This window comes from Sus scrofa, chromosome 2 (assembly GCF_054392235.1).
Source record: "Sus scrofa isolate SSC_HxYL_T2T_F1_AM1 chromosome 2, Sscrofa_HxYL_maternal_Yorkshire_Landrace_v2.0, whole genome shotgun sequence".
NCBI classification, from domain to species: Eukaryota; Metazoa; Chordata; class Mammalia; order Artiodactyla; family Suidae; genus Sus; species Sus scrofa.
This window is the reverse complement of record NC_139384.1, coordinates 11,399,594-11,471,377: the sequence shown is the minus strand read 5'-3', so window position 1 is coordinate 11,471,377 and position 71,784 is coordinate 11,399,594. Positions and strand designations below refer to the sequence as shown.

Here is a 71,784-nt window from a genome sequence, read left to right as displayed (position 1 = left end):
TAACTGCTATGCTACCAGGGAACTCCTACTTGTCATTTTTTATACAATTTTTTTTTCTTTTTATGGCTGCACCTGCAGCATATGGAAGTTCCTGTGCTAGTGGTAGAATCATATCTGTGGCTGCCTTTGCCATAACCACAGCAACCCTGGATCAAGCCACGCCTGTGATTTATGCTGCAGCTTGTGGCAACACTAGGTACTTAACCCCCCGAGGGAGGCCAGGGATTGAACCTGCATCCTATGAATACTATGTTGGTTTCTTACCCTATAAGCCACAGCAGAAACTCCTAAAGATTACTTCCCATTTACAGTTATGACAAGATATTGGCTAGATTCCTCATGTCACATGATACATCCTTGAGCCTATCTCACACCCAATAACTTGTACCTCTTGTTCCTCCATACTCTTCTGCTCTTCCCCTGGCCCCACTGGTAACCACTCATTTGTTCTTAATATCTGACAGTCTGCTTCTCTTTTGTTGTACTCACTAGTTTGTTGTATTTTTTAGGTAATACATATAAGTGATATCCTACAGTATTTGCCTTTTTCTGTCTGACTTATTTCACTTAGCCTAATGCCCTCCAAGTCCATCCATGTTGCTGCAAATGGCAAAATTTCATTCTTTTTTATGGCTGAGTAGTATTCCATTGTGTGGACACCACACACACCATATTCCACAGAAAAAGTCAACGTAATTTTGGTAGCTTAAAGTGGGCTTGGGTGGAGGCGTTTACAGCACAGAGACTGGCAAAAGCTACAAATCACATTCTGATGCCCAGCCCACCCTTCAATACTGGAATGCCAGTTGTTAAATAATCCAGCACCTGACTGGATAGGTGGACAGGTCAAGTACTTACTTGACATTTAGAAATGTCATTGCACTTGCAACGTAGAGTGTTTTGGAAGGAGTAGGAAAGAGAAGAAGGTTGCTTAGGAGTATGATGCAGTAAACGAAGCAATCAGTGAATGTGTTTAGACTTTGGTAGAAGGAAAGACTTTTATAGTAATAGTTGTATTATCATTTTTCATTATTTAATTCTGTTTCCTATTATTTTATGTTATTTAAAACAATGAAGCTTTCCATAGAAAAGAAAATCATGGACTTGGAGAAAAGACTTGTGATTGCCAAGGGGGTGGGGAGGGAGCGGGATGGTTTGGGAACAATACAGACTATTGCCTTTGGAATGGATTAGCAATGAGATTCTGCTGTGTAGTGCTGGGGACTATGCCTAGCCACTTATGATGGAGCATGATAATGTGAGAAAAAGGAATGTATACAAGTATGCGTAACCGGCTCACTATGCCATACAGTAGAAAATTGACAGAACACTGTAAACCAGCTATAATGATGAAAAATAAAAATCATTATAATAAAAATTTAAAAATTAAAAACAAAAACATATATTTCCACAAATATATCTGCTAACAAATTTTGATCAAAACATGCTGATAGCTGGGGAGTTCCCATCGTGGCTCAGTGGAAACGAATCTGACTAGCATCCATGGGGATGCAGGTTTGATCTCTGGCCTTGCTCAGTGGGTTGAGGATTTGGCATTGCCATTAGCAATGTAGTCGTGTAGGTCGCAGACACGGCTCAGATCTCACGTTGCTGTGGCTGTGGTGTAGGCCAGCAGCTACACAGCTCTGATTCAATCCCTAGCCTGGGAACCTCCATATGCCACAGGTGTGGCCCTAAAAAGACAAAAAATAAAATAAAGTATTGACAGCCTTGGTGAACACTGCGGTTGCCTCTCCAGCATCCATTCTATGGATCCCCAGACTGATGGCAACTTGGGGATTTTGGTGGAGTTAACCTCATCCTGTGCTACAGCGATCCACTGTGATAAATCTAAATCCATTAGATCAATTCCATTCTTAATTGCATTAGCCAATGACCTTCCCCCGGCCCAGGACTTGATTCAGTTGTGGAGCCATCATCATTGTGGGGCTTTCTTTGAAACTTTTTTTAACTTTCTTAACCATTTTTAAAATTGAAGTAGAATTGAGTTACAATATTGTGTTAGTTTCAGGTGTACAGCAAAGTGATTCATTTATATATATATATATATATTTCATATTCTTTCCCATTATAGGTTATTACAAGATATTGAATATACTTCCCTGTGCTATACAGTAAATCATTGTTGCTTATCTATTTTATGTGTAGTCGTTTGTATCTGTTAATCCCATATTCCTAATTTGTCTCTCCCCTTCCCTTTCTCCTTTGGTACATTTGTGAAACATGACCTTCCCTTTCATCATATTTGTGAATTGAGGTAGAACTAGAACTAGAAGTTATCAGTGGCAGTGACAAAAACCAACCTCATTATTAAGCCGAAGGCAACGTAAGAGAATTTTAGAAAAGAGGAATCAAGCTCTAATCTAACCACACTAGACATTTCATGTACCTCTGGAATTGGAAGTCTCACGAACACATACATTATGTTTCTATTATTTAAATAATATACGTTCCAAATGTCTTCTCTCCTTCTGATCGTGTTTTGCTTTATTTGGATGTTTTTAAAATCTTGTTATTTCTCCACCGCATATGGCTGTTGTGGTCATGTTTACTCACTTTTCATCATGCTTTATGCCTTGTGTATTTTGTGCAAGAAAATCTTCCTTGCCTCAAGGCCATGGAGACATTATTATACCTTTTCTTATTAAAGTTTAAAGCTTTTGCATTGTAAGCTTTACTACGTCTGTAATTTACTTTTTCTGTAGAGTGACACTATTGTTTGCACCATTATCATCATCCTCCTTTCAGCAACCCAGAACTTTTCACTGAATGGATCCCACCTTTTGCCATACTCGAGTTTATATTCGCACATGACACTATTTGAGAATTTCTTATTTCAAGGGCTTCTTTGCTATGAAAATACCATATTGTTTTAGGCACATAATATAATTATTTTGATTATCAAATTTCTCTACATGAATATTTTAAAAATCATTTTCTTGCCTACACTTGGATTTTTATATCTCTATATGAATTTTAAAATCACTTGTTAAAACTAACATGTTTTGCAATTTTGACTTAAAATCATAGACTGATTTGGTGGGAAATGAAATATTATTTTTGTAATTTATGATATTAAGCGGTATCATTTATATTTTCTTCTTGCAAGTCATTTTCTTCTTTTTAATTAGATCATTTTTCCTTTCAAAATCTTGCTCAGCTTTTGTTATATTTATATCTACAAATGAAGGCCATTTCCTTTCTTCTTTAAAGATAAATATATACCCTTACATTTTTCTCTCTCATTGAAATGGCATAGATAACCTCTCTAACACTGAAAAGAGGAAGACGTTGTTGTTACATCTCCAGATACGTATTATTGTAGATACATTATTACAATAATGTATTACAGTACCTTATTATTATAGATATTCAATGAAAAACAGTTAAAAGAACATAGGCCAAAGCTGAACATATTTTTAAACTGTGGATTAATTTTAACTATTTACTTTGCAATATTTCTAGGTTGTTGGAAGGGATGTGAAGATAGTACCGCATTCCCATATACTCTTTATCCAGACTTCTCTAATACTAGCATCTTACATAAACATGGTACATTTATCAAAACACTGGGCATGTCATCTATGCAACACTAAACCATAGACTTCATTGAGGCCTCATCAGTTTTTCCAATAATGCCCCCTTCCTGTTCCAAGAGTCAGTCCTGAGTACCACTTTGCAGCTGGTTGTTCTGTTTCCTTAGCCTCTTCTCACCTGTGACTGTTTTTCAGACTACCTTTGTTTTTCATGACCTGGACATTTTTTTAAAGAATTGTGTAGGTGTTTAGTAGAGTGACTCTTCAGTTGGGTCTGTCTGATACTATCCCATGATTTGGCTAGATTTATGTTTTGGGGAGAAGAGGTAAGTGCTCTTCTTATCGAACCTCATCAGGACACTCAAGATACCAGTGTGACGTCACTGGAGAAATTAACCACAATGACTTGATGAAGTGGTGTCTGCCAGGTGTCCTCACTATGAAGTCACTACTATTTCTTTTTCGTCCTTTATTCATTAGAAGTGAGTTCATATGTCCAGTCCACAATGAAGGGGAGAAGAAATGAGCTCTACCTTCTGGAGAGAGAAATATGAAAACAAATGTTGACATCTGCTAAAACCACCACCATGATAAATATTTAAGAGAGGACCTTTTGAGGCTATGCAAATATCATATTTCTTCTCAAAATTTCATCCACTAATTTTACTACCCATATATAGATTTTTGCCTATGGCAATTACAACCGTGATGGTTGAAAGGTGCTTTTTCTACCTCCCTCTTTTCTTCTTCACTTACTTGAAGTTTTCTGTAAAGATTTGTCCCTTCTCAGATTTCCCTGGTGGTGCACTGGGTTAAGGATCTGGCATTGTCCATTCTGTGGCTTGGGTCACAGCTATAGTGAATGTTTGACTCCTGGGTGTGGCCAAAAAAAAAAAAAAAGATGTATCCCTTTTCTCTCATTTATTTATTAAATAATTTATGTCAGTATGGACTCATGGATGTTTATATTACTCTTTGGTTTATGACCAATATTCATTTTGTTGCTCAAATTGTACCAGCTTTGGCCTTTGGGAACTGAGTTGGTTCTGACATGCCCCCTCCCCTTCCTTCCCTTTTTAGCACTTTCCTATTTCCCTGATGTAACAGACCTAGAATTTTCATTTTTACTGGGAACTCTCTGTTCCTTTTTTTTTTTTTTAGAACTATATTTTACCCCAATGTTTATTTATTAACTGTTTCCTAAAGGTAAGAAATCTGGCAGCAATTATCCTAAATTTATTGCCTTGTTTCTTTAACTTTAGTATTTTTCGTTTGTTTGCTTTGCTTTTTAGAACCTCTTGTCTTGTGCTATGTACCATATTGTCTCATTTCTTTCATTTTTATAAGCAAATTTCCCATGGAACAGTGGGAGCTTGGTATTAGTCTCAGCCTCTCTCACTTCTTAATCATACTTATCAAAGCCATACTTGGCTCTGGCTCATATGAGCCATACTTGACTCTGGCTCTTGACTCTGGAACGAGAGTGGGAAGACAGGGAGAGAGACAGATAGACAGACTGGGATTCCTTTGGGAGTATCAGAAAATACCCCAAAGCAATAGCAACTTTCAGTTTGCAACGTGCTAATTCATGCATATGGATTTTAACTGAATTGAACATTGAGTTTGAGAAAACAATTATTCAGATGAGATCTCAAAGTGAATTTCTTTGGAGTTAGGGGAAATAAACCCAGCATCTGAGAGAAAGAACTTTAGTTGTCAAAGAGGAAGCTGGATGATGAGTGGGTGAAAAGCATGGACAGATGTGCTGCCAGAAGGAGGAAATATATGTGGCTGGGTGAGCGATGTTAATGGTATTATCTCTTCCGTTCAGGCAGAGGCGGCGATTAAAACTCATCTTGATAATTTTGCCCCCACCAAAAAAACACAACTTTGTCATATATTTCAAGGTTTACTGTTATGAAAGATGAAAGAGTATGTCCCTCAGGACCCAAGGGGAGGGCACAAAAGATGATAAGCATCTCAGAAACCTGGAGGGGAAGATGCTGATGAAAACTGGAATGTGAAAAAGTTGGAGATCACAAAATATACCTCCGCTAAGGAGTTGCATTTTGCCAGTGTCTGTTGAAAAGTCTCACGAAATAGCATCTTGTCCAAACACCAATGACCATCTTCAATCTATTTCCTGTCTAATTCTAGAGTTTAATTCCTAATTATCCTCTGCAAACACACTAGTTCCAGAAAACACCATAAACGGGCATTTCTTAAAGCCCTTCTTCCAGGGGATGTAGTGTCATTTCACTGAGCCAGAAGCAAGTGAAGAAAAACGTCTGAGGCTGCTGCCATTTGAAGTCGTGGCTCAAATGTGACTTTCTCTGGGAATCTCTTCCTTGAGTTCTCCATACCCTTTAACAAATAGAACTGTTACATCCTCCTGTGTGTCCCAGCAGCCTCTGCCCCATGGGTAATATCACATCATTCACCCTTGTTCGATTCTGTTAGACTGGGAGCTGGACAAGGGTAGGGACCACGATGTTCACATCTGCACACTCAGTGCCTGATGTGGAGCTTTAAGTCCCTTTTGGATGAATGAATAAGTGAATAGAGTTTATGAATTCCAATAACATTCTGGTCAGGTCCGCCAGTTCCTGAAGGCACAGTGGGAAGATGGCACGTGGTTAATACATTTTTGTTACGAAAGCTTTGCCAATGTCTCTTTTGTGCCCCCTGTTTACCCAAACATCTTGAGTTTCTTAGAGAAAGGAATTTTTATCATAAATCAGAGAAAATACAGGTGCAGAGAGGGACAATTTGTAGTATCTTGCAGTTTAATAAGGAGCCATTCAAGGATATATATATATATATATATATATATATATATATATACTGAAATAAAGTAGTCCCAAATCTGTGACTCTCACCTGCATTTCATTTTGCTGTGGTCTCGCTAGTTGTGCTATTCAAATGGACACAGTAGTTTAGCTCTGATCCTAATTTAGGCAAACCACTCAGTGCAACCCTGCTTAGATTTCCTCATAGTATTTGTTCTCAAGTTCATGCTCCTTATTGTTTCCAGAGTTCAATCTCGCCATCACAAAAATCAAGGCAGTAGAGGGTCAACCTAATGTTTTAGTGGACCATGAGTCTTTTTTTTTTTTTTTACCTTTTTATTGGTTTTTGTGTGGTGTATTTTTCCCATGCTTTATTTATTTTTTAAGTTATATTGAAGTATAGCTAATTTGCAAGGTTGTGATCATTTATTCTGTACAGCAAAGTGACCCAGCCATACATATGCACACATCCATTCTCCTAGTTTTTTTCTTTTTTCGCTTTTTAGGGCTGCACCTGCAGCATATGGAAGTTCCCAGGCTAGGGGTCAACTCAGAGCCATGTCTGCGACCTACACCACAGCCCATGGCAACACTGGACCATTAGCCCACTGAGCGAGGCCAGGGATCAAACCCACGTCCTCATAGATAGTAGTCAGGTTCTTAACCTACTGAGCAGCAATGGAACCTCCCAAGAGAGACAATAAATACTGAATTCAGAGACAAATTCAGAGATTCAGAGACAAAGGCACACATATTTTCATACTTGCAAATAGTGCTTCGGCCTTAGAGTACATGTGAAGCCAAGCATGCCTGAGGGACAAGTGAGGAACTTCTGGCATAGAAATGGCTGAACTGGGTCACCAGTAGAGAAAGCTCCAGGAAAGAAGCATCATCTCTTTGAATCCTGCAGTTCTCTCTCATTTTCCCCAGTCTCCACTAGTTTTTAGGTTATGTAAATCTTGCTGGTTTCAAGCAGAATTATCCTCCAGGCATCTCAAATCTCCCCATTTGACACTTGACGCTATTCAGCAGCCCACCCAGCTTTGCTCTTCATTATAACAAGAAAAACCCTGTGGATCTGAATCAGCCAAGAAACTTATCTTTCTGACCAATGTCTTAAGCAGGCAGATAGTCATCAATGTCATGTGCCAACCCATTTTAACTGACCTTCCAGAGACGCTGAGGGAGGAAGCCCACCAAGGCTCACTGTAACACTTTTCTTCACCACTGGATCTCTCGGTTAATGACAAATGGACACAGAAGGTAGGAGCAGAACAGATCTTGCTCTTCCAGAACCACAAAGGCCCTCCAGGTAGGTACAGGCCATTATTTTTTCTATTCCATCGTTTACTGAACCAGAGGCAGTCACAATGCTGGGGAGATGCCAAATGATGAACTTAGGCATGAACCCATCTGTGTTAACTAACATCCTGAGTAAAAAGAAGTTATTTGTTAGACTTTTTCGGTAGTTCCCTCTGGTTGATGGGGAGGGAGATTTTTGTTCAGCTTGTACACGGAGAACAACTGAAGTTTTCTAACTCAAGTGGCTCGTATTCTGGGTACGCAGTAGGGGAATTTGTACCGTCATTACAGGTCTCTTGCCCCCGTGTCTGATGTGTGTTAAAGGACAGAAAATTTCCAAAAGGACCTTGGGCTTCTTTCTGGTTAATTTTTGTGAACCTCAAGCTGTGGGATCCTGCCCCACTGTTTAGAGGGAGAATGTTCCTGGAGTGAAATCTAATGGAGAGGCATAGTTTACTTTTCCTCTGAATACCAAAGATGGAGACAAGGAAATAAAATGGAAAGGAAGCAAGACTTTCCTTTCCAGGGTTGTAGAAGCTGAAAACAGAGCACTGGGAACAATATCAATTGAATGTCATTGCAAAAAGTTAAGTACACTCCAACCCTTTTGAAGAGACAGTATTTCCAGCTAGACTCCTCTGAGGAGGAAAATAAGAATCGAGACCAAGAAACTCTTCAAAGCACAGGAAGTGAAATTCACTGTGATGGTGACAAAATATTTTCAGATACATTTCTGTGTCAAAAGACATAGGTAAACATGTCTGTTTGATAGTTTTTATTTTTATTCATCGGCATAGATTAATAGGAAACAACCTAGTAATAATTCTGGATTAAGAATAAGACGACCTGGCACGGTTTGGGTTCCATTTTCTTCTGCTATTCTTCCCCTGATGTGACAGTGACCTTGGCCACTAACTTGAACCCTCTGAGCCTCAGAGTTTCTTATCCATTACAATAAAGATGTTAATTGCCGAATCGTTCCGAAAAAATAAATAAGCACAATTCCACTTTCCTTCCGTTGAAAGCGTTGCACAGGGAGCTAGAATTTTCTCACGATGGCATTTCTGTTTCAACTTTGCAGTGCATCTGAAATTGAACTATCAGAAGTACCTCTCCATGAGAACGTCTTACAGGAGGAGGATACCCCACCCCCACCACGCCGTACATGGCTGACTTTTTTGAAGAAGGAGCTGGAATTCCTGGGGGTGAGTGAGCCTGCTCCAACCTCAGCTAGAATAAAGACTGGCTTTAAGAAAGGGTATTTGGTGGCATCAGTGTTACTGCCCCACTCAGACTCATGAGGAGTGAAAAATCTGGTAGATGAAGAGTTGACACTCACTGGGCCCTGTTGGGTAGAAAGAAGCATTTCCTCATGAAGAGTAAAATAAGAATAGCAGCTAGGGGAGTTCCTGTCCTGGCTCAGTGGAAACAAATCTGACTAGTATGCATGAGGACTTGGGTTTGATCCCTGGCCTTGCTTAGTGGGTTAAGGAGCCAGCGTTGCCATGAGCTGTGGTGTAGGTCTCAGACACGGCTCAGATCCTGCATTGCTATGGCTGTGGTGCAGGTCAGCAGCTGTAGCTCCAATTCGACCCCTAGCCTGGGAACTTCCATATGCCATGGGTGCTGCCCTAAAAAGCAAAAAATTAAAAAATAAAATAAAATAAAATAAGAAGAAGAATAGCAGATAGGACCTGCCTACTCTGGTCAGTGGCTAATGGGTTACTATGATATTGTGAGGGATTTGTAATCTTTATCCTCACTTAGATGGAAAGAGACATTATTGATGTCCCTATGGATGTAAATAAAGGCACAGGAGAAATGTATTGGCCATCCCTGCATCGGGTCATGCCAGTATAAATTCTTAGAGTGGCTAGGAAAATACTGGAAAATGTCATATTTGGATCCTTTCTCAAGGCGGTCTAAGACACCAAGACAATTGCTTACATTTGAGCTCAACTCTAAGAAAATTGATGTAATCTTAGGGCAAATATCTCCTTATTCAACAAAATATATGCATTTTTCTACAGGTAACACAAATTTTGGTTGGTTTGATATGCCTTTATTTTGGAACGATTGTCTGCTCCATGCTCAATATTTCAGAATTTAAAGAAGACTTTTTTTCATCATTTAAAGCAGGCTACCCATTCTGGGGAGCAGCATTGGTGAGTATATGCCTACAACTGACTCTGAAATAACACTGCACCTGGCTTTTTTTTAGTCCAGATCAGATCTAACCAGTTGCTTATTTGAAAATTTAGATGAAATATATTCTAATATATATATATATATATACACATATATACACACACACATTTTTGCAATTTACAAAGCACTTTGTGTTGAACATGCTAGCACACTTTTTTTTTTTTTAAATCTTTTAAAAAAAAGATGGAATAGTTTGCAACTATTTTGTCTTTTTAGAGCCGTACCCATGGCATATGGAGGTTCCCAGCCTAAGGGTCCAATCAGAGTTGAAGCTGCCAGCCTACGCCACAGCCACAGCAACGCAGGATCCAAGCCACATCTGCAACCTACACCACAGCTCACGGCAACACCAGATCCTTAACCTACTGAGCAAGGCCAAGGATCAAACCTGCATCTTCATGGATACTAGTCAGGTTCCTTCCCACTGAAGCCACAACGGGAACTCCTTGCATTTGTTTTTGTTTGTTTGTTTGTTTGTATCAACACTTCACTCACAAGGACATAGCTTATTTTTATTTATTTATTTATTTATTTATTTATCTTTTTGCCTTTTTTCTAGGGCTGCTTCCACAGCATATGGAGATTCCCAGGCTAGGGGTCCAATCGGAGCCACAGCCACCGGCCTACACCAGAGCCACAGCAACTCGGGATCCGAGCCGCGCCTGCAACCTATACCACAGCTCACGGCAATGCTGGATCGTTAACCCACTGAGCAAGGCCAGGGATCGAACCCACAACCTCATGGTTCCTAATCGGATTTGTTAACCACTGTGCCATGACGGGAACTCCTAGCTTATTTTTTAAAATTTTTTATTAAAGGATAATTGATTTTCAATGTTGCTTCAATTTCTGCTATATAGCAACGTGACCTAGTTATACACACACACACACACACACACACGCACACATACACGTAAATATACATACATTCTTTTTTTTATACTATCTTCCATCATGTTCTAACCCAGGAGATTGGATATAGTTCCCTGTGCTATACAGTAGGACCCCCGTTGCTTATCCATTCTGAATGGAATAGTTTGCAACTACCTACCCCAAACTTCCTGTCCCTCTCACTCCCCTCCCTCCCTCACCCCAGCAGTCACAAGTCTGCTCTCCAGGGCCGTGCATGCATGTATCTTAGCCCTGGAAAAGATCACGTTGGCTTGGTACTCTGCTAACTACTCAGGTCGCAGGGGTCACTTGTTTAGAACTCTTCTTGCATCTTTGCCATGTTTTTTACTTGCAACTTCCTCCGACTGTCTTTTCATTCCAAACACATAGCTTATTAGGTGACTTTCAACTCATCATACAATCTGAATCTTTGAAATTTTGTTTTGACCATGTGCTCTTGGTTTATATTTTCACTAAATGTTTCCCCATGTTATTTTCATTATTACTGTATGTCTCACTGGTATATGTCATACTCTGGAGACAGACACACGTTTCTTGCCCAAAGAAGATGACCCTGTAACACACATACAAGCAAATGATTACAGTACAGTGAGAGTAGTGGCGTAACATTGTCATCCAGATGCTGCCACACTACATCATAAAGTATTTGCTTTTTTTGTTCATTTGTTTGTTTGTTTGCTTTTTAGGGCTGCATCTGTGGCATATGGAAGTTCCCAGGCTAGGGATCGAATCAGAGCTACAGCCACTGGCCTATACCACAGCCACAGCAACACATGATCTGTGCTGACTCTGCAGCCTACACCACAGCTTATGGGAACACTGGATCCTTAATCCACTGAGCAAGGCCAGGATTGAACCTGCATCCTCATGGATCCTACCTGGGTTCCTTAACCACTGGGCCACGAGAGGAACTCCCCATATGCTACTCTTAAAGTGACCCATATACCCTCAGGGTTGCCATCACCTGGGAGGCTGGTGGAAATGCAGAATCTCAGGTCCCACTGAGGGCTGACTGAGTAAGCATTTGCATTTTAATAAGACCCTTACAGAATTTATACGTGCATGGAATTTTGAGAAGCTCTCTCTAGGGAATAAAAATCATAAAATTTTAAAATAAATAAAAATTAAAGGATAGCTTTATAGAATACCCACAACTTTACTTTTTATTTGGAGGTTAGGGATGAAAAGGACGCAGAGAGGCACGGAGACCCACTGTGCTTTTTTTTTTTTTTCCTCCTCCCTTTTGGACAGTTTGGTATTTCTGGATTTTTGTCAGTTATGTCTGAAGAGAAACAGGCAATATATCTGGTGAGTTGCAATCTGTCTTTGTCCATCCTGGAGAAGGTAAGAAAAATTTAATTTTAAGAGCCTTGATGAAGACATGTCATCATCTCTTATGGGTGACTGTAAATATGTGATTCTTTCCCAACCTACTTTGTGTTGGATATAATCATTAAAAATATAATTGTTAAAATATCAATTGTATCACTTAAAAACAATAAAGTGTAATTACCTTGACACTTGTTGGAAAAAAAAAATCCAACTCTCAAGCCAGTTCTGTCCTCATAAGGGTAGTCCTGTGTTCAATAAATTATTTGTATCCAATTAAGGAGTCTATTTGAGGAGAGACCATGCATATCCATGTGGGTGGTCCTGAATGAAGCCCTAGAAGGAAAGTTACAGGTCCTTATTAAATATGTACATTTCCAAGATTTCCCTTTTTAATTTGCATTTGGAATAAATTCAGAGTTTACTGGTTCTATCCAGCCTTGAAATGCAGACAGGTTTGTTGAATACTGCAACAGGTGCAGGACCAAGTCTAAATGTTGGTCCTCGTTATCAGCTACGAGGAATGCTGGGAGCAAACACCATCAGCAGCATAGCTGCAGGAGTAGGAACGGTCATCCTGATCATCAACCTAAAGAAGAGCTCATCTTATGCCTCCAATTGCCGGAACATCTATGAGAATGACTTCTGCTCCACGGCTTCCTTTTCCACCGTATGTATCTCTTATGGGATGGCGAAGATTCTGGGTCCTAACCTAAGTAAGACACCTTCTTTTCCTTTCCATGAACACAATCCTTTCTTGCAACTGCAATATCACACAATGCAAGTGTTCCGTAGGTTCATGCCTGGAGATGTGACTGCTTCCTTCCCCCACCCCTAGCTGAGCTGGGCAAGGGTGGAGGCATCGGCCTTGAATAACCATTTCTAGATTTTCCCATGTGTGTGTCATTTTATAGGAACTGATTGTGTTGGGGGTGGGGTGGTGACAACGGGGCTGCAATAAGGCGGCACCCTTTGGGGGCACCTACCTTGTGACTCCACTTGCCATCTTCTTTTTTTAATTAATTTTATTGGAGTACAGTTGATGTACAAGTTGTGTTCCCTCAAGATGTGCGCAAAGTAAATCAGTTTCAGATACATCTATCCATTCGTTTTCAGATTTTCCCCCCATATAGATCATTACACGGTATTGAGTAGATTTCCCTGTGCTATACAGTTGCTCCTTGTTACCTGAATATTTTATATATAGTAGTTTGCATATATTAATCCCAACCGCTTAATTTGTCCCCCCCGCTCCCCACATTTCCTCTTTGGTAACTGTAAGTTTGGTTTCAAAATCTTTGAGTCTGTTTCTGTTTTGTAAGTTCTTCTGTATCATTTTACATGAAATTCCACATATGAGTGATCTCATATGGCATTTGTCTTTCTCTAACTTACTTCTATTTGTCTTTTTGGTTCTCGGTGGTTATTGCTCAACAGGAAATTGTGGCGATGATCCTCTTTCTCACCATTCTGGGGTTCTGCAGTGCTGTGTTACTGACCATCTATGGGGTCAGAGAAATACTTGAAAGAAATAAGGTAGGCAGATGCCTTAGACTGAATCCTAAATGATCAGCTAAAAAACTTGAGCCTTGTTGCTTAAAAAATATGACCTGGGTTTCCTATGACATTTCTTTCAAGAAAATTTTCTCTAAGTTGCAGTATTTTGGTTTCTAAATCTCATTTTTTAAAATTTATTGAAATATTGTTGATTTGCAGTGTTGTGTTAGTGTCAGGTATACAGCAAAGTTATTCAGATAAACACACACACACACAGGTATATATATTCTTTTTCAGATTCTTCTACCATACAGATAAGCACAGAATATTGGGGAGCGTTCCCTGTGCTATATACTAGATCCCTGTTAGTTATCTGTTTTATACATAGTACTTTGCATATGTTAATCCCCAAATCCTAGCCTATCCCTTCTCCTCATGTTTCCCCTTTTGTAACCATAAGTTTGATTTTGAGATCTGTGAGTGTGTTTCTGTTTTATAAATTAGTTTGTCTGTATTATTTTTAATTAGATTCTAAATCTCATGTTTTGCATCAAGTTTTCCACTCACGAATATCATGATAAATGCTTGTGACTGAAGGTTAGGAAAATAGGATCTCTATCATGTCAGAAAATATAGATGCTTTGATGTATGTTGAGTATGAGAGATGCATATGCAGGTACCGTATGATGGAAACACTCAGATATCTGGGCTTAATTTCTGTCCCAGAATAGACTGCCTTTTCTGATTGCTTTCCTCCAAAGATAAATAAGACAAGTGATCTACCAAATTTCAGACACATAATAGCCTCACCATTGGACCCAATTAGCCAGCCAATCTGGCTTGTTTCGTTGGAGATGGAGGAACTAATTAGAGTGTAATGGGAGATTGTGAGGTTCAGAAGAGCAAAAGGAGATGAAATACACCCCTTAAGCAAGTTTCCTAGTGGCATAAAAAACTTGGTGATGGATACTAATTGTTTTTTTTCCCTCATCAGATTCCAGAAGATCGTCTTTATGAAGAAGTAAACATATATTCGCCAATTTACAGTGAGTTAGAAGAGCGAAAGGAGATAGCTTCTGCCCCTGATTCATAAGAATCATGTGTCCAGAACATTCTAACTCACAACAAAGGATTTAGAAAGCCCTTTGTTTCAGGGCCACTGGCAAAATTTCCATTCTTTCTATATCTGCCAATGTTACATTATGATTTATTCTTCAGATGGCAATATTCTGTTTTTGTTGTTTTCATTCACTTAAATCCCCTGTTCCTTTGTAGATATGATAGGCTCCTATTTTTCTTATTTTCTTTTGCTGTCACATCCATCCTTTCTGGGAATTCAACACATAATTAGGAAGCATTTACTGTGCGCCTAGAACTACGCAAATAGGGAAAACAAAAGGAAAGCTGGTTGAGAGTTGACAGTGTGATAATATTTGGCTATTAGAGTTCACTTGATCTGCAGACCTGTGTGATACAGCCACCCTACAGGACTGTCAGCGCCTTGAGGGCAGAGTCCATCCAGCAAACATACACTGAGAAAAGACTAAGTTTTTCACACTTTTCTCTTTCACACTGAGTAAGAGTAATTGGTCTTCTTGTTAACAAGTTGAATTAAAGGATAAAGAGAAGCAATTGGTTATTTAACACATTACATGTTCAGGTCTGAGATCAAAGAACACCTGGTGATGTTGAAAGAAGTGACAGGAAGAAATATGAATTGATAAGTGGGGAGTACAGGCAGACCTAGATTAAGCTCAGTTTTAGGTTGTCATCTTTAAGAAAGCAAAGCGAAATGCAATTTAAGAGTGCCTGATGGTATCGAATAGTGTTGGTTGAAGATGAAATTTGGTGAGAGAGATTTTTATATCACTATAGGAGAGACTTTGTTTTTTTTTGTCTTTTTGCCTTTTCTAGGGCCACACCCGTGGCATATGGAGGTTCCTGGGCTAGGGGTCTAATTGGAGCTGTAGCAGCCAGCCTACGCCAGAGCCACTGCAACGAGGGATCCGAGCTGCCTCTGCAACCTACACCACAGCTCACAGCAATGCCAGATCCTTAACCCCCTGAGCGAGGCCAGGGATCGAACCTGCAACCCCTTGGTTCCTCATCAGATTCGTTGACCACTGAGCCACAACAGTAACTCCTAGGAGGCATCATTATGAAGTGAGGCAGATTAACACTCTAAGAGAATTATTTAGAAATAAAAGTCAAGCCAGGTTAACTTTTACATGCTTATAATCAGAGCAGAAAAGGAAAGAAAATATCTTGAGTAGAAGATAAGAGAATTAAGCAGAAAAATGCATTGCGAAATGACGTAGAGCAAGTAGCCCAAAGTAGGGAGAGGTCAGAGGAAGAGAGACAAAGTAACCATCAGAGACAGTATCTGCTGGCTTGGGCAAGAGAAAAAAAAAAATCAGTAGTGCTAAATTGACTCCAGATAAGTCACAGAAAAGGGGCAAAGAAAATACTGATAGTGAATGAATGTAAAAGGTGCAGAGACATTCAAAACAGGGTTATAGTGATGAGTAAATGAATAAAGCATTTGCAGAAGTATTTTGAGAGAGAGAATAGGGGTATATACCTGATGTAAGAAAGAGACTGTGAACAGAAGATAGTGAAGAAAAGTTAAGCTCGGCCATATGATTTGGTTGCTGTTGACATTTTTATTTCTAAAAGAAGGAAGAAGAGTTTACACTATTAGCCCAAGTTAAAAAAAAAAAAAAAAAAAAGCAGTCCTGTGGAGGGACTGAAAAAATCAGCTTGAGGTATTCACAAATTCATTAATAAAAGCATTAAGAATATTTATTTATTTGGAATGCTAAGATTAAAAAGTGATAAGTAGGAGTTGCCACGGAGCAGTGGGTTAAGAATCTGACTGCAAGGGCTTTGGTCACTGCAGAGGCGTGGGTTCAATCCCCAGGAGGTGCAGTGGGTTAAAGGATCCAGTGTTACCATAGCTGTGGCTCAGTTTCAATTCCTAGCCTGGAAACATCCATATGCCGCTAGTGAGGCCATCATTATTTTTTTTTTTTAAGTAATAAGTAGATGTTAATTTCTCCAGATTATGAAAGTGATCACATAACGACACAACCAATGATTAAATGAATTGTTATGCTTATCTGACCCCATGACCTAAGGTTTTCAAATTTCGTTTTTCTTAAATAAGATTTTTTTCTCCAAACTTCAGAGTGGCATAAAAATATACCCTTTCACTGCATAGCTTGCAAAGCTGTATCTCCATTCTTGATCATCCATAGGTATAATCATATCACTTGCGTAGCAAATATACTCACATCCAAACTCCTAGATCTGACCCACCAGGACCTCTAGAAGTGGATCCAGCCAGTCTTTACAGAATATTACACCCCTCTCTCTTCCACCTAATTTATGTTTTAACCACACTGTTGACTGTGTATATCCCGTATACTCCGCATGTTTTTTTTTGTTTGTTTTTTGTTTTTTTTGTTTCCAGTTCATTCTGATATTTTTTCTGCCCCTGCCTGCTTTTTATCACATGCTCACATCAAGCATAGACTGAGAACACAACGGGCATGCTTTTCACACATTCACTGCCCCAAATTATCTTTTTTGAAATGTCAACTGCAAGGTTATCTTCTCCATGAAGACTACCTAATGCACACTTATTCATGCAACCATAATTTTTTGCTTCATAACCCCTTTACCCCATGATGCCATGTATTAGCGTGTACTATTAGTGTACTTACAAGATCCTTGATGTATCGTCGATTATGGGTATTTCTTCAATAAATCAGAATCATTTAACTTGATTTCTTGTCTGAGTGTTTATGAGGGTGGAGACTGATCAAGGATAATAGGGAACCGAAGTGTCAGTGATCTTAAAGACCAAGATTCCGGAGTCCTCCTTTTTAGCAATGTCTTATCAACCAGAAAATTTATGAATAACTCTGTGAACAGAACACAGGTGGTAAAAAACAATCATCAGCCATCTCATCAATAAACTGTGGGATAAAGTTGAAAGGAACCTGGGCCGTGCGACACATTTTACAAGTCGGTCCTGACCCTAATGTGTTTGTTAGGCTCTGTGAACATGGTGAGGGCTTTGCCCTTCGAGCACCTCAGTTTTTCCATCTGAAAACAAAAAATCCCAGAGGCCCTTCCTGCCTCCATCTTCAATGCTTTTAGATATTAAGGATTTTTGTTCATCACAACTACTAAGTTTGTGGTTGGAATAGCAACAGCCATTAGAGCTATGTGATGCTCTTTGATGCATGGTCTGTGTGGTCCAGCAAGACATCTGGGGCAATAACACGCATTCTAAACTCTCCTGACAAAAGCTAATCAAAAGTCTTTCTAAAAACAGTCTCAGAAAAGAAAATTCCCCAATAATTCTGAAGGTCATCTTGAAATGGACAACCATGAAGTAGTCTGATCTGCATCATCCTAATTGTTGTAAGTACGGTTAGCCTTATGTTCCAGGGCTGGGTTTTTCCTTTTTTTTTTTTTTTTTTTTTTTTTTTTTTTGATGGCAGTTCTTGGAACTGTGGCGGCTTATGTCATGGCTACAGTCTGGCCATTCTATAGTTAACTTCTTCCATCTGGTAGGGTTTCAGTATATACAAGATAGCTCACAGGATGTAGCTCAGAATATTATCTCTATGGAGTTCCCGTCATTGCGCAGTGGTTAACGAATCCGACTAGGAACCATGAGGTTGCGGGTTCGATTCCTGGCCTTGCTCAGTGGGTCAAGGATCCGGCGTTGCCATGAGCTGTGGTGTAGGTTGCAGACGCGGCTCGGATCCCGTGTTGCTGTGGCTGTGGTGTAGGCCAGTGGCTGCGGCTCCGATTAGACCCCTAGCCTGGGAATCTCCATATGCCGCGGAAGCGGCCCTAGAAAAGACAAAAAGACAAAAAAAAAAAAAAAAAGAATATTATCTCTAGCACTGAAGCACTCAAATTAAAGGTCCTTGACTTTGCTTAATGACCAAATTATTATTATTTGGTCTTGTGTGTTTTCCTTTGCTTCTGTATTCTCTCACTTCTCTGATTAAATTTATTCTTTGACTAAAGTTTTTATTATCTTGTATAGCTAATAACAAATTACTGTAGTTACAGTTACTTATGATGCATTTATTTTTTTTACTTTTGTCCTGGAGTTGAAAGTGATTTATGTATCATCATTATAATACTAGATAATTCTATCTTTACTATATATTTACATTTGCTGGTTAATTAGTGTCCTTTTATTTCAGCTTGAAGAACTTCTTTTTGAATTTCTCGTAAGGCAGGTCTAATGGTGGTGAACTTCCCCAGCCTTTGTTTGAGAGTCTTTATTGCTCCTTCATTTCTGAAATACAGACAGCTTTTCTAGGTATAGCATTCTTTCTCAGCACTTTTTTTTCTTTCAATATTATGAAAGTATTGTCCCATTCTCTCCTGGTCTGCAAAGTTTCTACTGACAAAATTTGCGCATAATCTCTTTTCTGCCCTTCGCCCCTTCTCTGTGGGTGTGTGTGTGTGTATCCTCTATTCTTTTCATGGGGAAGATTAGGGAGAGAAAAGAGGTATATATATATATCTCCTTCTTATCTTTGAAGGAAGTAACAGAGATGGGGATGGAGTGACATGGCCAAACACACTCAGCCAAAGAACTGTCCTCCTTTTCTGGTTCCCCAGAATCATTTCTGGTATGGTTGAGGGTTTAAGGAGAAGAGAGCTAAAGCAAAGATGGGAATATAGACCTACCAGGTATCAGGATTTAGAAGGAAAGTGCTTAATGACTATATAGTTCCCAGTTCCCTTCTAATTGTCAGGCTACAAGAATCTAATGTTCTGAAATTTTCACAGGTGGTGATTTTCGTACCTAATAATGACAGCAGAGCCTCAGTCATCTCTCCTGAACCTGTCTATAATAAGGTCACATTTCACTAGATCCCAGTGGTTTGACGTTTCCAATCAATTTGTCCTATCCTCACTATTGGCTATTTACTATATACATACATCTCTCTGAAGGTCCTTAAGTTTATAAGCTTGGAATCAAAACAAAGTATAATAAAGACTTCTTTTCATTTTATGCTAATGAAGGTTATTCTCTTGATTCCCCACCATCCCATCCCTCAGCTTTTCAAGGAATCAGGAAATAATGCATCCTTTTATAGTCCCTAAAACTGTTTAAATAGAAATAACTCGCTACTTGATTCAGATTATTCTGACTTTAGGCCATGTCACACTGAATCTTTCAAAGGAGAAGAAATCTATGTTGGTTATTTCTCATTCAACAGCTCTATGTTGTTCTATTTTTAAGATTCTGTTTCTCTGAATGAAGGTCCAGGAAATTTCTACTGCCATTGAATACTGATATGAGAATAGTTGCCCTACAAAGATCTCCACATTCTGATTCCCAGAACCTTTGAATGTATGACATGGCAAGTGGAAACCAAAAGTGGCAGAAAGATTTAAAATTGCTGATCTTGGATTGTCTCTTGAGCCTGATATAATCAGATGGGTTTCTTAAAAGTAGAGAAATCTTCCCAGTTGTGGTCATAGAGAGGAATATGTCAATGGAAGGACAGTCAGAGAGATGCCACGTAAGAAGGACCAAACCTGCTGTTGCTGGTTTTGAAGGATCTGGAGCCAAAGAATGTGACTATACACGGTCCAAGAGAAAGTCCAGGATCACCTCTCTATTTAAGTTCAGATATAAACAATAATTTAATAAGCCATCTTCACTCATCCTATGTGAGTATCTCACTGATTTTCTTTCAGGTTAATAGTGATGCCAGAAAGATGTTACCAGAATCTGGGTTCTTGTTCACACAGTCGAAGAATGAACTCTGCTAACACACGGGAAGCAAGCGAGCAAGCAAAGTCTCTATTACAGGAAAGCAAACAGCTCCCAAAGCTGCTGGGAGGGTGGAGAAGAGCCCCCCTTCTCTATTGTCCTATAGGAGTTTTTATCCCTTAAAAATAGGGGGGTACCAACATGAGGTCCAGAAAGATGTGGTTTTCTCCCAGTGGCCTTGCCCAATTACCCATTTCAGTCCTTGTCCAGCAGGGATTTTAGGGGTGGAAATGTCCCATAAGTTTTTTGATTTCTTTGTCCTTCTCTTCCCTTGGACTGAGCCACCCTTCCTCTCATTCCTTTTCTATCAGTTGAGGAGTGGGTTAGAGGTTAAGGTCCATGTGGGGAAAGACACATTTCCTATAGTAAACAAGGCCTGTGGGGAAGGCCCACTTCCTGCAATAAAACAAGGCCTGTGGGGAATTACTCTCTAGAGCCCTTTAACCTCAAATGTTAATCAACAGCCATATCAAAGAATACTTCCAAAGCCATCCTTCTCCACTGACTACCTGAGTTAGTATTCTGCCTCAGGAAGTGATAGACAACCCTCACATGGACTGGGGAGGTTGGGAGAAATGAATTCATTTAAGTAAATGATGCTGGACCCATAATCTTAAGTAACATTAAGGGAGAACAAGGGGTGAAATTAGACTCATAACTCACATCATAAGAAAGGCAATTCCACACAAATGATGGATTGAGTTTGAAAAGAAAACCATTACCAAGTCGATAAGGCCCTATAGAATAATACAGAGAGGCACAGAAAAAATTCTTAAACAAGATGCATAGAATTTGACTGAAAAGTGTGTTTTACAGTCTGCATAAAATTAAATTTTTAATCAAAAAGAAACCTAAGGAGAGTGGGAAGAATAAGAAATAACTCTCTAGAATGTAAATGTAATACACAAAACATCAGCAGGATTAATATGCAGAAACTTCATGGACTGCAACAAATCAAAAATTTTTTAAAGACACACACGAGGGTAAAAGACATCAGTGGGAACCACTTAGAAGAAAACATGTAAATAACAAAGAGACATAAGAAGGATGATCAGCCTTATCAGTATTCAGGGAAATGTAAATTTTCTCAGCTATTGTCTATAAAAAGAGCATATAGAATAAGTAAATATAAATTTTTCTTTAATTTACTTGTAACCCCGTTACGGCAGCTGCCCAGCACAGCATATCAGCTCTGGCGACAGCCTTGTGGCTGTAGCATACCAGCTCCAGCAGCAATGTGGCTGCAGTGGATCAGCTCTTTTACCCAGCGAGAAACAAAGCGAGTGCTCGGAGAGTTGGAGACCTCAGGGTGGGCTCAGAGGAGATCGCTCTCTGGAGTCTGAGCCCCAAAGAAGGGTTTCACAAGGCTTTTATGGGCTACCTCTTCCAGGTCCATGCTTGGCTGGTCGGACTGGAGTGAGGTCAGGCAAGAGGTAGATGCAGAAACAAGTTTACAGAAGCAGATGTGTGGGGGAGGGGTGGTTGGGGCTGTTCTTCGGCTGGACTTCGCTTCGTCATCATGGCCATGGGACTTTTTATCGGGACATTTTCTCCTACAACCCCAATATAGCTTTGATTTCCAAAGTAGTTCAACGGATATACTCACAGCCATTGTAGCCCAGAAGAGGTAGCCAATACAAAAGCAGAATAAAAAATTCCTGAAGTTGGAGGACCAGTGGGAAAAAAAAAAAAATCTCAATTATCCCAAATAAGAAACACTTCAGGACAATCATTATCTGAGCTGCCTGGAGAAAGGAAAATAAAGTACAAGAGTGAATTATAAAATTTCCACATAGGACTTCCTTCCCTCAATCTCAAGTTCACATAGGAGTCACATTTTATGTTTTTCACCTTCTCTGTCTCTTAAAAATTATTCTTTTTTTTGCTTTTTAGGGCCACACCCACGACATATGGAGGTTCCCAGGCTAGGGGTCCAATTTTAGCTAAGGCCGCCGACAATGCAGAGCCATAGCAATGCAGGTCCGAGCTGCATCTTCGCCTACACTACAGCTCATGGCAACACCAGATCCTTAACCCACTGAGTGAGGCCAGGGATCGAACCCACAACCTCATGGTTCCTAGTCAGAGTAGTTTCTGCTGCACCATGATGGGAACTCCCCTTTGCCCACTTTTAAATTTAATCTTATAAACTAGCATAATACAATTCATCTCATCCAAATAAAATCATAGACCATATAGTTTTTCATACTCAACCCCTACATGTCTACAGAATTAAAGATAACTTACACCCAGAGAGTGTAGATAAGGAAAATATGCAGCTTGCTGTGTAGATACTGAGCAAAATCAGATGTGTCTCTTCCACCTAAGTGCTTTGAATCTTGTTTTTTGGAATGCCCTTGGCGCCCCCAAAGTACCAAGGACATTGCTCATGCTGTAAAAGGGCACATTAGTCAAAATTCTTAATTAAGCGCCACTTCCCCCAATGAGCAAAATGCTGTGCGCATTTCTGAGAGGCATTTCACAGAAAGCAACCACTGGGTTTCCTAATACTGAGAGGTTGTTTTTTTGTTTGTTTGTTTGTTTGTTTGTTTTTTCATTAGGGCTGCACCTGCAGCATATACAAGTTCCCAGGTTAGGGGTTGTATTGGAACTACATCTGTCAGCCTACACCACAGCCACAGTGTCTGCAACCTATACTACTGCTCACGACAATGGCAATGCCAGATCCTTAACCCACTAAGGGAGGCCAGGGATCAAACCCAAGTCTTCATGGATGCTAGTTGGTTTTGTCACATTACCGCTGAGCCAGAATGGGAACTCCCCTGAGAGGTCTGCATTTAGGAAGAGAAGGCACTGGCAAAATGCACCACGTGTAAAACTTGTTAACCCAGCCCTCAGCAAATCTACTGCAAGGAGATGATAAGCCGTCCTTACTCAAGGCTGAAAGCACTGGTGCTAAGGTCCTGCAGGATGAAATCTGTAGAATATGGAGCACAGTAGTGGGAAAAGGGACAGTTCAATGGACTGGAGCTTGAACCAGCCTTGTCACTACTTCTGGAAATTAAAGATTCCCACTCTTGAAAAGGGGACACATTGATTTAGTGTGTCACATACCCGAAAAAGGCAATGGATTGAATTGAATGAAAACATACGTCAACATGAAGCAAACCTGAGTGTAAATCTCAATGTGTTTGCCCACTTGTTCCCTGTCTTTGGACAATTCACTTAGATTCTCTGAGTTTCCATTTCTTCAGTGCCGATTAAGGGTTAGCGATGCTTATCTCACCTCATAGGGATTTTCTAGTATGATGCTATGAAGGTAAGCTAATCAAAGTTACTTAATAATCAGTCAGAAACCTGGTATTTCTAATTAAAGTCCTCTCTCCTGAGAACAAGAGTGATTTAAGCTTTCCTATTAGTTTTCCATGGCATTGTCTAAAATTTCAATAGGATCCATTTTTGGAATAGGACAGAGTGGAACTCATTTTACTGCCTCATTTTTTAATTCAGAAAACTGTACTATTTTATATATTTAATCTAATAAATCCAATATAAGGTTAGCAGTTTTGAAAAATAGAGAAGAGTTTGCCTGTATTTGCACTAAGCAAACACAACTAGTAGCATTCGCCTTCTTTCCATTCCAATATTTCTTGACATACATAAATGACTTTTGAGACTTTAATTATGGTTTATATGCAGACTTATATCTAGATTTTTTTTTTATGCTTAGCATTATATATTAAAAATCTATGTCTCTTCTTGATTATCACCTTTATGGCTGCATAGTACTTTTTTAGAAGGATAAAAGCAGTTCCCATTTTGGCATAGTGGGTTAAGAACCTGATATAGTCTCTAGGAGGATGTGGGTTCGATCCCTGGCCTCACTCGATGGATTAAGGATCCGGCATTGTTGTGAGCTGAGGTGCAGGTCACAGATGCAGCTCTGATCCATTGTTGCTGTGGCTGTGGGGTAAGCCAGCAGCTGCAGCTCCAATTTGACCCCTAGTTTGTGAACGTTCATGTGCCACAGGTGCAGCCATTAAAAAAAGAAAGATAAAAGTATAATTTATTAACCATTCTCAAGATGTCAATATATTTAAGTGTCTTTTTTTGCTATTATAAATAAATATCCATTTAGCATTTAACTTATAAATTTCCTTTTGCAAGATTATTGGATCAAAGCATAAAGATATTGTTAGGGAATGTACTATTTATTCCAAATTGCATCCACAAAACCTCTTTTTCTGTTTATGCTCTCACTAGAAATGACTGGATTATCAGGTATGATACCCTCACTGAAAAACTTCTAAAGATTAAATCAGATATTTATAAAATACTTCAAATTAAGTGTAAAAAGTAGTTGTAAATTTTTTTCTTTTTCTGGTTGAGAAATTTTATTTTATTTTATTTATTTATTTTTTTTTATTAAATTTTATTTTCCCACTGTACAGCAAGGGGGTCAGGTTATCCTTACATGTATACATTACAATTACAGTTTTTCCCCCACCATTTCTTCTGTTGCAACATGAGTATCTAGACATAGTTCTTCAATGCTATTCAGCGGGATCTCCTTGTAAATCTATTCTACGTTGTGACTGATAAGCCCAAGCTCCCGATCCCTCCCACTCCCTCCCCCTCCCATCAGGCAACCACAAGTCTCTTCTCCAAGTCCATGATTGATTTTCTTTTCTGAGGAGATGTTCATTTGTGCTGGATATTAGATTCCAGTTATAAGTGATGTCATATGGTATTTGTCTTTGTCTTTCTGGCTCATTTCACTCAGTATGAGATTCTCTAGTTCCATCCATGTTGCTGCAAATGCCATGATGTCATCCTTTTTTATGGCTGAGTAGTATTCCATCGTGTATATATACCACATCTTCCGAATCCAATCCTCTGTCGATGGACATTTGGATTGTTTCCATGTCCTGGCTATTGTGAATAGTGCTGCAATGAACATGCGGGTGCATGTGTCTCTTTTAAGTAGAGCTTTGTCCGGATAGATGCCCAAGAGTGGGATTGCAGGGTCATATGGAAGTTCTATGTATAGATTTCTAAGGTATCTCCAAACTGTTCTCCATAGTGGCTGTACCAGTTTACATTCCCACCAACAGTGCAGGAGGGTTCCCTTTTCTCCACAGCCCCTCCAGCACTTGTTATTTGTGGATTTATTAATGATGGCCATTCTGACTGGTGTGAGGTGGTATCTCATGGTAGTTTTGATTTGCATTTCTCTTATAATCAGCGATGTTGAGCATTTTTTCATGTGTTTGTTGGCCATCTGTATATCTTCCTTGGAGAAATGTCTATTCAGGTCTTTTGCCCATTTTTCCATTGATTGATTGGTTTTTTTGCTGTTGAGTTGTATAAGTTGCTTATATATTCTAGAGATTAAGCCCTTGTCCGTTGCATCATTTGAAACTATTTTCTCCCATTCTGTAAGTTGTCTTTTTGTTTTCTTTTGGGTTTCCTTTGCTGTGCAAAAGCTTTTCAGTTTGATGAGGTCCCATGGGTTTATTTTTGCTCTAGTTTCTATTGCTTTGGGAGACTGACCTGAGAAAATATTCATGATGTTGATGTCAGAGAGTGTTTTGCCTATGTTTTCTTCTAGGAGTTTGATGGTGTCCTGTCGTATATTTAAGTCTTTCAGCCATTTGGAGTTTATTTTTGTGCATGGTGTGAGGGTGTGTTCTAGTTTCATTGCTTTGCATACAGCTGTCCAGGTTTCCCAGCAATGCTTGCTGAATAGACTTTCCTTTTCCCATTTGATGTTCTTGCCTCCCTTGTCAAAGATTAATTGACCATAGGTGTCAGGGTGGTTGAGAAATTTTAGTAACATAAATTTTTTTTTTTTTTTTTTTGTCTTTTGTCTTTTTGTTGTTGTTGTTGTTGCTATTTCTTGGGCCGCTCCTGCGGCATATGGAGGTTCCCAGGCTAGGGGTCCAATCGGAGCTGTAGCCACCGGCCTATGCCAGAGCCACAGCAACGCGGGATCCAAGCCACATCTGCAACCTACACCACAGCTCACGGCAACGCCGGATCGTTAACCCACTGAGCAAGGGCAGGGACCGAACCCGCAACCTCATGGTTCCTAGTCGGATTCGTTAACCACTGCGCCACGACGGGAACTCCAGTAACATAAATTTTCTTGACCTCTGTTTCTTTAGTATCTAGAACATAACAGCATGTAAGGGGAGAACAACCTTTGCTTAGTCAATGAAATAATGTCAAAAAATAAAAGGAAGATTCGAGTCTACTGATGAAATCCTAAAACGATAACATGTAACACTTTTTGTGGATTGATTATGAATTTTGATGCAAAGGACAGACAGAATTAATGGTAACACATGTTGCTGTAGAAATTTCCTGAATTATTATTATTTTTTTTTGTCTTTTTGCCACTTCTTGGGCCGCTCCCACAGCATATGGAGGTTCCCAGGCTGGGGGTCCAATTGGAGCTGTAGCCCCTGGCCTACACCAGAGCCACGGCAATGCAGGATCCGAGCTGTGTCTACGACCTACACCACAGCTCACGGCAACACCGGATCCTTAAACCCACTGAGCAAGCCCAGGGATCGAACCTGCAATTTCATGGTTCCTAGTGGGATTTGTTAACCACTGCACCATGGGAACTCCGAAATTTTTATATAGATGGGAAGGAGGCAAACCAGGCTCAAAAGAATGATCATCTTTGAGTTAAAAAGGAGAAAAATGGGATGGAGGCTTAGGGCTGAGGCTCCAATTCCCTCTATGATTATTTATTTTTATGATGTGACATTGAAACAAATATGGCAAAAGCCTAGGTCTGTTGACTCTGGGCAGTGTGTAAAGTATGTGCAATAGTATTGTCTGTTACCTAACAAATAACCCTAAAGAGAAAATGCTGATGCAGTACAACCACCATGTTGGCAGCGAGAGACGCTTTTATTTCAATCCTAGAACTCACTCCTCCATCTCGGATCCGCTCATAACCCAGGGTTTTCTTATTCTCAATCCAGATCCAAGCATGGATTCACTGTCCAGTTCTGCCAGAACACATAAACCCAGAAATGGCCTGTGCCTACCTTGCTGCCTAACCAAGGCTACTCAGGTTTTAAGTTGCAAGCGATGTGGGTTTTTTACTGTAGGCTTCTTCATTCCCATCTTTAGGTTAACAGAAGAGCAGTAGAGATAAGCTAGCTCTGATATTATCAGAAGATTATCAAGACTACCACGCTCAGAAATAGAGATATTCTAACAGCTTCCTGGACTCCACTGACACTGCATATTCCACAGTATGTCTGTTTTCACTGCATTCTTTTATTTAGATTCAAACTCCTGTTGCCAAAACAAAGCTTCTGTCCACTGGTGCAGAAGAGAAATGTGGAGACAGAGTTTTGGGAGAAGGAGAGAAAAAATAGCTTTACCGCTTTGTCAGGCAAAGGAAGCCAGAGTAGGCCAATGCCCTAGAGACTGGGAGGGATTAGAAAGTGGTTTTACAGTTTGGGAATAGAAAATGGGGCCTCAGATAATGATCAGGGTAGATGTAAGCTTTCAGTCTTCTTCGAAGTTGGTGTTTAGTGGTCCTAGGACTTGTTCTGGTGGTTCTCCTCTCTGGTTTTCATTTGTTGGGAGTTTTATTTCAGCAGAAAGACTCAAAGATATTGCTATGTTTATTCTTCGAAGAGGAACCAGGACCCTGCCCCAAGGCTCCACCATTGTTTCCTGACTATTCCCCCCTTGTCTCCCTTCCTTGATTAGCAACTGCTTGAACCTGCCCTTTGGAACTCAGGGAAAGTCATGGAGGCTGAAGCTTATTCCCTAAAAATAAGAAACGAGGGACACAGAAAGGCTTGTGCCTAGGAGCCCTCCGGAGTCCTACTTGGTTTCACTCCCTTGAATTATAAATATATTAATTAATTTTAGTTATGTTCTTCAGGTGCCCTTGTCAAAACAGACAACTTCATACCCTGGTATCCTCCTTGCTCCTCGCAGAGGGTGCACCTCTGAAAGTTTACAGTAATGTTTCCCTTCCCTTACCTCAAACCAGACATCAGAGAGTGACAGGTACATAGCCAACATTTAACGAACCGGTTCAATGAATGGTGCTCAGCATTTCTTCTTCCAACCCTTCTGATAGGGATGGAGTGGCACAGGTAGTTTTAGAAGTCCCAGTAGAGAATCATAGATAGAGAGGGAAATCCAGGGGACATTGGGAGATTGCCGTAAGTTAATAAATTGCTCAAGAAAGCCTATGCACAAGGCAGGCTTGCTTCATTAGTGGAGCCTTGAGAATTGCCTCGGGTCATTGCGTGGGGGATGGGATGAGGCCTGCATTCATATTCAGACCAAGGGCCAGAGTTTGAGGACCACCCTTCTGCAGATTTGAATACACACCTTACAGGATACTAAGGAGGAGCTGCTACTCCCAGAAAGGAAGAGGTGGGCCTTTCCAACACCCACTCTGCTTAGATGATAAAACTGTAGCCACCAGGTCCTTGGGGCAGAGCTTGCATCTCTCACACCTATCTTAATAAATCTATTTCTTGCCTATCACTTTGTCTTTCACTGAATTCCTTCTGCGTGGAGAAATGAAGAACCTGAACCTCAGTGAGTCCAGACACAGGGTGAGTGATTCTAATTTAAAACCTTGAGTTCAAGTCCCAATCTGTGTTTAGGCTGGGCTCGAGTCCAGGCATGTGGGTTCAAGTCCCAATCTGTGTTCTAGCTAGGTTCAGTCAATTAATACTGTCAGTTTCACTTCCATGACGCAATGATTGACTTGTTATCTGTATTTTAGATTTTTTTGGGGGGGGGAGCTTTTTAGGGCCACACCCATGGCATATGGAGGTTCCCAGGCTAGGGGTCCAATCAGAGCTACGGCCACTGGCCTAAGCCACAGCCATAGCAACAGGGGATCCGAGCTGTGTCTGTTACCTACACCACAGCTCATGGCAATGCCAGATCCTTAACCCACTGAGTAAGCCCAGGGATTGAACTTGCAACCTCATGGTTCCTAGTTGGATTTGTTTCTGCTGTGCCACAATGGGAACTCCTAGAAGTTTTTTTTAAAGTGGAAGTTGAGAAGTGATTCAAGCTCACACAAGCCATGATTAGTCAAATTGAGTCTGTTGAACCACGTAACTTATTAGGGTTAATTGAAGCCTAAAATTGCCAAGAGCTGTTTTGTGGTAGGACCTATAAAGGTATTGACCCTTAGTCAAAACATGAAAGCATCGATTCATAGTGTTGCTTTATAACCATGGGTGTGAAGAATTTCTGGGAGGTTGTACCAACTTAGCAGCATTAATTATTGATAACAGTGTGACTAACGATTTGCTTCACTGTGGCTTCAGTGAGACCACAGAATGATCTGCCATTAGGGTTGGTTTTAGAATAAGAAATATGCCCACATGACTAGCCGAGTATAAGAAGCCCCAACCACGGCTATGATTTGGGGCTCCCTTTTTTCTGAGGTGTTCTGTTGGGGTTCCTTATAAAAAAACAAAACTTGCATCACAGAGAGAAAGGGAGGACAATTAAAACTCAAGCCTGGCATTCTGCTCCTCTAATATTCGTCTAATGTTGTTGCTATATTGTGTCTTATCCCTCCAAAAGACCCAAAGTCATGAGCATTGTTCTGTTGGATCCTGGGAGTCTTCTTTAGAAACTGAATCCTGTCTAATTACCATCATTAGAGCATTTGGCATCAAAAGTGACAATTGCTTTGAAGATTCAGACTCATCCCTAACTATAAAAGTTGCTGAGGATTTAATTTTTTCTTATTATTTTTTAAATTTAATTTTTATTTTGTATTGGAGTATAGCTGATTTACACTGTTGTGTTAGTTTCAGGTGTATAGAAAAGTGATTCATATATATATGAATATGTATATTCATTCTTTTTCAGATTCTTTCCCCATATAGGTTATTATAGTATATTGAGTTGATTTCCCTGTGCTATACAGTAGGTCTTTGTTGATTATCTACTTTCTGTACAGTAGTTTGTATATGTTAATCCCAAACTCCTAATTTATCCCTCCTCCCAAAAATTCCCCTTTGCTAACCGTAAGTCAAAGTCTGTGAGTCTGTTTCTGTTTTGTAAGTTCATATGTATCCTTTTTTTAAGATTCCGCATATAAGTGATGTCATGTAATAGTTGTCTTTCTCTTTCTGACTTACTTTACTTAGTGCAATAATCTCTAGGTCCAGCTATGTTACTGCAAATGGCATTATTTCATTCTATTTATGGCCAAGTAATATTCTATTGTATGTATATGTAGGCACCATATCTTCTTTATTCATTCCTCTGTCAATGGACATTTATGTTGCTTCCAATCCTTGGCTATTGTAAATGGTGCTACAATGCTAAGGATTTACTTATAAATACAAAGGATGGTTCTGCTAAAGGGGATATTGAGATGGTTACTGAGCCATTTTAGTTTGAAATAGCACAGGCTTTGAAATTAGTTACTGAGAATAAAACTTCCCAGTAGAATACTGAAACTTAATCTTAGGATCTGGCAAAATGAATGAGTAAGGAACTGCCAAAGGTAAAAAAAAAAAAAAAAAAAAAAAAAGTGGCAGATCATCCAAAAATCTATTTTCATTGTTCTTGCTGAGCAAAAACAAAAGTGAGCTTTTCCCTTTCTGGCCAGCAAGTGAAGCTCCAACCAAAGGAATTCTAGGCAACTGAAACCAATAAATTGGCTGCACCTGTTAAAACAGCCCCTGCGAATTTAGAATTTACCAGAAGGGATTAAGGGAGGCATGCATCATACAGTCTAAAAAATGGGCAAATGCCTGGGTGCCCGTCCTTTGCCATATGAATGATCAACAGTTATTGGAGGCAGAGAATTACTGCAGGTGCTGGCAGTATGAGAATGGCTATAGGAAGCCTAAAAGAGCCTTCCAGTGGGATGCCCCTCATTTAGGTTATGGTGGATACTCTGATGAAAGAGGCATCAATCGCCCACACCAGTGTCTTATTTGGCTTTGGCCTGGTGACCACAGAAGGATGTAAAATTGTAGTCATGAGGCACTTTTTTTCTGTAGCTTTCTTTTCTAATATCATTGTTTGGCTTTGGTATCAGAGTTATACCAGCCTCTTGGAATAAGCTGCTAGTGTTCCCTCCTTCTTTCCTTTGTGAACAAGTCTATACTGAATTGGGAAAAAAAATGTGCATGAGGCTATAGATAATATTTTGAGCCATATCCTATGAGCTGTCTTCTAGATGCTGAAACCCCTACAAGGTAGAAGAAGTTAACTGCATTATGACCAGATAGTAGCCATGACATAAACTGCCACAGTTCTAAGACCTGGTCTCAAGGAAATGGGAACAAACCAACCCTGGAACTGAAGATGAGCTGTACGTCAAACAATCAAGATGATGCCGGTCAGACTGAAACTAACAACACTTATGACTTGAACCCAGCCAGAATCCAGACTGGGACTTAAATCTACGTTTTTAAAATTAGAATCACTCACCAGGTGTCTGAACTTACTGAGGTTCAGGTTCTTTGTGCCTCAGCACAGAAAGAATCCAGAGAGACAAAGTGATAGGCAAGAAATAGATTTATTAAGAAAGATGTTTATGAGAGATGCAAGCTGGCAAGGAAGGAGGCTCTGCCCTAAGGATTAGGTGGGCCACATTTTATAATCCAAGGAAAATGGGGGTGGGAAAAGAACACCTCCTCCTCTTTCCTGGATTTAGTAGTTCCTCCAAGAGTGTCTGACCCTGAAATGTCAAATTAGGACTGTCATGGTGCTTATTCAACTCAGCAGAAGGGTGGTCCTTAAACTCCTGCCCTTGTTCTAAACCTGCATGCAGTCCTCACCGCTTCTCCTGCCCAATCACCTAAGGCATATCTGGTGCCTACAGCAGTCAAGCAAGCAAGCCTGCCTCCTGATGGCCCTTCCAAGTGATCACCAACCCACAGTCATCTCCCAAAGCTCCCCAGGCGCCCCCTCTCCATCCACGGACCCCACTGGGACCTCCCCCCACAACCACCTGTTCAACTATCCTCCTTCCCCCCATCAAGACCACCGAATGACCAATTTCAAGATGACTGTCAGAGATGACTGTGCTGTTTCTGCATGTCACCCCCTCCCCCAACCCCCTCCCCCAGCTCCTGCCCACTGATTTTCAGCGGTGGGGAATCAGCGTTTGGATGTAAGTCCATGCCCCTACACACGCCATTGCCGACCACTAAAATCAAGCAAAATTTCCTTTCCTTTCCTTTCTTTATTGGCTTTTGCGTGTCAAGCAGCCAGACCCCACCTTCAGTAACAATAGCAGAAAAAAAAATTAACCGATCCTCTCTTAATAGCAGTAAGTATTTCACCTAGCTGTTGTTTGCTTGTTTTGTTGAAATAGTCGGTGAAGGGGGAAGGATGTAAGTTCAACCAGAGGTTTTTATCTATCATTGTTCAGTTACTCTCTGTTTAAAAGAAAAAATTGGATTTCAAAGAAAATAATAGTTTATTTAAACAATAATTGTGGTAAGGTGATTTATAAGAAGAAATATATATTTGGCCTTCCTCACAGTTTCTGGCACAGAAGTCCTAGTAACTCCGGAATTTCTTAAGTGACAGAGCAGTAATGATGTCTTTTGTTATGTTAAAGAGATGAGGGAGAAGCTCTGAGTTGCCCAAGGGTAGGGGCTGGTTGCCCGGGAAACCATCCTTGATTAGAGGTTTGGAACTTTCAGTCCTGCACCTGGACTTCCTGGGACAGGAGAAGGGGCTGGAAATTGAGTTCAGTTGATAGGGATGGAGGGGGCACAGGTAGTTGTAGAAGTCCCAATAAGGGACCATCGATAGAGAGGGAAACCTGGGGGACTTTGGGGGATCACTGTAAGTTAATAACTGCTCAAGAAAGCCATCAGAACAAGGCAGGCTTGCTTGACTAGTAGAGGCACCAGCTATGCCCCAGGTCATTGGGTGGTGGATGGGGTGAGGCCTGCATTCAGGTTCAGACCTAGAGCAGGAGTTTGAGGACCACCCTTCTGCTGATTTGAATACCAGATACCAAGAAGGAGCTGTTACCCCCAGAAAGGAAGAGGTGGTCTTTTCCCACCCCCACTCTCCTTGGATGATAAACATGTAGCACACCTAATCTTGGGGCAGAGCCTCCTTACCTGCAAGCTTGCATCTCTCACAAGCATCCTATCTTAATAGATCTATTTCTTTCCTATCACTTTGTCTCTTCCTGAATTCCTTCTGCACAGATGCACAAGGAACCTGAGGCTCAGTAAGTCCAGACACCCGGTGAATGATTCTAATTTAAAACTGTGGGTTCTAGTTCCAATCTGAGTTCTGGCTAGGTTCAGGCCATTAGTGCTATCAGTTTCATAATCACCAAAGGCCAATGATTTAATTAATCAGACCTATATGATAAAGCCTCCCAAAGGACAGGATTGGAGTGCTTCTTGGTTGGTGAACATGTGAAAATTTAGGAAGAGTGGTGTGGCATATGCACCTTTTCATAGTTTTGCATCTTTTCCATCTGCCTGTTCCTGAGTTATAATAGACATGTAATCCTTTTATAATAGACATGTAATCTAAAAAGTTGTTTTCCTGCATTCTGTGAATTGCTCTAGCAATTAATGGAACCTGAGGAGGGGGTCTTGGGAACCCCTGATCTATGACAAGTAAGGCAACTCCTGCCTGCAATTAAGGGGTATAAGAAAAAGTTGTCTCCTTTACTCAACTACGATTCACTGAATCACCTTTCAGCCTGCTTTTCTGGGAAATGTCTCTTTGGCCAGACTAGTCAATGGTGGTTTACGGTTCTAAGTGCTTTTGCTGAAGCCAATACCAGGATAAATCAAAAGACCCCCAATGAACACATATCTTCATGATGATAAATAAGAAAACATTTTCTTTTTTAATACTCACTACATAAAAGCCTACATTTCAAGCAGCTCAAACTTTGCTTTCTTGGGCTGGGTTTCTTGGTTGGTTTTCATATATCATCATCAAACCAAATTTCTGATGACTATTTCCCTCTAAGAAGCCAATAGTTCTTCATAATCAGGGTCATGAGGCGCCTTTGGAGACATGCTGGATTTATTCTTGTGATTCTGAGGCAGGAAGAGCACACCCTAGAAAGAAAAAAGTATATTAGTCCTTCAGATCTCATTTTATATCTATCTATATCTATATATCTATATAGATATATACATATATCTGTCTATATCCATACATCTATAGATATATGTAGATACATAGAGAATTATTATTTTATTATTTTTAACTTTTAATTTATTTTTAGGGCCACACTCACAGTACATGGAAGTTCCCAGGCTAGGGGTTGAATCAGAGCTGCAGCTGCTGGCCTACACCACAGCCATAGCAACACCAGATCCAAGCTGTGTCTGTGACCTACACTGAAGTTTGTGGCAACACCAGATCCTTAACCCACTGAGCAAGGCCAGGGATTGAACCTGCATCTTTATGGATACTAGCTGGGCTCATTTCCACTGGGCCACAACGGGAACTCCTGAGAATTATAATAAATTATATATATACATTTCCTCCAAACTTAAATACATAAAACTCTTAGATATGCAAGATGAGTATAATATGTCATTATGTGTTTGTTTTAATAATTGCTGTTCATCAGCCTTGTATTCATTCTTCTATCTATAATAAAGTTTTAGATAAATCAAATCTTTTAAACTCAGTTAAATGAAGCCATGTGTTCATGGTGGCAGTAGGGTGGTGTCCCATGAAACTCTATTCAAGACTTTAAAAAGTATCTTTTAAGTAACAAAATAATCTTAAGGTCACAAGAAGGGAAAATCGGAGCATAGGACACTTATTGAATCCAGTCACATTTGTAAATGCCCCTTACCTAGTCAAGACTGTGAAAGAAACTAGTAGCTGCAGCAGAAAGTTAGCCGCCTGGAAAAGAGGCTGACCTGGGCACTAAATCTCATAGCATAACAACTGTGCAAGTCATTTAACCTCCCAGGTTTCTGCCTTTACAACATGGCAAGATTGAACCAATCACTTTCTCCAGTTCCACTATCATCCCATCAGCTGGTCCTCAGCTGGTCAGCTACCCCCTTGCCATGTGCTTCCCTCGTCTCACTGTCTTCCATCACCATGAAACCACCTGCTTTGTGCCTCTCATGACCAACCATTGATTGTCCCTCCTGCCCCTGCCACTCTTGCTGACATAGCTCCATACTGCCCAGAAGTGAAGATATACAAGCAAGACACAGAGACCAGCCATCACACTCACCCCAGGGAAATCAGAGTAAGACTGTTTCCACCAAACCACAGCAGAGAGCACAGCTAGAAAGAACTCCAGCACTGTACAAATCAGTATCATAGACATAGTTCCCTGAAATGCAAAAAATACAAAATGGGTAGTAATTGGTCAATGGAAAGCTTCAGGCCTTGTTGGGAGGTAACTAGCCTCACCTTTGCTGCTTAGTAGTTGTTTGTACCTGAATGACTCTCTACGTCTCTGGCTTCTGTTTCCTCATTTATCAAATGTACATAATGATATGTCCTTCTTGGAGGTTCGTGAGACTCAATGAGGTTTTGACTGTGCAAGCACTTTATAAAATTCAGTATTAACACCCTTCTATATACATGAACTCTTTTGCCTTTCCTGATGGAAGTAAGAGTTAGAACAATCAAGCTGGTAAGTTTCCATAGTTGCTAACAACCCAAACCAACCCCAAAAAGATACCACATCAAGAGCGTAAGTTCTACCATTTCTGTCCACAGAAGAGGCACATGAACAAGTTACTGTCCTCACGCATAACCTCTATTTTTCATGCAAAACTGGCCACTTGGTGGGATAGGAGAGAAAATGTGATTGCACAAAGTTCTAGCTTATTTACAAACAGTTAAAGAGGAAATAAAACATTTAAATTTCTTAGAAATTGCCCCAGCAAGCACACTCAATATAATTCCTTCTATTTACAACATAAAATTCTTACATCATGAATTCGTACTTTATCCATTACACAGATCCCTCCCAAACTTCCCCGCAGACTTTTTCCCTAGGTAGCATTGGCTCTGCTGTATGTTGGTTTATACTAATTACTCCTGATCTCATTTGCATATAATTTGCCTATCTCTTTCCTCATCATAATATCATTGACCTGGAAAGATCACCCGGGGTCAGCTCCAAGTAAGAAATGGTTTGCAAGCCTAAGCTCATTCAGCTCTGCTATTATCTGGCTGAACAGCAACTATGTTCTTAACTCACTTTTATGAGTTGCAAGACACTCAATATTTTGCAGCTTCTTAATTCTTATGTTACTTTTTTCCCCCTCAATACATTGCTGACTATCCACAAGCTCCCTGATGTTCCAGTGTAAGACCATGATTTCTGTTAAGCAAACTTCATTGTTTTCCTTTTTCCAATAATGATAATCATTATCAGTTAATATTCTCCATCTTCCTATGTTACTATTTAATAAACCCCACCTCTGAAGTTATAACAGAAACAACAAGGATGTTGCCTTCTCATCTGATCAATACTACACATCACTGTGGTCACCGGAAGAAGAAACACTGACCTTTAAACCCCATCTTTCCTACTCGTTTTGCAGCGCTGGGCCTGATGCATGATCATACCAAGTATACCCCACCACACATACATGCCTGTCTCCTTCTTGGCATTTCCTGATCACTTGGCCACTATTTTGCCACTATCTTTGCTTTTCTTAATTCACTACTCCATGTACCAAGATGTATGGCTTCTTGGAGTTCCCGCTGTGGCACAGCAGAAACGAATCTTACTAGTAACCATGAGGTTGTGGGTTCGATCTCTGGCCTCACTCAGTCGGTTAAGGATCTGGTGTTGCTTCGAGCTGTGGTGTAGGTCACAGATATGGCTTGGATCCAGCATTGCTGTGGCTGTGGCCAGCAGCTACAGCTCCCATTCGATCACTAGCCTGGGAACCTCCATATGCCACAAGTGCTGCCCTAAAAAGCAAAAAAAAAAATTATGGCTTGAAGAACTCAAATTTTATGCCTTTCACAATAGAATCAGTTGGAGTAATAAGCTCTTAATCCACAATGTTTTAGTTTTTCATTATTAACCTTGTTTGACATTTACTCTTCTATTCCACCCACAGTCTCTTCTCTTTCTCTCAGTCATATAGTTCCCTTTGTTTTCCATAGCCCGAGGCTTCCTTCCCTTAGATGCCCAATTTAAAAAAAAAAAAAAATAAGGAGTTTTCAAAGGGAGCAATAACAAGAAGTCAAGGGTTTCAGAAACCTTACATTGGAACCCCTCCCCATCTAAAAATACTTACAGCCAGAATAGATTTAGCCATGGAGCAGTCTTGTTGAAACGGTTGAAATAAAGAAAAATAAGGATGAGGTGATCTTTCATTTAATTTACACGTCTGAAAGGCAGGACCCAAAGCAGCCAGTCTGACAGAGAGGAAAATGAATCCCGATAGAGCAGATAGAGAACTCAGAACGTTTGCAGCCAGGGTGCTCTGAGCCTGCAAGAGAAATGTGGGGAAAGGATCACTCTTCATGAGCAACAAATCAACACATGTCTTTTAACCTCTTTGCCTGTGCCTTGCAAAGATTTAGTTTGTTTTACCTGTGCCCTTCTGGAGGTCTAAACCTCTATGTCACTCCAGTGCCTAGCAACATCTCTGAACCTAGCTGGTGAATCTTAGCTACGCAAAGGAATAAATGAAATGTTTTGGGCTAGGCAGGACTTCCGCAGGGTAATAGAGAATACCGCTTTCCCAAAGTTTGTCCTTATAGCTGGGCTCCACGGCGCTATGACTGCAAAATCCCCAAGACAGCGTGATCACGGGCAGATGTGGCATCTCACTCCCCCAAATCACTCGGAAACCCCTTGCGGAGGCACTGGCCACACAGAAGAGGCAGATGAACAAGTTACTGTCCTCACGCATAACCTCTGTTAAAATACAGACAGACAGGAATTCCTGGTGTGGCTCAGTGGTAATGAAGCCAACTTGTATCCATGAGGCCATGGGTTAGATCCCTGGCCTTGCTCAGTGGGTTAAAGGATCCAGCTTTGCTGTGAGCTGCAGTGCAGGTTGCAGATGCGGCTTGGATCCCACGTTGCTGTGGCTGTGGTGTAGGCCAGTGGCTACAGCTCTGATTCGACCCCTGGCCTGGGAACTTCCATAGGCCGTGGTGCAGTTCGGCCCTCAAAAGAAAAAATAAAATACAAACAGATAGACAGACACACACACACCCAGGGGTGAGTGTAGGGACAGAGTCGCAGTCTCTGGTGGGTCCTGGGGCCTGGGAAGACTCTGCTTGGTCATGTCCAGGGCCACATATAGACGGCTATGGGCAGAGATCTAGACTCAGCTCAAGGATGGTGTAATACGTGAGTGGCGGGGTGAGGTAGAAGAAGGAGGCTTGGAGGAAACAGATCACAGCAGTAGCTTTGCCTGTGATCCTTTCAATTTTTCTCAAATGCTCAGTTTCTCAGTTTCACCTTCTGGTCTCGGTTTCATGTCCACCTTTGTAAAGTGAGGGATGTGGATAAACTGATCCTAGAAATGTCTGCCCTCTATTCCAACTTGCAGAAGGTGGAAGTGCATTAGCATCATTCTGGAAGGTGTATTTATAGGTAGGTGTGGTCCAGGGCACACCCCAAAGCCATACATTAAAATATTTTTAGATCCCATTTAGGGGGCTCTTCTTTTATGGACTCAGCAGTGGGAGCTTTGGGACACAATAGAAAACAGACAGGGCATTTTTCTCCTCCAGAGCCCAGTTCCTCAAAATAATGACTAAAACACATGCTTCTGGACTCCAGAGAGTCAGCAAAAGTCATGATGCCTGGAGTGGATACTTCTTAGAATAATTTAGATGTGTTTTGAGACAGCATTTGACTTCAGCCTCATGAACTTTCTCCAACCAGCTTTTCACAAATGATTTCTTCCTTGCTTAATTGCTTTTTCTTTTTTTTTTTTTTGCCTTTTTTAAAATTACTCAAATGAATTTATCACATCTGTAGTTGTCTTTTTCTTTTTTTACTTTTTTTTTTTACTTTTTCTTTTACTAATGGTTCCTTTCTAGTTATATTGCACCTTGTGCTTTCTTTTGTAATAGGAACACCCCCTAACACCTCTTCTCTTTGTAAGAAGTCTTCATTCCAGAGAAAAGGTCAAGGAAGGATTACCCCCAGAAGACCACCAGAAACCATCACCGGACCACCTGATGCTGGCCTTGATGACTGTGAAATGATCTATGGAGGGAGAGAAATGTAGACACTAATCAATAACCCCATCTTTCGAGCTAAACCTATAAAACTCCTTGTGATCCCCTTCCAAGGAAGGACACAGTTTGGAGGGTGTTAGCCTGCTGTGGCCCTCTTCCCCTGGCAAAGCAATAAAGCTGTTCTTTCTGCTTCACCCCAAACTCTGTCTCTGAGACTTAATTGGTGCTGCTGGTTTATGGAGGGCCAATTGTTAGCTACATTACCACCAAAAGGGCATTATGAGGAAGCAGACTATCTAAAAAGCAGACTTCTGGGCACTGGTCTAGGGTAGAATATAATACCCTGAATACAGACTGGGACTTAGGGAACAGTGTTTGAAGGGATGTGCACCGGACAGACAGAGAAAGCGTCTGGGCTTCTAACTGCCAAATATCGTCTCTGAAATTTCGTTTCCAGCTCTGCACAGTGGAGAGCTTGACCCTTGATGTGTTCTCCCAAAGCTTCATTTTGATCCATCTAATTGAGGAGTGTGGTTCTCTTACTTACCAACAGCTTAGTTGATTTCTTCTCTGTGATGATTGAGAGTGATCCAGAAAGGATGAACTACTCAGAAAGAAAAGGAAACAGCTAAGTTTCTGTGTATAGATGAATCTACATAGTTATTATTACACTGTTTATGGAAAATTCCCAGGGGAAGAGCCCTGGGGAACCAATGAACAACCAAATTACATACACGGATGTATCCCTTCTGCCTCTAGAGTATTCAGGAAAGCATGAGAAAAGGCAGATATGAGCAGTGATACATCCCAGTAAACACAATGAGGGCCTTAAAACGCCAGGAAAGGAGGGACTTTTTTAAATGAGAGAAGAACGTTTTGGAGATGTTATTTAGAGAGGAACATGAAAGCAATGGTTTGGGGGGAAGAATGGGGTAAGTTAACAGGGGAGGACAGAGACAGACATTGTAAGTTGGTTGCTCTCAAGTCTTGGGTTGAAAGGTGATTAAAAACAAAGAAAGGATGAGGCTGGATGGCAGAAAACCCTTAAGGCTGTGATCAGAAAATCACTCTCTAGAGTATTCAAGAGCTAATATATTTGTAACAATTAAGTCACAGAAAATCCTTTGACAATGAAAAACATGGGACACAATTTTTCTTATAGTTTCAGTGGTCCCATCATTAAGCCATTTATATCTGCCTAAATAAATCCTGGGTCTTAAAAATTGGACAAGTTGCCTTTCCAAATGTGCACTGTGCTTAGTGACCCATTTCCAAAAAGGAGAATATGGAACGAAAGGGGAGGAAAGTAACTTTGCAGTGGAGAAACCTAGCAAACACTACCTCCTCCACTTGATCAAGCTCAATTTCACCTGTGACAAAGCATGTTGATAGCATATACCCTTGATATGACACTGCACCTCTGTCATCTTCTGCCTAAAGGTCTAGTCTAAATACGAAAAAAAAAAAAAAAAAAACCAGAGGAACCGAAGTTTAGGAATAATCTACAAAAATCCTGGAGAGTACTACTCAAAGCCATCACTATCAGCAAGGACCTGAGGAGTCAGGGAACGTCTAGTGGCATCGAAGGAGAGCTGATGACTAAACGTGATGGAGGGTCTCTGATGGCATCTTGGAAAAAGACCTTTGAAATCCAAATAACCTGTTGACTTTAGTTGGTAAATGAAGGAAAATGAACCAAAGAAACGGGGTGGGGGGGGGGGGAGCTTTCTGGAGGCATCCGACCAAGGAACAAGTGCGGGAAAGGCAAATGATTGCCACTAGGCGGTGGGAGGCTGATAGAAGAATGATGAAAGAGAAGCTTGTGAGAAAGACTCATTCACATCAACCTAGAAGAAAGCTGCTCTTGACACCATGGACTTGGAGCTATTTCAGAAGAATTAGCTGAAGACATCTGTTTAGTGTGTCCTGGGTGCCACTCAATATAGCAAAAAGCATTTTCAAAGGCTCCTTCTTCCAGGATTCCCACAAGCTTGTGTGGGTTTCCCTGTAAGCATCTGGCATCTTTCACTGGTGCTCATTTTACTGTAGAGAAACCTCCTTCCCAATTCTAGCCTATCTTGTAGATTTTGGCCTAAACCCAGAGGGAAGCCACATGGCTCATCACAGCTCAAGATAATGAAGTGAAAAGTAAGGTGATCTTCAAAAGAAATTATACCTGAGCCAGTTAAGAAATCGATTTAAAATCAGGTCACTTCTGCCCTCTCTCCCCATTCGATTCTTCCCCAGGCTACACACAGAGGAGAACACGTTCTACCACTGACTCCTGGCTCTCACCTCCACCCCATCTTGGCCTCCTGAGGATCTCTACTCACGGAAAAGGCTCCTACGAATGGGTAAGCAGCATTCACCAGGATGGAAAACATGTGGGTGAAATACGGAGAGAAGGAAGCAGAGGCCAACATGATTCCCAGACCCAATATCATCACGCCACACATGATCTGGATAGTCTGTTAGAAGAAGAAGGGAGACGGAGAATTCAAATCAGCACTTGGAAACCATTTGTTGTGCCTCCCCCACGGTGCTCCTCCAGTATCCAGGCAAGGGTACAGACATTGTAAAAGCTGTGATGGAAGAACTATGAAAGGATATTTTGCAGGAGATGCTGTTGTGCCACAGAAAACTACTGTCTTGGACCACCTGGCTAGGACTTCAGGCATTTTTGCCTTGCTAGTCCTGGTTGCTCACCACCCTTGCTCCCAGCTCATGACAAGTATGAGACTCTGTCTTGCCCAACTCCCTGATTTCATCACCACTAATTCTCCTTCTCCCGCTTAAGGGGATGGGGAGGGGGCGTCTGAAAGCCCTCACCCTCTCTTGAGTGCCAGCAGTCTGGAAGCCCCTTATTGCCCATCTCCCAGACCCCACTGGACACAGCAAAGAGCCTGGCCCTCTGGCCATCTCCTTGACCCCTTAATTCCATATCTCTACAGCTGAGAATGTTGAAGCTCTATGTTCAGGGGTAAAGTCTTCCTCCTTGACATCTACAGCTCTTTCAACCAAGCCGTTTTTTAAACCTTATGTCACTTGAGCCCCCCAGTCACTTACATGATTTTACATCTGGGGCAAAGAAATCAGTCCTGCCAGGGTCTGAAAACTGGTCAGATGGAGTGCCTCACCTCGGATCATATATTCTAGACAGCAGAGGTCTGTGTTTTCCTTCCAGTGCTAGATAGAGTCTTTCCTCCCCTCCTCTCTTCATTTCATAGAATTTCTTTAATAAATCATGCAGGAGAGGAAAGAAAAAAAGAGAAGGTAAACATTACCTCTGTCCCCAAAAGGGAAGGAAAAAAAGAGGGGAAGGAGGTTTAAGTTTCTTGTAATTTGCAGGGAGGGAAAAATTCCCTTCCCAAAAAAAAAAAAAAAAAAAATCAGTCAGATTATTAAATATGCAATTGGTACACACAGAAAAATGTATATAAAATATGTAATTATGTACCATCGCTTTTGCTTAAAAAAAGATGTATAGCTTTTTGTATACCTATTACACCTCACTAAAAGTGGTCTTTTAAAAAAGAAAATGTAGAGAGGCACCGTGTTGAACAAAGACAAAAATGAAACAGCCAAAACCCAATTCCTCATATTCAGAAAGGGGAGAAATATTTTAAATACCATCTTGTGTGGAAAAGGTCTGGGAAAGGTTCACATGGCTCTCTGAGTGGTCTCCATCAGATCGGAGTCCCTCTGGCAAAACTTAAGTCTCCACACTCACACTGGACCTCTAGTCCCAAGACATATGTAATTTTTTCCCCCGTGCCCCTCAATCCCACTCCAACACGTTCTGGTCTTACCGCAAGAACTTTGACCTCTGCCTTTAGACATTTCTTCACACTGTCTTGCTTCTGGTTGGTGGGTTTAGATTTCTCTGTTTCGAGGAAGTTGATACCACTTGGTGTGAGAACTATAATGTTCTCCTTGGTTGTGGGTTGTGAGATCATCGTGGCGATTCCTGTGCTGGAAGAAAAAATAATTTCACCTCTTAAAATGTGCAGAGCTCCTGGCTCCCCAAACTGTAAGCCAGTGTCTGCCCACGAGTCTAGACCTGACCTGTCCTCTAGTGGAGAACACTGGTCTTACAGAGCTGAGAAATGTGTGAAACCTGGGTTTCATGAATATTTTTCCCTGTCGTTTGGCCCCGTGGACTCATCAAAGATAATGAACACATCCTGGGGAGGTAGCTGAATGAATCTGGAAAGGTCTCAACGTTCAGAGACCAATGGTCACATAAAACTTGCATATGTAGGGGTTCCCATCGTGCCTCAGCAGAAATGAATCTGACTAGTATCCATGAGGACACAGGTTCGATCCCTGGCCTCACTCAGTGGGTTAAGGATCCGGCGTTGCCGTGAGCTGTGGTGTAGGTCCCACATGATGCTTGGATCTGCTATTGCTGTGGCTGTGGTGTAGGCCAGTGTTTACAGCTCCAGTTCGACCCCTAGACTGGGCGCCTCCATAGGCCATGAGTGTGGCCCTAAAAGACACACACACACACACACACACACACACACACAAACTTGCATATGTAGAAATATCTTTTTTCTAGTCCATTTACACCTGGAGCTCTTCACTGCACTGTTCTCAGCCTGTGGACTTCTCAGTTTTCACACGGCCTGAGAACCTCTGAAGAGGTAAGAACCAGATCACGTGACTTTAGGTAAGGGGCTCAACATGGTCATGCAGTTAGAAAACAGTACAAACAGTGAAGACCAGAAACTGCTTCCTTTGGTTCATCCTATTCCCAAAACACTCAAGGAGATTCAAGTCAAAATCCCCTCCCACGGAATCACCGCAGGGACTGGCGCGTTGAAAGGGCCTCTCAGCATTGCCTACCTTTGCCTATGGACCGGGTGGGCTGCCTCCAGCTGAGCGGTTAGAAACTCCCACGGGATTTTAACTCTGGGGTCTCACGCAGTCCTGGCAGAATTTTCTACCCGTCTTCATCTTCTGAAAGTCACTGGCCCTTCCTTAGCCCAGTGTTTACAGCTAAAAGGATGTGATACTTCGAGTTTGTTGATAATTTGCGAAAACTGCTTACGCTTCCTCTTTTGTTTTTTTTTCCCCCCCTAAATGCCTAGCTCTTCAGAAAAATCTCCAACTACTGATTTGGAGAATAAGGGAGTCACAGAGATCTATGTGTAAACTGCCTCCCCTCCTCCAGTACTTACTAGCTTCATGTTATCGACAAGTCTGTGATCTTCCCTGAGCCTCAGTTTTCCAGTCTGTTGAATAGAGGAACAGTAGCAACACTAGAGTTTTTGTTTGTTTGTTTGTTTTATAAAGACTAGAGAGGATGTTTATAGAGGGCCTCTTCAGTTTCCAAGAGGTATCTGCATTGGATAATAAGTAACTAATAATAGTAACATTGAAAATTGGGTCTAGTTCCTTCCTGCTCTAAAGCCAGTAAGGGAGACAAGGTTGCTGGAAAGGAAAGTTTGCTTTATTTCAGAAGCCAACAACTGGGGGTGAGGTGGGGAGCAGACCTCTGCCCAAAAGTCGACCCCCCCCACTGATTTTTATAGGCAGAAGTCCTTGACTTTGCTTAATGACTAAACTATTTGTATTTGGTCTCATTTGACTATTTTCTTTGCTCCTGTATTTTCTCATTTCTCTGATTAAACTTACTCATTGACCAAAGTTTGTCTACAGACAAAGGCAGGTGGAAAGCATTGAGGGGAAGGACCATAGGCCCTGCTCCATTTCCATGGTATGAACATATGAAATATATATTTGAACATACATGAATAATATATATGACTTATATACCTGTTATATATACTTAAATGTGTATACATATGTACATATTACATACATACAAATCACATATATAAGTATATGTAATTTAGGTCACTTGGGGACCTTGGTATGGACATAGCTTCTGTAGCTTCAGATCCAGAGAGAAAATTGGAAATTTTTCATTACTCTCTCATCCTTAAGCAAATTTAGGAGGTAAAGATTTTTAAGTGGAAAACACAATTTAAGGGGAAAAAAATCAGTTTTCAAAGGTAGTAAGTATGGGTCAAAGCACTCAGTTGCTGGTAGCAAGGAAAAGGATACACCTTAAGTGATAGCTTTGCGACAAGGGGCAATCAGGTGCCAGACCCCTAGCCAGGCTGTGACTCTCCTCCTGATGGTCAGCCCCACCTGGCTAAGCTGAAGATGTTCGTTCAAGAGGTGGGAGCAAGCTAGACACTGATTCTGGCGAAGCTCTGTCTGGCACCTAAGAAGGATAAGAACACGTTGTCCTGCTCTTTTTCACTGGGGAACAATACCATATTTTGCTGAAATTAACAATAAAAAGATTCAGGGGGTACCACAAGGAACTTTCACAATTGCTTCCTCTGTCCAAATCTATGTACTTACCGGACATGAAAAATTAAAAATGTCTGCTATCATCAGCCTTACACGTAATCAAAATTAGTTAAGTTCCTAGAAATCACATGAATAGTAGCAACCCCAACAAATCTGTTGGTAAAAAAAAATTGCATGACCTTAAAGAGGTTCAAAAGGAAGCCAAATGCATCGTCAGCTTTGTTCAAACCAGGTCTCAAATTTAGATGTTGGTTGTTCTTTTTTTTTTCACTTAACCACAGGCAATCAAAAGAAAGCGACTATCTTTTCTGTGTTTACCATATGGCACATTATAAATTTAAACCAAGGGACATATTTTAATTAAAAAATATAAGTATTTGCCCTGAAATTTCTTCTAGGATGTTTACAGTTTCGGGTCTTATGTTCAGTCCATTTTGAGTTGATTTTTGTATATGCTGTGTGATAAAGTTCCAATTTCATTCTCCTGCATATAGATATATAGGTTTTCCAACATCTTACACAAAAAGACTATCCTTACCCCATTGTGTGTTCCTGACACCCTTGTTAACTCAGTTGACCATATTATGTGGATTTATTTCAGGGCTTTCTATTCTGTTCCTTTGGTCTATATGCCTCTCTGCCAGTGCCATACTTTTGATTACAGTAGGTTTAATATATTTTGAAAATAGCGAGTGTGATGCCTCCAGCTTTGTTATTAATCATCTATATTGTTTTAGCTATTTTGGATCTTTTGTAGTTCCATGTGAATCTTAGTATTTTTTTTTTCTATTTCTGTGAAAAATGCTGTTGAAATTTTGATAGAGATTACATTTGATCTGTAGATCTCCTTGAGTAGTGTGGACGTTTTAACAATATTCATTAACGGAATTCATGAACACAGGGTTATCTTTCAGTTTACTCACATCTTCAAACTCTTTCATCAATTTCTTGTAATTTTCAATTTACACCTCTTTCACCTCCTTGATTGCATTTATTCCTAAGTATACTATTTTTGATGCTATTATAAATGGGATTGCCTTCTAATTTCTTTATCAGATAGCTAACTGTTAGTGTATAGATGCACAGCTGATTTCTCTAAGTTGATTTTGTATCCTGCCACTTAACATTTTTTAGTTTTAATAGTTTTTTTTTTTTTTTTTTTGATGGAGCCTTTAGGGTTTTCTACAGATAAAATCAAGTCAACTGCCAACATAGGTCATGTAACTCTTCCTTTCTGATTTGGGTGCCTTTTGCTTTTGTTTCTTGTCTAGTTGATTTGCCTAGGACATGCGGAATAGAAGTGGGAAGGGTGGGACCTTTGTCTTAGTCCTGATTTTGAAGAGAAAACTTTCACTCATTCACTGTTGAGTACAGATATTCCTTGCTTTTTAAAAGTTCAGTTTATACCACTTTGTTTTTATGAAAGACTTTCATAAGTACCTTTTTTCTCTAACCAAAATAGATATGGAGAGAATTTTCATTTTACGAAAAAAAGGTAACTACTTCTTTGCTTTATGCTATTTTAACTTACAAAAGCTTCCATGCAAACACTCTACTTTGGTATAGTGGGGGAAATCTATGTTAGTTGTGGCTTGTTATAAATGGGCTTTATTATGCTGAGATACATTTCTTCTATACTTAATTTCATGTGTTCTTATCATATTGAATTTTGTGAAATACTTTTGTACCTAAACCAAAAAGCTTTGAGATTCAAAGATGTTGTGGTAGGAGTTCCCATTGTGGCTCAGTGGGTTAGGAACCTGACATAGCATCTGTGAGGATGTGGGTTCGATATCTGGCTTTGTTCAGTGGGTTAAGGATCTGGCATTGCAACAAGGTGCGGTGTAGGTTGCAGATGCTAGGATCTGGCGTTGCCATGGCTGTGGCGTAGACCTGCAGCGGCAGCTCTGATTTGATTCCTAGCCTGGGAGATACTGCAGGGGTCACTGTAAAAGGAAAAAAAAAAAAAAAAGATGGTGGGGTAGGAAGAACTTGAGTTCACCTCCTCCCACGGGCACACTAAGAGTACAACTATTTACAGAGCAGTTGATTTTTAAATTTTTTAATAATTTATTATTTTTTATTTAAAGTATAGTTGATTTAACAGACAAATGACCTAGGTGCACGCGCGCGCGCACACACACACATTCTTTTTTCTCACATTTTCTTCCATCATGTTCTATCCCAAGAGACTGTATATAGTTCCCTGTGCTATATAGTAGGACCTCACTGCTTATCCATTCTAAATATAATCAAAGCAATTGTTGACAACAGAAAATTCCTGCATCTCAAGATATAAGGAATGGGGAGTTCCCACTGAGGCACAGTGGAAATGAATCTGACTAGGAACCATGAGGTTGTGGGTTCAATCCCTGGCCTCACTCAGTGGGTTAAACATCCGGTGTTGCCATAAGATGTGGTGTAGATCACAGATGTGGCTTGGATCTGACATTGCTGTGGTTGTGGCGTAGGCTGGCAGCTGTAGCTCCGATTAGACTCCTGGCCTGGGAACCTCCATATGCCAAGGGTTCAGCCCTAAAAAGCAAAAAAAAAAAAAAAAAAAAAAAAAAAAAAAAAAAAAAAAAAGTATATATAAATATATGGAAGGAATCACAATGATTATGGGTAGGAAGGGGAGAGACAAGTATAGTCAAGACCCATACCCCCAGGCGGATGACCTACAAACCGGAGGATAATTACAATGGCAGAGATTACCCCCAAAGAGGGTTGAGCTCCCCAGCCCAGGGGTCTTACACCAGGAAAATGAGTCTCCAGAACATTTGACTTTGAAGGTGAGTGGGGCTTACTTTGAGGATTTCCAGAGGACTGTGGGAAATCGAGACTCCATTCTTAAAGGGTGCACACAAAATATCACATGCTCCAGGACCCAGGGCAGAAGCAGTAATTGAAAGGATCCTGGGTCAAACCCACCTGCTGATCTTAGAGAGCCTCCCAGAGAGGCAGGAGGCAACTGGAGCTCCCTCTGGGAACACAGACTCTGGCTGCAGCTACGTTGGGGAGCTCCTTCTACCATGGGGACACTGGTGCTGGCAAGTGCCTCTAGCTCGTTAGCCCCACCCATCAGCATTTTTGGCACCAGTACTAGGACACCTCTGGCCCGGCAATAGCAGAGCAGAGACACAGACCTACCAACCAGCAAGCTGACTGCTTTAAGACCCACTGAGTCCATAGCTGCACTGAGATCCAGCCCTGCCCACCAGAGGGCCCAGGACCTGGCTCCGCATACCAGTGCAGTGACACTAGCCCTGGGACTTCCAGGGCTCTGCAGCCAGACACCTTTTGAGCTGGCTCTACCCACCGGCAAACCAACACTAACTCCAGAAGCCCTGAGCTGTGGTCCCACCGAACAGTAAAGAGCCAGCTCACTTCTATTAAAAATGTAAATTGGTACAGCTATTACAGAAAAGAGTATAGAGGTTCCCCACCCACACCCCCAAGTTAAAAATAGAACTATCATATGATCCAGCAATCCCACTTCTGGATATATAGTTGACCTCTGAGCAACACAGGGATTAGAGGCACTAATCCCCTGCATAGTTGAAAATCTGTGTATAGCTTTTGACTCTCACCAAACTTAACTATCGAGAGCCTACTGTTGACCAGAAGACTTACTGGTAAAATAAACAGTCAATTAATACATATTTTGTATGTTACATGTATGTCTACATATATTTTATGCATTCGTGACATACTTAATATTTTCTTAATTGTTTTGATATTTTTGGGCCATGTAGTTTGAGTTTTTTTCAAATTGTTGAAAATCGCCAAAAAATTTTCTAGTATATATACTGAAAAAAAATCTGATTATAGTGGACCCACACAGGTCAAACCCATGCTGTTCGAAGGTCAAGTATATACTCAAAGGAAATGAAATCGCTATCTCAAAGAGATATCTACCTTTCCATGTTTATTGAAGCATAATTCACAAAGCCGACAGGGAAACAACCTAAGTGTCCGTCAAGGGATGAATGGATAAAGAAAATATTGTAAGAAAATTATGTATATGTATATATGTATGAAAAGAGGGCATGTTGTTCATTAAATGTATGATTTATTTATTTAAAGTCTTTTATTGCATTTAAAGAGATGGACAAGAGAATTGTTGAGTTATGAGGGAAAATAAGAACATGACTCAGAATTTTACATACATATTAGAGTCAGAGTTGGATCCTGGTACTTTCCCAAGCAGGTTTCTTGCATTACTGGAGGGAAAGATTTTCTGGAACATTTTTCTGTTGATCCGTTGGTGGCATCAAACCTCCTGCCAATGGTGCAGGAGATGCTGTTTCTGCCACGTGAACATTTGATGGCAGAATGAACACAACCTGTGAAATCAATCAGAATGCCATGGGTGAGTCCACCAAATAACCTCAGGGCTTCTCTTTTCTAAGTACACAGTGTCATCATTATCTGAGCCTACTCTTCTTTCTCTGGATTCAGTCTCAAAATCTATTTGGAGTTTCTCACGCATTCTTTAGATCAGGCTACGGCTAAGAAAAAACACGAGATGCTGATAGCTATTGCTGTGGTCTTATGAGTGGATTGATCTTACATGTGGACAATGATGCCTAATGAGTTGGGTGAACCACAGTATTATTGGAAAACATAGCGCTCTTCTTCCAAACCATGTTGCTCATACTGACGGCAACCATGTACCCCAGTAATTGACTTGCTTGCCATGAACTGCAAAACCACAGTGACCCAGAAAGGCCGGAATCATCAGATAACTAAGGAAAATGACGGTCCTTCTTCCACAGTCATTGTGAAATGGAGAATTTAGGGGGATGGGGGGGATAATTGAGATGAGATAAAGAGCTAGGCATGATATGCTCCAAGCCACTGCCCTTTGGGATTCACATTCTGCAATTCTGTCACAAGTGCAATTAGTGGGATCAATATTCCCTGCTCTGTAGCTACCCTAGGAGGTGAGGGAAACATAGGTCTAGATACTACATGAATGTGACTAAGGAGTTTACTCCCTTATCCAAATGCTTCACTGAATAAAAATAAAATGCTTCAATTCATGAAATTACAAAATCATTAGAAACTGCTGAGAAACTCTAGGTTCTGGGGTCTTATGAAGCAAAAGTCCACTAACATAGTTGACCTGATTTAGTCAGTCTCTCTTTCGTGGGGAAGGGCTGTGGGATTGGGGGTTGTGGTGTAGCATGGAAGCTCCCAAAGAAAGTAAAGAGGCATAGATAGCATGGTGTAGAAAAACACCAGAAAAGAATCTCATCAGACTTATGACTTTGTGATTTGGTTTTCGGCTGTGTCCGTCATGGGCCTTTGGGTAATGAAATTAATGAACAGCTCTTGGGGTTTAAATATCCATTTTCTCATCCTGGAACCCTCAATTCTTGGAAGGTATACTTGTCCTAGTCTTCCTAGTGCCTCCTAGACTCTTCTCTTCTCCCATTCTCCTCCCATTCCAGACACTCTTAAGAGGCAGGAGGATCTGCTGCAGGTCTCAAGGTAAGAGAACAGGCAGGTGTACACACTGAGAGAGAAGTCTGAAGACCTGACTGTCTTCAGTAGCCCAGGGAAGGTTTCTCTCATAGGATAATGGGGGAAAATCGGCAATCTCTGGGGACGTCTACATTGTGAAGTAGTCTCTGATTTGGACTAAGAGAGGTTGCCACAGAAGTAGGATGGATGGAGAAAAATGGCTTTTCTTTATTCATTGTGGTGGGCAGAGTTCTAAGGTGACACCCCAGGACACATTCCCCTGCACAATTCTCTCCTCTTCAGTGATGGGTGGGACCCGTGTATATGATGGGACATCATTCCTATGAGTAGGTTACTAATCAGTTGACTTTGAGTGGATCAAAAAAGGACATTATCCCGGATGGACTTGACCTCATTATGTGAACCCTTTAAAAGACTCTTAAAGCACCAGAGACTTTTGCTCTCCCGCTTCCCTCAAGGTAGAAGTAAGTTGTTATGAGTTCCACAGCTGAGAGGAAATAAATTCTGCCATAGGAACAGGGAAGGGGACCATGCTCAGTTGAGACCGCAGCTCGAGGCAACTTCTTGATTATAGCCTTGGGAGGCCCTGAGCAGAGGACCCAGCGAAGCTGTGTCCAGGCTCTTGACCCATGGAAACTGAGAGATAATAAATGTGTTTGTTCTAAGCCACTAAGTTTGCATAATTTATTACACAGCAACATAAAATGAACATAGCCATCTTCCAGGGAAGCCTGATACTCACCCCACCAGATTTACAACAGGTTACTTTGCATCCAAAGGCAGAGAGGGATAGAGCAATGCAGAACTCCAGCAGGGTTAAAATGAGCACCATACCATTCATTCCCTAAGGCCAAATCCGTAACAAGGAAATGTAAAGGATTAGAGATGACAAGGTACAAACACAATCACTGATTACAAGGCCACTAGAGAAGCAGCACCGCCCAGAGATCAGAAATACTGCCTCCCAACTGTGGCCCTACTCTTGTCAAATTCTTGGCTTGCTGAGCGTCACTTATTCTCTCACTTTTTTTCACTGATAAAATAATCATTTTCCCCACCTTCCACTTTCTAGTGATACTGTAAATACAAAACACAAAAACGCTGTGAAAGGGAGGAATTGTTCATAAAGATAGCTACCAAATTAGTTCTTTCAAACACTAGGAATTCCATATAGTTGAGACAATAATATGATCTCACATCTTAGTAACGGTAGGCAGGGTGATATTTATAGGCAGAATAATAATAGACCAAAGAGGTCCACAGCTAATGCCCAGAACTTGTGAATAGGTCAGTATGTCCATTTATGTGACCAAGGAGAATCAGGTCTGCAGAAGGATTAATGTTGCTGATTAGCTAATCTTGAGATGGAGGGCTTATCTTAGATTGTCTAGGTGAGCCCCGAATCCTTCTAAGTGGAAGCAGGAGGCAGAAAAGTCAAGATCCAAGACAGATTTGAAGATATTGCTCTGCTCGCTGTGAAGAGAGGACCTGGACAATAAGCCAAGGAGGGTAGGCAGCCTTGAGCGTTCGGAAACAGCAAGGAAACTGATTATCCTTGACAGTGTCCAGAAAGGAATAGAGCCCTGCCAGTACTTGGATTTTAGCTTAGTGAGAACCATTCCAAACTTTTGACCTCCCACACTGTATGTTGTCTTAGGTCACTATGTTGTAGTAATTTGTTACAGCAACAATAAGAAATTGAGGTAACAATGAAACCAAGTTAGCTGGTCTTTAATCCGTCTCCCCAGAGGATAGGTTTCAGGTCTAATCTTTAGCCAAAACACATGGTATGATTTGAAAAAATTGGGCCTTACTCTTATTCTTAAAAATATGAATTGGGTACCTGAAGGGATGCCTGGGATTATTTGGTCTAAACATTCTCTCTTTTCCTTTCCATGAAGAGGGATAGCACCTGTGCAAAAGCCAATGATAGATCAAGAACTGGGACACAAGTGACACTGATTCAAGTGCACCTCAAGAACCACTCACTGTTTCTCTATTTTCATTTCTTCAACATATTCAGTCTCTATGGTTCAGGACTTGTGGGCACAGAAGACAGAGCAGCAAACAAGGAAGACCACTTCCCTAACCTCAAGGATCTTACCACACACCTAACTGCAAAGCCTCGTGTGACTACACAGTTCCTGGCCAATGAAACTGGTAGATTTCATCCCAATCATGGTGCCCTTCAAGTCTATAAAAGGAGAAAAGTTCAGAAGATTCCTCCAAATAACTACATGGAAACCTATCAGATAATAGAGGGATGAGAAGAGAAGAGAAGAGACTTAAGATACATTTCCAAGAGTTCCCATCGTGGCGCAGTGGTCAATGAATCCGACTAGGAACCATGAGGTTGCGGGTTTGACCCCTGCCCTTGCTCGGTGGGTTAAGGATCCGGCGTTGCCGTGAGCTGTGGTGTAGGTTGCAGATGCGGCTCGGATCCTGCGTTGCTGTGGCTGTGGCGTAGGCCAGTGGCTACAGCTCCAATTCGACCCCTAGCCTGGGAACCTCCATATGCCGCTGGAGCAGCCCAAGAAATGGCAAAAAGACAAAAAGACAAAAAAAAAAAATGTGCACGACCTAAAAGGTGAGAATTGAGTTTTATTTGGGGCAAAAGGAGGATTATAGCCAGGGAGGCAGCATTTTAGATAGCACCAAAATAGCCCTCCAAAGAGGCAGGGGGAATGTCAGCATACATGTGATTTTGGTGAAGGAGGGGGTACACATGCAGCCAAGCACACATATTTTAGAAGTGTGCCATGAGTCTCATGAAGGCTACTGCTAGTCACAAGGAGCAGACCTCACCATGAAGGATTTTAGTGCTTTTCTGGACCTGGGGAGATGCGAGAATTGGGCTCATAAAATCTCCTGAAAATATCTAACTATCTGAAGACCCGTTAGGCCAGCTTTTCCCTGAGCACAGAGACCTCACTCCTGATGTCTGAGCTCTGCTCAGTGGGTGTTGAGGGTCAGTAGCCGCAGTGGCTCATGATTCAAACTCTGTAGAGGCAGATGGCAATTGCCAGTCTCCAGTTCACCCAGGAACATTCAGAAATGTTGAAAGGGATGCTGGGTTATTCACCACTTGTTCGATAATGTTCGAGACCATTTTACTTTATCATGAGAGAACCACATAACCTCATCAGGCTCTATCAGGAGGCGCTGGGGACAGAAAGGGACTGCTATCCAGACTCCATTTTTACAGCAGATATCAGTGCATACTTACCTGTGTTTTGAAATTAGAGTAGAAATTATGCAAAACTTTTACCATTCTAACGATTAGAGAGGAGGTGTTCTAAAGCTATGAGCGTTCTTCCCACCGTCTCTCATCACACAAAGACGAGGGACAGAGAGCTGAGATGTGGACCGGACTCCTCAATAAAAGACTGTTCTATTTCTCAGTCTCTCTATCTTTCCAAAGTGATGTGTCAAGGAGAGAATACCGATTGTGACTGTTGCGGGAGCCAAGGGTCCTGCTCCCACCACAGCATCCCAGGAAAAGAGGATGCACTCACCATTAAAATAGACAGGATCATTGAACAGTTCTCCAAATCTGGATTGCTTCTACAGGTATAGTCAAAGGAAGAAACAAGAAAACTGAGTGAAAGGAGTATGATCCCTATGGCAGCCAAGATGGAGCTGGTGATGTTCAATCCTAGGCTACCCTGGACCTAGATAAGAAATGAAAACCAATTAAACAGTCCAACAGCATCCTCAGATATGTCTCTATCCATCACTTGACACCCACCACTTCCTACCTACCACAGTCCATCTGCTCTCTCCTGATGATGGCAACAGTCCCCTGATTTGTCTCATTCCTTAGAGTGGTTTCAACTCTAATCTGCCAAAACCCAAATATGATCCCATTATTCCCAAGCTTACATCCTCCAGAAAATTCCCAGAGGCACATGAGATAAACTCTCATTCTTTTAGCAGGGCTTTCAGTATCCTTCACACTTTAGCTGGATGTTCCTGAAGGAATCCACCTCCTTCTCACGTTCCACTTCAGGTGTCTGACTTATGATTTTATTTTCTCAATGCTGCTTGCCTGACAGCCTCTATGTCTTTTGCACACTTTCTCCTTCTGCTGTCTATTCCTTTTCCCACATTATCCTCTCTATGTGAAGTTAAGGAGACTTTCAGAAGAACTAAAATTCCTCAAGAACATATGAGAAGCTTAGTGTGGCTGTAGCACAAGGTAGATTTTTTTAAAAAATTACAGTTGATTTACAGTGTTGTGTCAATTTCTGCTATCTACGAAACAGAAACAGAATCACAGACATAGAGAACAGACTTGGAGTTGCCAAGAGGGAGGGGGAGGGAATGGGATGGATGGGGAGTTTAGGGGTGGTAGATGGTATTGTATTGAGAATAGCTAAGAAATGAGATCCTACTGTACAGCACAGGGAACTATATCCAATCTCTTGGGACAGAACATGATGGAAGATAGTAGGAGAAAAAGAAGGTGTATATATCTGGGTCATATAAGAAGGTATATATAAAAAGAACACACACACACACACACAGGTATATATCTTTTTACATGTCTATAAAAAGAATGTGTATATATACTGGGTAACTATGCTGTACACCAAAAATTGACACAAGGTAGATTTATAATAGTTATAACTGGAGGAGAGATGCGAGGGGACAGACTGAGATCAGAGATGGAAAAAACAATATTGGCCATGCTCCAGAGTCTGATATTTGTCCTCTGGACAATGAAAACTGAAATATGGTCTAGAGCCAGAATAAAAATGTTTGTTGAGATCTGGGCTTTGGCCTTTTATTGGCGTTGTGAAAGACATATTTTGGCAGGAAAGTTATGTTTTAAATTTGCTGCTTCTTATTTAAATAGCCTTAGTGTAAATTTTTTTCATTGCAAGCTGAATCCAAAGCCTTTCTGCATACAGTTGGAATGCACAGTTTAGTCTCTATTTTTTGAAAAAAACTTCATTGGAGTATAGTTAACTTACAAAGTTGTGTTAGTTTCAGGCGTATGACAAAGTAAATCAGTTATACATACACATATATCCATTCCTTTTCAGAATCAGTTTAATCAATAAGTCAATAAATATTTGCCACACCAGCGCTTGGTGCCATTGTCACGGGCTAGATCTCAAGCTGCAGGCCTTGTTTGACTAATCCCATCTGAATTCTCTGCATTTTCTTAAGTACCCTCTCAGCAACTACCTTCCCACATTATTCACTCTCAAGTCGATAATTCTATTATCCAGTTTTCAAAAGATCCATTCAACTAGGTAAAACTTAACAATCTCTGATTTTTAAAAAACAAACAGAGTCTGCTTTCCTCTCTGGCAGAACATGTACTGGGTTAATCCTTCTTTAGGAACAAATAAGGAGGAAGCATCACTCACCAGACCTTTTGTCCCTTTAGTTCCTGCTGCAATTGACAAGGACCCTGAAATAATAAACTAGTAACAAGAGGAAAAATGCAGGTAAAAAACTTTAAAAAAAATATCTGAAGCCATAACTTATTAAAACTTACCCTAAATGTAATGAATATGTTAAATAGACCAACTATATTGGGAGAAACACAAGTTTGTAAATAATAATCCCCTTTTCTCAGAAATAACAGAGAAATTCTACCAGATGGAAACACAGAATTTATCATGTCTTTCAAAACATGTTTAACTACAAAGTATTTAAACTGTTTAAGGCCAATGAAATATAAGGAAGCACCTAAATTTCTGATATGAAGTAACCCAAATACAGTACCAAAATTTAATAAGATGTTAAAGATTATTTTTATTTAAAGTGACTACTAAGAGTTTCAAATAAAATAATAGCAATGAAAAAATGTAATTCAATATTAGATGATGATTTGAATATACCAGGACTGCACCTGCTGCATATGGAATTTCCCAAACTAGAGTTCAAATCAGAGCAGTAGCTGCCGGCCTACACCACAGCCACAGCAACACCAGATCTGAGTCGTGTCTGCAACCTACGCCACAGCTCATTGCCACACAAGATCCTTAACCCACTGAGCAAGGCAAGGGATTGAACCTGCATCCTCATGGGTACTGGTTGGATTCGTTGCTGCTGCACCACAATGGGAACTCCAGAGCAATCATTTTCCATTTAGCTAAAATGGCTGGAGTGAAGTCTACTGGACTCCCTGCTTGGAACTATTTAACTGTATGAATACGTGGGTTTGATTTCAGAAGTTTCAATCATTGTATATTAATAGCAAAAAAGACTGACATAATTAAACAGCTTGATAAATTTCTTCAATAAACTTCCAGGTACCACAGCATTGATAGGATTAATGTAAACTAAGTCATCTTTGGAAAAAAATAGCTCAAGGAATCATTCATCATATTTTATGAAATGAATCATGAACATGTGGGGATATTTCTTAAAATGTCCAGATATTTTAATATTGAAAATATAATTTATGAAATTAATAGATTTTAGGAGAAAATTCACACACTAATTGCTATTCATGTTTACAATGTTGATAGAAATTTAATAGAACTCAACATTATTCTTGACTTAAACATTTATAAAGTATGAGTTGCATTTTTCATAACATGATGAAACATCTGTCTCAGTCTAAATGTCTTTATCACATTTGATAGGGAAACACTAAGCTATCTCATTAAAGTAAAAATCAAGATAAAAATGTAGACTGCTATGTATTATTACTCATAGTATATTATCTAAAATAATTACATAAGAAAGACATTTAAAGAAAATGGTTAAGGAGTTCCCGTCGTGGCTCAGTGGTTAACGAATCCGACTAGGAACCATGAGGTTGCTGGTTCAATTCCTGGCCTTGCTTAGTGGGTTAAGTATCTGGCGTTGCCATGAGCTGTGGTATAATAGGTCACTGACACAGCTTGGATCCCACATTGCTGAGGCTCTGGTGTAGGCTGGTGGCTACAGCTCCCGTTAGACCCCTAGCCCGGGAACTTCCATATGCCGCGGGAGCAACCCTAGAAAAGGCAAAAAGACTAAAAAAAAAAAAAAAAAAAAGGTTAAAATTATTGTTATTTAAATATGAAAATGTTATAATACAAACATTCAAGTCTATCAACTAAAAGCTGCTTTAGCCTCTAGGAAAATTCAGGAAGGCACATGGAAAGAGCATTATATTCAGAAATTTCATGTATGCATTTTATAAATATGAGTGTGTTTGTGCGTTTGAAGACAGAATTTAGTAAGAGAACGTCATTTGCCATAGCAAAAAAAATAAATGAAGTTTCTGAGAGAAAAAAAATTCTTAACAAGGAATGTGCAATATCCACATACATGAATAAAACCTTATAATGTTTCAAAAGCACGCAAAAGCACACTTATACAAATAGACTAAGGTGGGGATAATTGTACAGGAGTCTAATAAATGACATATAACTGTGCTGGAGACCACAGGGCTCTTGGTATTGGTTCCTGTGTTACAGAAGGAAGAAAAGGAGGTCCTTCACAGGGAGGTCTGGAAATAGGCTGAAAGAATCGTTGAAGGTGAACAGCAAAAAATTCTGCTAATTAAGCAAGGCTCATCCAGCAAGCGATCAGCAAAGGTCTTGAGCAATGCCTCAGTTTACAAACACAGCTCCTTCAGGTCCTAATAATCTACCAAACATGTGTAGAAGGCATAGATTATGAAAACTGGATTCAGAGCTGGTCTTGAGAAGGAAATGAAAGGGAAGGCAGAAAGCCAGTGGTTTGGTGTGTGCAATACTGGAATTAGACTCACCCTACTTGGGCCCTGATTCCTGTACCAAATAATTGTGCAATCCTGGGTAAGTTACTTCATCTTTCTAAGTCTTCATTTCTTCATCTATAAATGAGGTCGATGATGAATACTTTCTCAGAAGTCTGCGATGATGGTTTGAAATGTAATTGTATATATAAAAGCACTTAGCAGAGTGTTTAAATCATGGTAAGAGTTTATTAAAAGCTATTACTGACATCAGCATTTTTGGAGATATAAAGCATTGCACAACTGTCCAGAAGTTGAACAGCATTTGCTGATCTTCAAATCTTGTACTTCTGCTATTAACAGGTGAGCCATCTCTCTCATAAAACTCAAAACTCTCCAATTTTGTAAATAAATGGAAACCCGCAATGGTTGAATAGGTTCCCTGATTCTAACACAAATCCAGCTTATAAATTAATTTTTCTCTTCTCAGTAGGTAAACCTTGACACTTTATACTGTTTACATTCTCAACTTATACAAAAACAATATTCCATTTTGTTTTGGGAATTTTTTTAAACTTTCTTATATTGAACTTACAAGACAAAATTTATCTAATAGCAATTCTACCTGCTAAAATTTGATAGGTGAATATAAATTGCTTGCTCACCAGCCATGTCTCCTTTTCCTTCTTGCTGAAAAAATCCTTCATTTCATTCAGTCTCTCATAAACATCAGGGAACCCTTTCCAGTCACAGAGGTTCCATTACCTTTGCCCATAGCTGGCTTGGGAATAAAAAGCTTCATGCACACAAAGCACTTACAAACAGTCAGATATATCAGTAAGTCTGAAATGGTACGACGGCTGTGCTCAGTGAGGTCTTTGCACTCCTGAATTAACCAACCCTGGTAATGACTAGCCTTCTTCTGAAATGACCGATGCTTTCAATTCATTCTGGTTTGGGTCTTTGGCTACATGCTGCTGCATGTACTGTGTACTGACGGATACATATTAAACAGTCAATCTGCCAACTTTCTCTGAGTTTTATATTATTATTCCCAAATTCAATATGAGAAAATTGGGTCAAAAGGAGGTTAGACATCTTTCTGGAAGTTACAGAATGACAATATAGGGTTAGGATATGATTCCAAAGCTCGGCATACTAACAACTATGTTTGGTTGTCTCCAAAGATGTCAGAGGGTGTTCTACTCACCATCACTGATGCCGAAATTATATACCCTGCACATGCCAAATAGAAGGAGTATTCCAAGTATTTATGTGACAACGTGACACTCATCACGACTGTCCCCAAGCTCGAGTTCATCAGGGCAATCAGGACTTGTACAACCTAGAAATGATGAAGAAAGTTAAAAGCTGATTACCACAAAAGCGGTACCCAAACCTCTCCATTTTCAACTTCTATGTAACCTTCACGGTCCTTATTTATTTATTTATTTATTTGCTTTTTAGGGCCATATCCATGACATACGAAAGTTCCCAGGGTAGGGGTCGAATCAGAGCTGCAGCTGCCGGCCTATGCCACAGCAACACAGAATCTGATCTGCATCTGTGACCTACCCCAAAGCTCATGGCAATGCCGGATCCTTAACCCACCGAGCAGGGCCAGGGATCAAACCCGAATCCTTATGGATATGAGTCAGGTTCATTACTGCTGAGCCACAAAGGGAACTCCCTGTTCCAAATTTTTTGGAAAAACTCAGATGATTTTCTTGATATTCTCTTGTCACTTTTCTTTCATACAAAGAACTGGGGATATATTAACTTCCTGAAATTACCTCTCAGGATCTCTATGCCCAACTGCTCCAGTAATTGCAAGGTCAAAAGAGTGCACCTGGGCCTGCTCAGAGGTGCTTTACGGATACCTATGATGATGTTCCCGTCCCTCTCCTTCACAGAAATGATCCAAAAGTTAAGGAGCAATTACTGTAGCCAGGAGAAATAACCTAGACGAAGGAGAGTTTGTTCAGGGGAAGAAAAAGATGAGAGCATTTTCTTGGGGCCTGAGGACATGGGTGAGTAGAGGGGTCTAAAAATAGGACCTGGATCACAATTACCCCCATGGCTTTGAAAAGGATCCAAAATGTCACAGGGACTTCATCCCATCGGTTTAAATCTTAATGACGTTGTCCCATTGCTTTCAATCTTGGCCGAGAAATAATTCTCTATATTCACTGTCTTTCTACCTGAACTAACCTGTCCTTCTTAAAACTATCCTTTTTTTTTTTTTTTTCCTTTCTAGGCAGACCCACCTGAGACTCTAGACAGACATACACAGAAGATAGAATTTTTATTCTCTAAGGAGCAGGCTGAGAAAATTCCCCCAGAGAGAACAGTAACCATACAGGACCATCAGCTCTCAGGAAGGTCTGTGTGAGGGACATCAGCTGGTATCCGTGAGGCCTTTTCTTTGCTGCTCTTCCATGAAGACATTAAATATAGTTAATACGGACGACCCACAGCCCTAGAATAGGTCTAAAGTCACAATATTTTAAATACAACCCAATTGCAAGCATGATGCAGTAGAATATTGTATCATTTTTTCAAGTGTGGGGTCTGAACATGAAATACTGAGGTCCTTAAGGCTTGTTGATGAGGTTAGTGGGACAGAGTATTTGGCATTTATGTCTGATCAGTACTGAATTGACAGCCCATGGTCTTCTCCCAGATCTACAGGTGACTTACCCCAAGGATTTTGGGTTCCCCTTTCAGGAACTTCTCTAGCATCTCTTTCCACAGATGTGAACGTAGGGAAGAAAGCTGTCTGGGCTGGTGCACGTCAGGGTCAGCCCCTGGTGTGGTCTGTTCCATTTCTTGAGTGGTTATCATGGCAGCAGAAAAGGTGCTACAATAAGAAATGTAATTTATGGAGTTCCTGTTGTGGCTCAGTGGGTTACAAAGCTGACTAATATCCACGAAGATGCAGGTTCAATTCCTGCCTTCACTCAGTGGGTTAAGGATCCCATGTTGCCATGAACTGTGGTATAATAGGTCACTGACACAGCTTGGATCCTGCATTGCTGTGGCTGTGGTGTAGGCCTGAAGCTGTAATTTGACTCCTAGCCTGGAGACTTTCTTATGCTGCAAGAGCGGCCCCCCCAAAAAAAGGAAATGTAATTTACGATGAGGTCCTGGAAGTGACAGGAAAACCTCTGGTCTACATTCCCTTCCTTTATTATAACAGCATTAGGAGATCTTCACAAAATGTAATTACTGCATAGACCAGCCAGGAAAATGGAACAAGAAACACTTTAAGGAGAGAGGGAACAAGGAGGGGAGAGAGAGAGGGGGTGGGGGAAAAAGAAATGTGCCAGGTGACATGAAGATGCTGGAAGGTACTGAAGAGAGGGAAATGGGGGTGAATATGCTGACCCCCTCAAATTAGAGAACTGTCTTCAAGTTCCCATATCAAGTCTGTACTCATCTTTGATCTCCATCCCTATTACTGCATAGTTCCTTGGTCACAGCCATGTCTTCTTTGAACAATAACTTTGATAATAGTAATAAGCTACACAGGATCGTTTGCACTTTAATTTATTGCAAAGAACTTTGTGGTCCTCCTTTTCTAGTCAGAATACAACTACATTTTCAGAGCTGGAAACCCAATCCGCGTCATCTTTACTAAACACCAGTTATGTAATCCTGGTTTTCACGCTGTAAACACTGGACTATGGGGATGGAATTTCTTATTTCAAGTCATATCACTGGGAATAAGAATTTAAATCTCTTGTCCAATTAAAATGCTTTAAATCCTGATTGGCCAATGCATAGCAGGGACACATAAAATTATTTTTCTGAGACTCAAAGCACAAATATAATCCTCTTAGGCCACTTTCTCTCCTCAATATAATCGGTAACTCCATGCGGGTTAGGTGGAGATGGGCTGCAGACCACATGAACATTTTTATCTACTCATGTGAATCCATGTCCAGATGTTGCATGGCTCACTTCCACAAATTTTGAGGGAAGCAAAACTTCAGATTCTGCAAGCCACGATCAATTCTGATTTATTATTTGACTTACACCAATCAAGGAAAAAACTTCAACGTCCACAGATTACAAAGAATACAGATGTCGAAAAAGAGGTCACCAAACAAACCACATCAACAACAAAAACCCAGCTATGGCAGCAACAGCCACAATAATAATGAACACTTTATATGGAATATTCTTTGAGAAGATCAACAAAATTGGAAAATCTTTAAGACTGAGCAGGAAAAAATGCAAGAAGAAATTACTAAAATAAGGAATGAAAAAAAGGAACATGATTACCAGATTAACAATAATTAAAAATTATAAGAGAATGTGAAAAATATATACTGTATGACAGTATATTAGATAACCTGGATGAAATAGTCAAATTTCTATAGAGACACTAACTAGTGAAACTGACACAAGAAGAAATACCAAAGCTTTATAGATCTATAGCAAGAAATTAAATTAGGAATTAAAAAATTCCCACAAAGAAAAGCCCAAATCCAAATGGTTTCACTGAATTCTATCAAGCATTTTTAAAAGAATTAATAAGTGTCTTCAAAAACTTTGAAAAGCTAAAGATGAAGGAACACTACCCAATTTTCATTGTATGAGGCCAGTATTACCTTGACTCCAAAATCAGGAAACATTCATAAGAAAATAAAACTATAGATGAATATCTGTTATAGAGACACAAAGATACTGAACAAAACAGTAGAATCCAACAACATGTAAATAGAGCTATATACCTAATCAAGTTATTCTCGAGAATGCAAGGTTGCTTCTTTTTCCAACCATTCGGAAAGTGAACAATGTAACATAACACTAATAGAATAAAAGACAAAAGCCGCATGAACACCTTGGATAGATGCAGAAAAAATTTTTATAAAGTCCAGTATCTTTTCATGATGAAAAAGCTCAAAAAACTGATCAAAAGCAGCTGTGAAATACCCACAGATAACACTGTAGTTAAAGCTGAAACACTGAATCTTTCCCCTTAAGATCAGGAACAAGTCAGGATTTTCACTCTCATCTCTTTCTGTTCTACATTGTATTGCGGATTCCAGCAAAAGTAATTAAGAAATGGAGTTCCTGTCATGCCACAGCGGAAACGAATCTGACTAGGAACCATGAGGCTGCGGGTTCAATCCATGGCCTCACTCAGTGGGTTAAGGGTGCAGCGTTGCTGTGAGCTAGGTGTAGGTCACAGATGCAGCTTGGATCTGGAGTTGCTGTGGCTCTGGCGTAGGCCAGCAGCAGCAGCAGCTCCGATTTGACCCCTAGCCTGGGAACCTCCATATGTCATGGGTGCAGCCCTAAAAGGACAGAAGACCAAAAATAAAATAAAATAAAATAAAATAAATAAAAATTAATTAGGAAAGAGAAAGAAATAAAAGACATCCAGATAGGAAGGAATGAAGTACATTATCTTACACAGATGACATTATTCTGTATATTAAAAATCCTGGAGTTCCCATTATGGCTCTGGGTTAAGAACCCAACATAGGGTCCATGTGGATGTGGGTTCAATCCCTGGCCTTGTTCAGTGGGTTAAGGAACCTGCATTGCCACAGCTGCCACGTAGGTCACAGATGAGGCTGGGATGTGGTGTTGCTGCGGCTGTGGTGAAGGTTAGCAGCTGCAGCTCTGATTCAACTTCTAGCCTGGGAACTTCCATATGCCACAGGAGCTGCCCTAAAAAGGAAAATAAAATTCTATGAAATCTTCCCTCCCTTCCCCCCAAAAAACCTATTAAAACTAAAAAAACAAGTTCAGCAAAGTTGCAGGATACACATAATATATACAAAACTCAACTATATATCAATACCCTAGCAATAAATAATCTAAATATTAAACTCAGAAAACTCCAATTACAATAATATGGAAAATAAGAGAATTCTCTGGAATAAGTTTAACAAAAAAAGCACAAGACTTGTAAGATCACTGAAATAAATCAAAGAAAAACTAAATAAATGGAAACACAATCCATGGGCAGGAATTGGAAGATTTAGTATTGATTGTTAAGATGGCAACCCTTCCCAAGCTGATTTACAGACCCAACAAAATCCCTATCAAAATCCCAGCTACCTTTCTCTAGACATTTAAAAGCTTACAACTTAAAAGTCATATGGCAACCACAAGTCTATTCTCCAAGTCCATGATTTTCTTTTCTGTGAAAAGAGGGAATGGGATGGACAGGGAGCTTGGGGTTAATAGATGTAGACTTTTGCCTTAGGAATGGATTAGCAATGAGATCCTGCTGTGTAGCACTGGGAACTCTGTCTAGTCACTTATGATGGAGCATGATAACGTGAGAAAAAAGAATGTATACATGTATGTGTAACTGGATCACCATGCTGTACGGTAGAAAACTTACACAACACTGTAAAACAGCTATAATGGAAAAAAATAAAAATCATTATATAAAAAAGTAAAAATAAAAATAAAAAAGTCTAATTGGGAAAAAGAACATATATATATGTTTATATATATATATAAAACTGTGTGGTGATGGACTTTAAGTAAACTTATTGTAGTAATCATATCACAATATTATATCAAATCAATGTGTTGTATATCTAAAACCAATACAATGCTACATATCAATTACATATCAACAAAAAAAAGATGTTTTCAGTTAAAAAAAAAAAGTCATATGGAAATACAAGGGACCAATAATAGTCAAAACAACCTTAAAAAAAAAGACAACTTTGAGCATTTATACTTTCAAATTCCAAAATTTACCACCAAGATCATTTTCAGAACAGTGTGGTGCTGACATAAGGACAAAAACATAGAACAAGGGAATCAAATTAACAGTCCAGAAATAAGCCCTTACATTCATAATTAATTGGCTTTTGACAAGGATGCCAATTCTATTAAATGAGGAAAGATATTCTTTTCAGTAAATACTGAAAAACTTGCATTCCCACATGCAAAGGAATAAAGTTACACCCTTCTTCATACCAAACAAAAAAATTAACTTCGAGTGGATCAAAGGCCTAAACATAAGAACTAAAAATATAAAACTATTAGAAGAAAATATTGGAGTTTATCTTTGTGACCTTGGGTTAGGAAATGATTTCTTAGGTATAAAAATAGAAGCTCAAGCAACTGAAAAAAAAACAGATAAATTAGACTTCAAAGGGCACTTGGAAGAAAGTGAAAAGATGAGCCAAAGAAAGAGAGAAGATATTTGCAAATCTGATAAGGGACTTGTATCCAAAATATCTGAAGAACACTTACATCTCAATTATAAAACAAAAATAACACAACTTAAAGATGGGCAAATAATTTGAATTGGCTAATTCTTCCAAGAAAATATGCAACTGGAGTTTCCGTCATGGCGCAGTGGAAACAAATCTGACTAGGGACCATGAGGTTGTGGGTTCAATCCCTGGTCTTGCTCAGTGGGTTAAGGATCCGGCATTTCCATGAGCTGCAGTGTAGGTGGCAGACACGACTCAGATCTGGTGTTGCTGTGGCTCTGGCGTGGGCCAGGAGCTGTAGCTTTAATTAGACCCTAGCCTGGGAACCTCTGTTGTGGCCCTAAAAGGACAAAAGGCAATAAATAAATAAATAAATAAATAAATAAAAAAGAAAAAGAAAGAAAGAAGAAAATATGCAACTGGCTGATAAGCACATGAAAAAATTCTCAACATCATTTGTCATTAAAGAGATGTAGATTAAAACTGCAATGAAATACCACTTCACACCTAGCAGGATGGAAAACATAAAGACTGACAGATAGTAAGAAGTGGCAGTGAGGATGTGGAAAAATTGGAACCCTCAAACACTGATATTGAGATTGTAAACTGGTGCAGCCACTTTGGAAAACAGTTTGGCAGCACTTCAAAACGTTAAAGAGAGACTTACCATATGTCCTAACAATTCTACTCCCAGATAGATACCTAAGAGAATGAAAACAGTTACACAAAAAAACTTGGATATGCATTTAGTAGCAGAATTATCCACAGACAACCAAATGCCCGTCAACTGATAACTGGATAAATGTACAAACAAATAACTCTCCCATTCACTAGACTAGTATAATGGCTCCTCCTAAGCAAAGGTGCTCTGGAATTACACCACCTGGATTTAAATTCCATCTCTGCCACTCTTTACTCAAGTTACTTCATCTTGTGTTTCCAAAACTCTATAATGTAAATAATAGTGCTTACCTCTTGTGAGAATTTAATTATGAGCTGATACATTTTAACCAGTGCAATTCACATAATAAATACTAAATACATATTTAACTATTATTTTTGTTGCTACTACTGTTATTTACCTTTTTTTTTTTTTTTTTTGCTTTAGGTATAGAATATAAACTTCCTCTAATACTCTCTCCACTCAAGGACATACTAGAGAGTGATTTTATTCCTGGCATCCTCTTGCTCCAACTTGCTCTTGGCTTGGGGGAGTTGAAGAGGCAGAGGAGAGAGGCTTATATGATTGGTTATAGTGTGTGTTCAGTGGTTGAGTTTTCCTCTTTTCCAGTTTGTCTCAATAGTTGGTCAGAAAGGTCAGGGTTGTCCCCTGATTTCTGCTGTCATGAAATAAGCTACACAGAAGACTGTAGAAGCAGACCAGGAAATTCTCTCTATATTTTGGTCGGTTCTGATGATAACTAGATTTGTGAGATAGATTCCATATCATGTGTTGTTGAACAAATGTATTCAGAATTTTCTGTTTATTTTGCACATTGCCTGAGCAGAACCCAAGATCTTGACTTAGAGAAAAGAGAATAAAACAGGTAACTTTCTTCTGGCCTTCAATCTAATCTACATCCTCGAATCCAGTTTTCCCTGAGAGAGCCAGTCCTCTGGAAGTTTAACTTAAGTCATGATAATAAAGCCCTAATTTGTTTTCCATTTAGCAACCTGTCCCAGAGGAGAATGGGGATAATTTTTATGTCAAACATTGGGAGACTTAAACAGAAGACATCCAGCTTTCTCCATTCAAAAAATTAATGTGGTGCAATGACAAGTCTGTAGAGGAGATTATTTCAGAAACCTATAAATAATCAGTCCCTAATACAGAATGGAAAAGGCTAAAGATAACAAGAACCATAAGCGGACTAAGGACATAAGGTTCCAACTGCTTTTTTTTTTTTTTTCCTGAGGAAAAAAGAAGGATCAACAATTAGCTCAAGTTTGCAAGTTAAAAAACCTGGTACTTTGTCATTGATGCCTTCTCTTATCCACCCTCTATGTCCAATCAGTCAGGTTCTTCTGATCTTACATGACCATTTTTAAACTCTGGGCATATTTCCTACCCTAATTGACCAAGCTGTCATCCTGTTTTTATCAGTAGTATTGCCATGCCCTCTTAATGTTCTCTTGTGTCCATTTGTGGTCCTCGATGTCCAGTTTATTCCCCATTCCAACTGATACCAGAAAAATTCAAAGGTTCATAAGAGGCTACTATGAAAAACTATATGCTGGAGTTCCTGTTGTGGCTCAGCAGGTTAAGGACCTGATGTTGTCTCTGTGAACATGTGGGTTTGATCCCTGGCCTCACTCAGAGGTTAAAGATCTGATGTTGCCATAGGCTGTGGCATAGGTCACAGAGGCAGGTCAGATGTGGTATTGCTGTGGCTGGGGCATAGGCCCCAGCTGCAACTCTGATTCAACCTCTAGCCTGGGAACTTCCATATGCTATGGGTGCAGCCGTAAAAAAAAAAAAAAAAGAGAGAGAGAGAGAGAGAGAGAGAGAGAGAAAGAAAGAAAGAAAGAAAGAAAGAAAAACTATATGCCAACAAACTGGACAACCTAAAAGAAATGGAAAAATTCTCAGAAATGCCAGCTTCCTGACACTGAGTCAGGAAGAAATAGAAAATCTGAATATACGAATTACTAGTAGGAGTTTGAATCAGTAATCAAAAATCTCACAGTGAAGAAAAGCCCAGCACCAGATGGATTCACTGGTAAATTTTACCAAACATTTAAAGAAGAAATTAACACCAATTTTTCTCAAACTCTTCCAGAAAATCAAAGAGGAGGAAATACTCCCATACTCATTTATGAATTCAGCATTATCCTGACACCAAAATCAGAAAAGGACACTACTACAGACCAATATCTCTGATGAATATAGACACAAAAATTCTCAGTAAAACACTATCGAACTGATTTTAGCAGCACATTAAAAGGTTCATTCACCATGATCAAGTGGGATTTATCTCTGGGCTGTCAGAATGGTTCAACATACACACATCAATCAATGTGATACACCATTAATAGAATGAAGGAAAAGAACCATATGATAATCTCAATCACACAAAAAAAGCATTTGATGAAATTCAACATCCATTCACAATAAAAGCTCTTTTTTTTTTCCCTCTGGAAAAACACTTTATTTTTTTATTTTTATTTTTTTATTTTCCTACTGTACAGCAAGGGGATCAAGTTATCCTTACATGTATACATTACAATTACATTTTTTAAAAAGCTCTTAATAAATTAGGCACAGAAGGTACATATTTTGACATAATAAAGGCCATATATGACAAGCCCACAGGTAATATCATACTCAATTGTGAAGGACTGAAAGCTTTTCCTCTAAAAGGGTGCTCACTCTCACCACTCCTACTTAACATAGTACTACTAGAAGACTAAGCTAGAGCAACTGGGAAAGACAAAGAAAAAAAATTGTATCAGAATTGGAAGAAGTAAAATTGCCTCTATTTGCAGATAATAGGATTTTATATATAGAAAATCCTAAAGACTCAACCAAAAACTCTTAGATGTAATCAATTAATTAACTCAAAATGGATTAAAGATCTGAATGTAAGGTCAGATAACTATAAAACTCTTAGAGGGAAACATAGGCAGAACATAAACAGCAATATCTTCTCATAACCACCTCTAATAAAAATAAAAATAAACAAATGGGACCTAATTAAACTTAAAAGTTTTTGCATGGTAAAGGAAGCCATAAACAAAATGGGAAAAAACCCCACAGAACAGAAGAAAATATTTGCAAATGATGCAACTGACAAGTGACTAATTTCTAAAACATTCAAACAACTCATAAAGCACAACATAAAAAAAGAAAAAACCAAACAACCTAATAAAAAATGGGCAGAATACCTAAAGGCATTTCTCCAAAGAAGATGTACAGGTGCCAAAAAAACATGAAAAGATGCTCAACATCGCTAATTACTAGAGAAACGCAAATCAAAACTACTATGAGGTACTGCCTTACGCCAGCCAGAATGGCCATCATCAAAGAATCTACAAACAATAAAGTCTGGAGAGGGTGCACAGAAAAGGGAACCTTTTTGCACTGCTGGTTGGAATGTAAATATGTACACCACTATGGATAACAGTATGGAGGTTCCTTGAGAAACTAAAAATAGAACTACCATATGATCGAGCAAGCCCACTCCTGGGCATCTATCTGGAGAAAACCATAGTTTGAGAAGATATATGTACCCATGTGTCCATTACAGAACTATTTACAATAGCCAAGAGATGAAAGCAACCTAAATGTCCATCAACAGAGGAATGGATAAAGAATGAGGTACACCTATACAATGGAACATTACTCATCCATTAAAAAAGAATGAAATAAGCCATTAGCAGTAACATGGATAGACCAAGAGATTATCTTATTAAATGAAGTCAGTCAGACTGAAAGGCAAGCATCATATGGTATCAATTATATGTGGAATCTTTAAAAAAAAGGACACAGACTTTGAAAACAAACTTATGTTATCAAAGGGGACAGTTGGGGGAAGGCATAGATTGGGGGTTTGGGACTGGTATATGCACATTGAGGTATATGGAATGAACGGCCAACAGGGACCTACTATATAACACAGAGGACCCAGTATTCTGTGAGAGTCTATTTGAGAAAAAAATCTGCAGAAAAAATGGATGTGTGTACATGTATAACTGAGTCATTTTGTTGTACAGCAGAAATTATCACAACATTGTAAATCAACTATACGTCAATGAAACTTTAAAACATGAAAAAAAAAAAAGAGTACATGAGATAATGAGTCAAAAGTGATTTTCCTGACAGTCTGGGGATTTAGAGAACAAAAGTAAACCCCAACCAGCATTCAGTATCCAGCATCAGGCTTTAGAAGCCTGTCCTTACACCCATCCTCTGCAGCAGATTGTACCCCCACCCCCCACCCCCAAACATACATTTAAAGGTTCACTTGACCCAACCCAACTTAGAATACCAGCTTCTGGCATGGGAGATGACCTCATCTTCTCTCCTTCCACCCTCAGGGATTCTAGAACCAGTGAATGAGAAAACCATAAGCCCTAAAAGCCTAGGAAGACATGTCCCTGGACCTACCTTTCTTCACGCCTGCAATGTCAGCTGGGAGTCTTACAAATGCTGGAGAGTCTGGGTAAGTGTCTTCAGCTCAGATATAATCACTTGCCCCTATTCCATACCTCACTCAGTTTGAATCTGCATTCTTCTCCCAGCAGCTTTTCTAATCCCCCAAAGCTGTGCTGAGTACTTCTCAGACCCACAGGCAGTTCCTTTTTTTTTTTTTTTTTATAGGAAGCTAACTGGTTTTGTGTCCCAGATATGGGTGTGGAGGATATCTATTGCAAAATTTGCTGAACAGGCAGTGACTGCCTCATATTGTCTCTCATAGGAAAATAAGAGTGGTTATTCCTGCTTATATTAGTGGTGATCACCAGTTGAGGATTTACTGTGTGTCAGTCTCTGCTCAAAGGTTTTTATATAAACAAAACAACTTAATGGCATTTAAAATTCATTTGAAAAGCCCCT

General features: G+C 40.1%; 3 protein-coding genes across 21 annotated transcripts in view; 1 reads left to right on the top strand and 2 right to left on the bottom strand.

Annotated features, from left to right (window-relative positions):
• Positions 1–17,380, top strand: part of MS4A2 (membrane spanning 4-domains A2) — a 19,826-nt gene extending 2,446 nt beyond the window's left edge. The window contains 7 exon segments of one of the 2 annotated variants that reach the window (NM_214092.3): positions 7,521–7,658; positions 8,730–8,853; positions 9,679–9,813; positions 12,020–12,076; positions 12,612–12,767; positions 13,535–13,633; positions 14,589–17,380. In NM_214092.3, the coding sequence (NP_999257.3) occupies positions 7,597–7,658; positions 8,730–8,853; positions 9,679–9,813; positions 12,020–12,076; positions 12,612–12,767; positions 13,535–13,633; positions 14,589–14,687 (732 nt within the window). In that variant the 5' untranslated portion in view covers positions 7,521–7,596 and the 3' untranslated portion in view covers positions 14,688–17,380. 2 annotated transcript variants of the gene reach the window in all.
• A 16,842-nt stretch (positions 17,381–34,222) lies between these two features.
• LOC100524972 (membrane-spanning 4-domains subfamily A member 6A) lies at positions 34,223–44,556 on the bottom strand. 11 transcript variants are annotated; one of them, XM_085011022.1, is made up of 8 exons: positions 44,394–44,556; positions 43,355–43,517; positions 42,683–42,777; positions 41,879–42,013; positions 40,093–40,149; positions 37,640–37,834; positions 35,605–35,706; positions 34,223–34,459 (listed from the first exon to the last, which is right to left on the bottom strand). In XM_085011022.1, the coding sequence occupies exons 4-8, from the start codon at positions 41,999–42,001 to the stop codon at positions 34,364–34,366; spliced, it is 573 nt and encodes a 190-aa protein (XP_084867148.1). In that variant the 5' UTR covers positions 42,002–42,013; positions 42,683–42,777; positions 43,355–43,517; positions 44,394–44,556; the 3' UTR covers positions 34,223–34,363. The 11 variants fall into 11 exon arrangements, 10 of the variants coding, with proteins under 10 accessions (XP_084867148.1, XP_084867149.1, XP_003122711.3 ...); XM_085011023.1 differs by having other exon boundaries at positions 43,355–43,512; XR_002341476.2 differs by lacking the exon at positions 42,683–42,777 and having other exon boundaries at positions 41,841–42,013.
• Positions 44,557–49,927: 5,371 nt separating this feature from the next.
• On the bottom strand, positions 49,928–71,548 carry LOC100525275 (membrane-spanning 4-domains subfamily A member 4A). Of its 8 annotated transcripts, none has more exons than XM_003122665.5 (7): positions 71,338–71,548; positions 61,732–61,891; positions 60,242–60,376; positions 56,741–56,797; positions 54,878–55,033; positions 52,105–52,206; positions 49,928–50,218 (listed from the first exon to the last, which is right to left on the bottom strand). In XM_003122665.5, the coding sequence occupies exons 2-7, from the start codon at positions 61,873–61,875 to the stop codon at positions 50,093–50,095; spliced, it is 720 nt and encodes a 239-aa protein (XP_003122713.3). In that variant the 5' UTR covers positions 61,876–61,891; positions 71,338–71,548; the 3' UTR covers positions 49,928–50,092. The 8 variants fall into 8 exon arrangements, with proteins under 8 accessions (XP_003122713.3, XP_013849719.3, XP_084867142.1 ...); XM_013994265.3 differs by having other exon boundaries at positions 71,439–71,546; XM_085011016.1 differs by lacking the exon at positions 52,105–52,206 and having other exon boundaries at positions 71,338–71,536.
• Positions 71,549–71,784: the final 236 nt, after the last annotated feature.

Coding starts and splice junctions, on each gene's coding strand:
- LOC100524972 (XM_003122663.5), bottom strand. CDS start 43,501: ATGATCTCACAACCCACAACCAAGGAGAACATTATAGTTCTCACACCA. Junction 37,835..40,092: donor AGAAATCAACTAAGCTGTTG/GTAAGTAAGAGA, acceptor TTTCTCTTGCAG/GCTCAGAGCACCCTGGCTGC. Junction 34,460..35,604: donor CTTACTCTGATTTCCCTGGG/GTGAGTGTGATG, acceptor TTTTCTTTCTAG/GGTGTGCTCTTCCTGCCTCA.
- LOC100525275 (XM_003122665.5), bottom strand. CDS start 61,875: ATGATAACCACTCAAGAAATGGAACAGACCACACCAGGGGCTGACCCT. Junction 55,034..56,740: donor CTAAAGGGACAAAAGGTCTG/GTGAGTGATGCT, acceptor TTTCTTATCTAG/GTCCAGGGTAGCCTAGGATT. Junction 52,207..54,877: donor TGATCCTGTCTATTTTAATG/GTGAGTGCATCC, acceptor ATTTGGCCTTAG/GGAATGAATGGTATGGTGCT.